Source organism: Muntiacus reevesi, unplaced genomic scaffold (genome assembly GCF_963930625.1).
Source record: "Muntiacus reevesi unplaced genomic scaffold, mMunRee1.1 SCAFFOLD_120, whole genome shotgun sequence".
Classification (NCBI taxonomy): Eukaryota; Metazoa; Chordata; class Mammalia; order Artiodactyla; family Cervidae; genus Muntiacus; species Muntiacus reevesi.
In genome coordinates, this window is record NW_027078001.1 from 104,171 (window position 1) to 176,259 (window position 72,089).

Sequence of the window (72,089 nt, forward strand, 5' to 3'; positions counted from 1 at the left end):
CCGTGCTGTGTGCCGTGCAGCTCACAGAAGCCAGTCTGAATTTTGAGCCTGCTGTGCCACTGTATTTTTATTCTTTAATCCTAGGAGCCTGGTGTAGTTGTTGTTCAGTCGCTCAGTTGTGTCCAACTCTTTGCAACACCAAGAACTGCAGCATGGCAGGCTCCTCTGTCCTCCATTACCTCCTGGGGTTTGCTCAAATTTATGTTCATTGAGTCGGTGACACTACCTAGCCATCTCATCCTCTACCACCTCCTTCTCCTTTTGGCTTCAGTCTTTCCTAGCATCAGGGTCTTTTCCAGTGAGTTGGCTTTTCGCATCAGGTGGCCAAAGTATTGGCGCTTCAGCTTCAGCATCAGTGCTTCCAGTGAATATTCAGGGTTGATTTCCTTTAGGATTGGTTGATCTTCTTGCAGTCCCAGGACGCTTAAGAGCCTTCCCCAGCACCACAATTCTCAATTCTTTGACACTCAGTCTTTATGGTCCAACTCTCACATCCATACATGACCACTGGAAAAACCATAGCCTCGACTCGACGGACCTTTGTCGGCAAAGTGATGTCTCTGCTTTTTAGTATGTTGTTGAGGTTTGTCATAGCATTTCTTCCAAGGAGCAAGCATCTTTTAATTCCATGGCTGCAGTCACCATCCACAGTGATTTTGGAGCCCCCAAAAATAAAGGTCTGACACTGTTTCCACTGTTTCCCCATCTATTTCCCATGAAGTGATGGGACCAGATGCCATGATCTTAGTTTTCTGAATGTTGAGTTTCAAGCCAACTTTGTCATGCTCTTCTTTAACCCTTATCAAAAGGCTCGTTAGTTTCTCTTCACTTTCTGCCCTTAGAGTGATATCATCTTCATATCTGAGGTTATTGATATTTCGCCCAGCAGTCTTGATTCCAGCTTGTGCTTCATCCAACCCAGTGTTTCTCATGATGTACTCTGCATAGAAGTTAAATAAGCAGGGTGACAAGATACAGCTTTATTATAACTCTTTCCCAGTCAGTTGTTCAATGTCCGATTCTAACTTGCTTCTTGACCTGCATACAGGTTTCTCAGGAGGCAGGTAAGGTGGTCTGGTACTGGTGTTTCTTTAAGAATTTTCCACAGTTTGTTACCATCCACACATTCAAAGGCTTTAGCGCAGTCAATGAAGCAGAAGCAGACGTTTTTCTGGAATTCTGTTGCTTTCTCTATAATCGAACAAATGTTGGCAGTTTGCTCCCTGGTTCCTCTGCATTTTCAAAACCTAGCTTGTACATCTGAAAGTTCTAGGTTCACATTCTTTTGAAGCCTAGCTTGAAGGATTTTGAGCGTAACCTTGTTAGCATGTGAAATGAGTGCCATTGTATGGTAGTTTGAACATTCTTTGACATTACCTTTCTTTGGGATTGGAATGAAAACTGTGACCTTTTTCAGTCTTGTAGCCACTACTGAGTTTTCCAAATTTGTTGACATATTGAGTGCAACACTTTAGCAGCATCATCCTTTAGAATTTCAAATAGCTCAACTGGGATTCCGTCACCTCCACTAGCTTTGTTGGTAGTAATGTTCCCTAAGGCCCCCTTGACTTCACGCTCCAGGATGTCTGGCTCTGGGTGAGTGACCACAGTGACTGGTGTACTGTTCTCTGTGTATTCGTGCCACCTCTTCTTGATATCTTTTCCTTCTATTAGGTGCGTACCATTTCTGTCCTTTATGGTGTCCATCCTTGCATGAAATGTTCCCTTGATGCCTCCAGTTTTCTTGACGAGATCTCTAGTCTTTCCCATTGTGTTGTTTTCTTTGCATTGTTCACTTAAGAAGGGTTTCTTATCTCTTCTTGGTATTCTCTGGATCTCTGCACTCAGTTGAGTATATCTTTCCCTTTCTCCCTTGCCTTTCACTTCTCTCCTTTCCTCAGCTCTTTCTAATGTCTCCTCAGACAATCACTTAGGCTTCTTGCATTTCTTTTTCTTGGACTAGTTTGGTCACTGCCTCCTATACAATTTTACGAACCTCTTTCCAGTGATGAACCTCGTATATAAACTCATATAAAACATATGAATCTCTTTCAATAAACTCATATATGAACCTCTTTCAGTTTTACGAATCTGGTAGACACTTTCTCTACCAGATCTCATCTCGAATCCATTTGTCACCTCCACTGTATAATCATAAGGGATTTAATTTAGGTCGTATCTAAATGACCTAGTCGTTTTCCCTACATTCTTCACTTTAAACCTGAATTTTGCTATTAGGAGCTCACGACCTGAGCCACAGACAGCTCCAGGTCTTCTTTTTGCTGTCTGTGTAGAGCTTTTCCATCTTCAGCTGCAAAGAACATAATCTGATTTTGGTATTGACCATCTGGTGATGTCCGTGTGTATAGCTGTCTCTTGGTTGTTGGAAAAGGGTGTTTGCTATGACCAGCGTGTTCTTTTGACAAAACTCTGTTAGCCTTTGCCCTGCTTTTGCCCTCCAAGGCAAAACTTGCCTATTATTCTGGGTGTCTCTTGGCTTCCTATTTTGTATTCCAATCCCCTGTGATGAAAAGGACATCTTTTTTTTTTTTTTTTTTTTTTTTTGGTGTTTGTTCTAGAAGGTGTAGTTCGAGAACTACAGCAGTTCTACTTCACAGAACTGTTCAGCTTCAGCTTCTTTGCATTAGTGGTTGGGGCAGAGACTTAAGATAACACTGATATTGAACAGTTTGCCTTGGAAATGAACTTAGATTATTTTTTTTTTCTTGAGGTTGCACCCAAGTACTGCATTTAGAACTCTTGTTGACTATTAAGGGCTACTTCCTTTCTCCTAAGGGATTCTAGCCCACAGTAGTAGATATTTATAACAGTCATCTGAATTAAATTCACCCATTCTCATCCATATTAGTTCAGTGATTCCTAAGATATTCATTCTTGCCATCTGCTTCACCACATCCGATTTGCCTTGATTCACGGACCTGCCGTTCCAGGTTCCCATGCAAAAAAAGAGCAATAGCTCTTTACAGCGTCGGACTTGACTTTAACCATCAGACACATCCACACAACTGAGCGTCATATCCGCTTTGGTCCAGCCACTTCATTCTTTCTGGAACTAACGACTGCCCTCCACTCTTCCCCAGGAGCATATTGGACACCTTTTGATTGTGGTGCTCATCTTCGGTGTCTTATTTTTCTGCCTCATGCTGTTCGTGGGGTTCTCGCAGCAGGACTGCTGGAGTGGTTTGCCGTTCCCTCCTCCAGTGGGCCACGTTTTGTCGGAACTCTTCACCAGGACCCGTCTGTCTTGGCTGGCCCTGCACGGCATGGCCCATGGCTTCACTGAGTTACACAAGCCCCTTCACCACGACGAGTCTGTGATCCATGAAGGGGTATAGTAGGAAGGACGTTTACTTTTAAGCTTCAAAGATCTGATTTTGAAGTCTACTGAAACCAGTTACTGTCTGTGTGGCTGTGGGCAACTTACTACTCAGGCTGTATTCTTTGTCTGTAAAGTAGAATGTTATACGAGGAAGACATGGCAACCCAATGCAGTATTCTTGTTGGAGAGTCAGCATGGACAGAGGAGCTTGGTGGGCTATAGTCCATGGGGTCACAAAGAGTTGGACAAGACTGAGCGACTAAGGACACCACAGAATGTTATACTTACGTCACAGAGTTGTAATCGACGGAGTTTAACACACGTTACATGTCTTTCCAAGGGTTTGGTGCATTATGGAGTTCTTAAAAGTGTAAATTATTCTTTCCTTTGCACTCTGACTTCCCTTACCATCACAGCACCGAAATTGGTTTTTAAAAAGTCATCTTGATGATCAAATTACCAAAGCTAACAGCCTTATCTCAATCAGCCATGGTTTTCTTAGACCGCTTCTGAAATATACTCCATAGGAATGAAATGATCTGATTTCTTGTTTCTTGGCTTTATAGTTCCTGATTCTCTTATGTCTGAAAGTTTCTTTACATTCCCTGCAGTGTCTCGATTTTGCTCTTTCCCCTAAACATAGCTGTTTCCTGTATCAGTTAGGATGCAAATAGGATTTAAAAACAGAAGAAGTGTATTAGCTCAGGTAATTGGCAAAGGCATAGGTAGGATTAGTTTAAAGGGCAGTTTGTGCATAAGCTTGGCTTTGCTCAGTCCTCAGTCCTCAGTCAGCACAGAGGTTCTGTGTTTCCGTTTCCTCTAAACTGCCCTCCCATTTGGGTTCCTGCTCAGACTGGCTTCCCCTCTAGATTGAATCCAAGTGCTTTCCATCTTTATCTGTAGTGTGGCGACCTTTGTGCTCAGGTTTATCCTTTCATAGTTGCATGTTTCTCTTTCTGCTCCAGGCATCACATTCTGACACAACCACCAAAGACGGGAGGAAGTTTGCCCTCTCATCTCTTGATGAAGCAAGTAAACCTTTTACAGAAAGCCTGTATCAGGTTTCATTTTGGCCTTATTACTTATGCCCTAGTTGCAAGGGGACTAGAAAAACCAATATCTAGCATTTCAGTCTAGGAAGTAATTAGATGAATGGCTACAGGGAAGATAACCAACATTGTCAGTGACATATATTGATAATATTGTATGGAGAAGTAAGCTTAAATGAATGAGAATTTTCAGATAGTAGTGGCATTCTTAAAGCACTGCTTATCTCAAGAGCAGGTATAAGCTGTGCTTAGGACTGAATCAGTCATTTAGATAGTCATGAATGACTAATTAAAATGGATTACTATATAAAATTAGTATATTTGAGTGGTATATCCCAGTTCTTTTAAGGTTGTTGTTAAGAACATTTACGCGTGCACTGTGAGGAATGGATACAGGTAGCAACTAACAGGGAATAGACCTCTGGCTCTTCTTGAAGATGAGTGGTGTTTGGAAATCTGTGGGTCTGGTAGAGACGAGATATACCAAGTGTCCTGTGATGTTTGCCCGCAAAACAAGAATTGTCCCTTCCAGAATACCAATAGTGCCCCTGTACACTGAAAAAACAAATGCTTTGGTTTTTTTCAAAGAATTCGCTGAGATTCCTCTGTATACTTATATTGCAAGTGACAGAAAACCAAATTCAGACTGGCTACACAGTAAAGGGCATGATTAGGTCTTGTCCTTGAACTTCATCTGGGGCTTCATCCAGTCTGAAATCATCAAGGACTTGGCTTAGTTTCTCTGGTCCTGCTCTGGCATTCCTCTTGTTTTGGTTTCGCTCTCAAGCGAGCTTATCTCATGGTAGCAAATTACTGTAGCACTTTCAGACTTAATACTCTCATTTCATATGTAAAGTCAAATGAAGCATATCTTTTGTTATTTGGTTTTGCAAGTGTTTGTTGAATGTCATCACTGTTGAAACTTCCCTGAACACCTGCCCCTAAAAGTGGATTACTTCCTCTGTTATGTTACAACTTCACAGAACTCTGTTGCATGCCATGTTCTATGGTTATTATGCTCATATGTCTCATGCATTAACTTGCCTTAATTGTCTGTGTGTTCTTAATGTGTAGAATACTCTCTGACTTAGTGGTACACAGTAACCATTTATGAATGAATGAGAGGAAGGAAGGATATGGAAAGAGGCAGAGAAACATAAGAAGTCCCCATTCCTTCCTGTTACTGAACCCTGAATTGTGAACATTGTACTCCTACCACCAAAGTATGTGTGTAATGCTCTTGTGATTGAGAATGAATTCATTTGAAAGCTTTACTGAATTCTAGTAGTGTTCCATCATTATTTTCTCAGCAAAACTAAAACCAGTTACCATCTTTTGTTCTTTCAACAAGTATTTTTGAAAGCCTGCTATTGGCAGGTCATGTGACACAATGGTAAACAAAGTAGAGCTGTGCTTCCTGAGCTTAAATATCAGCGAGGGGCATAGACATTATTCATGTGTGCACACTCAGTCGCACACACACGTCAGGGAGCTCACAGGTTTTGAAGCAGAATAAGATAGATTCAGGGGATTAAAAAGTAACAGGATACTGTAATACTTCAGGTAGTTTGGTGAGCAAAGGCTTTTTGAGAAGCCCTTTTCTGAGTGAAGTGGATTAAGCCATGGAACTATCTGGAAGGAAATGTTCGGGTAGAGCAAGCAGCAGCTTCTAACGTGGAAATGTCCTTGGCATGTTGGAAGAGCAGCATGTGGGAGGCCGTGGCTGAAGCGGGGGTGGGGGGTGTGTGGCAGGGCAGGTCAGAGGGTAGGTGTGGGCAGGGTAGACCAAGGGGAGTTCTGAAGGTCATTTAAAGACTTGATTTTATTAGCTAGAAAGTCTGGAGAAGGCAATGGCACCCCACTCCATTACTCTTGCCTGGAAAATCCCATGGATGGAGGAGCCTGGTGGGCTGCAGTCCATGGGGTCGTGAAGAGTCAGACACGACTGAGCGACTGCTCTTTCACTTTTCACTTTTGTGCTTTGGAGAAGGAAATGGTAACCCACTCCAGTGTTCTTGCCTGGAGAATCCCAGGGATGGGGGAGCCTGGTGGGCTGCCGTCTATGGGGTTGCACAGAGTTGGACACGACTGAAGCGACTTAGCAGCAGCAGCAGCTAGCTAGAAAGTCACTCAGTCGTGTCTGACCTTTGTGACCCCATGGACTGTACCAGGTCTCCCACATTGCAGGCGGATTCTTTATCAGCTGAGCCACAGGGAAGCCTCAAGGGAACTTCCCTTTTGGCTCAGATGGTAAAAGCATCTTCTTGCAATGCAGGAGACACGGCTTTGATCCCTGGGTGGGGAAGATCCTCTGGAGAAAGAAACAGCAACTCTCTCCAGTTCTCGTGCCAGGAAAATTCCGTGGATGGAGGAGCCTCGTAGGCTACAGTCCATGGGGTCGCAAAGAGCTGGACACAGCTGAGTGGCTTCACTTTCACTTTTCACTTTCTAGCCAGAAAATTGGAGATGATATATCTTTGGAAATCTAATTATTATTTTTAAGTTATATTATTTTAAGTACTAATTATGATTAAAGTTCTCTCTGTGCTAAGTAACTAGCATATGATAGACTTAACACAATTTAAATGTTAAATAATTTATCTGAATAAAATGGTACTGAGATAAAAGTTGAAATTTTAAAGTTACCCTTTGAAGGAACTTTTTAAAATATTTAGGATACTTTACTTAGGTTTGTGATTATTTTCTTCAGCTCTTATGTACCCCATTACTAAAGTTTTCTGTAGTCACTAAAGAAAATTCAGGAAATACAGAAGTACAGATGACATTCATAAGCTCAACATATGAAGAAAACCAGTTGAGTTTTCGTCTCTCCCAACCCTTCCCTCCCGCTTTCAGTACCCTCTGTCCCTCTCTTCTTCCCTCTGTCTTTCACTTTCTTCTTTGTGCCTATGACTTTTCCCCCCTATTACAGTGTAAACATGTGTATATGTCTAATTTTTTAAAAATTAGGTTATATTCATTTCTTGGAATATTTGATAAATCTTATTTTTATTGACTGTATAATCCCATTGTAAAAATTATTTTTCTTAATTGTTTCCTGGAGTTGGTTATTTAGTTTAGGTTTTCTATTTTATCATCATGTGGGCAGTGAATGTCTTAACACATGGATTTTTTTCTCTTTGTCTTTTTCCTTAGAATGGAATGATTGGCACTGGAGTAATGTAATGGAATAAGGTTTCATCTTAGACATTGTTAAGGTTCATGATACATGTTGCCACATTGTACCATGTCTTGTAAGCCCAATAAATGTTAACTGGTTTGAAAGTAACGGTAGCTGGGTGGTGGTGGGGAGGTGAGGACCTACGGAGTTGCCAAGCTTGAGTGATAGGCTAGGTTAGCCTTTTATTTCCAAATATTTCTTTCTTTTTTATCTTTAATATATATTTCAAGGTGTATATAAAAGCACCATGGAGAACTTTACATGTTACTGCAAACACACAAACACACATGAACTTATTGCTCAGGTCAAGACGCACAGCGCTGCCGCCACCCCAGAGCTCCTGCCCTTCTGGTTCCCGGTCTCCAAGAGGAAGCTTTCAGCATTTCCCTCCAGGCCTGTTTGCTCAAGTTCGTTTTGTTTTGTTTCTGTGAAACCCTTCATCATGTTTAAAGAAGTTCCCTTCTGTACCGGTTTACTAAGAATTTTGTGTTTTGTTCTGTTTGTTTGAATTTAATGCTTTTTTTGTTGTTGTTGCAGCTTTTCATTACTGTATGACTTTTCTCCTTCACTATGTTAATATATTGAATTACATATTATTTAAAATCTTAAACCTAACCTGATTTCTGAGGTAAACCTAATTTGGTTTTACAGTATTACTCTTTTTATGTATTTCTGGATTCAGTTTGATATTCTGTTAATAGTTTTGTATCAGTGAGGTGGCCTATATTGTCCTTGTCAGGATTTGAAATCAGCGGTTATCTCATACTAGCCTTATAAAATGAGCTGACCCTCATTTTCTATTCTGAAAAAGTTTAAGTAGGACTGAATTGTTCCATTAAATTTCTGTGAGAATCTGGCCGAGAAGCCATCTGGGCTGGTAATTTTCTTTGTGGAAAGATTTTTAATTACTCCTTTGATTTTTAATTTTTAACCTTCTCAGATTTTCTGTTGATTATTTTGGTAGTTTTCCCCCTAAGAAGTTGTCCTTTTCATCTAAACTTTTTAAATTTACTAGCATAAAATTATTTATAATAAATATTAGTATCCGTTTAATGGTTGCAGTAAAGAATTATCTTATTGTATCTGTTATAGGCTAAAACTACCTTCTGTTTTTCCTCATTCAGTCTCCCTGGGAATTTAGTAGTCATTCAAAGGAACCAAATTTTGAATCTTGCTGATTCCTTTTCTTTTTATTACATATTTGTTCTCTATTGCATTGATTTCCGCTCTGTATTTCCTTCCTTCTACTTTTTGGGATTTACTTTTTTGTTCTTTTGCTAACTTCTTGTAGATCACTACTTTTCAGCATTTCTCCCTTTTAAATATATGCATTTAAGGCTGAGCATTTCCCTCTAAGTACTGTTTCAGCTAGCAACATTACTCAAATTTTAATATATAGTACTTTTATAATTCACTTTAAAATGGTTTCTAATTTTCACTGGTATCTACTTTAACACTTGGATAAGTTGAATGTATTATATTTCTCGATTTCTGAACACATGGAGATTTTCTAGTTGTTTTCAAATGTCTTTTATTTCTAACAACATAAGATATGTCATCAGAGAACTCTTAACAACATAGCAATGTCATCAGAGAACAATCTCAGTGTTTCAAAGGTCTGTGATTTCAGACCTTTAACATTTGAGATCTGCACTGTGGCCCCAGTATATTATTTTTTCCCTATAGCTATTGAATGTGGTGTTCTAATATATTTACATTGGATCTTGCTGGTTAATCCCGTATTTCAAATCTTCAGGGTCATAAGTGACCTTTTGTTTGCTTGTATCAATTACACAGACAAGAGTGTATTAAAATATCCCGTTTACCACTGTAGATATTTCCCCTTGTATTCTCTCAGCTTTTGCTTTATTTATTTGAGACATTGCTAGTAGATGAACATATATATACACTGTGCTTGGTTGCTCAGTCATGTCTGACACTTTGCAACCCTTTAGACTGTAGCCCTCCGAACTCCCCTGTCCTTGGGATTTTTTAGGCAAGAATACTGGAGTGGGTTGCCATTTCCTTCTCCAGGGGATCTTCTCGACCCAGGGATTGAACCCACATCTCCTGTGTCTCATGCAGATTCTTCCCCTGCTGAGCCATCAGGGAAGCCTAGTATTTGGATAGAAATGTGTAATAGTTATATCTGCTTAGTGACTTACTGTTACGAAGTATTCCACTTTTATTCTGAAAGTGCATTTTGCATGAAGGTCTAGTTTGTCTGGGATTGATATAACAACACCAGTTTTCTTTTTATTGTTTTCTAAGGCTGATCTACACACGTGGTTTTAAAAAATCATATTCTGCTTTTATGTTATCAAAGCCTGATTGTTTCTTGTCATATCATCTTGGGTGTTTCTAGCATTGCAACATGTAACTTGCTTCAAATGTAGGCACTAATAAGATACTGAGATAATGTCTTACTTGGTTGAATTTAAAAAGTAATGAGCATGATTTTGAATAAGTACTGAAGTTGTTTTAGGTTTCTCTTATTTTAAACGTTAAAAAATGTAGTTTTGTCAGGAAGAGACTTAAAGATTTATATTCTTGAGCAGATATTACCGGCGTGCAGTATACATATCAAAACCTGCAAGAGAAAACGAAATGAAAATAAATATGCTGTCCCTGTCTCTTCCCTGGTGGCTTAGACGGAAAAGAACCTGCCTGCAATGCAGGAGACCCTGCTTCAGTTCCTGGGTTGGGAAGACACGCTGGAAAAGGAATGGCAACCCACTCCAGTATTCTTGTCTGGAGAATTTCCTGCACAGAGGAGTCTGGTGGGCTATAGTCCATGGGGGTCACAGAATCAGACACAACTGAACGACTCACACTTTGACTTTTCATCCCTGTCTCTTAGTTACACATGTCCCCTCCACAGAAGCAATCACTGTGTGATTAACACAGGTAACAGTGTAATCACTGTGACCAGTTTGTTGATTAGCTTTTCACACTGTAGTCCACAGAAACCCAAATTTTGCAAATTCAGCTTGTTAGGTGGGCAAATATATACACTACTGTGGTAAACTCTAATTTGTGTCTTCATCACAAGGTAGCATTCTAGAACATGCATTTTAAATCATAATGATAACTCTCATTCAAGCTCCAGAACAGTTTTTTTTTTACTTCAAAAGTTACAAAGCAGATACTGGAAGAGGATAAACAGCTTTCTGCTTCAGTCTGATTAGCCAGTCCTTCAGTTTCGAAATCCTACTGGTTTGGGCTTTAACAGAAGTGGTCCCGTGGTTAAGATAATTGGGGAAATTCTGACAAGGATGGCTCATTTGCTAGTTATTCAAGGGGGTGGTTAGGAGGAATTTCTGTTATGGATTACAGTAAGGTGAAAGAATCTGTGTATTTTGCTTATTCTCTGCCTACATGAGCAACAAGTGCTGAGTAGGGCTAGAGGATCGGCTTCCGGGGTCATTCACTCACTCATCTGGCTGGCAAGTTGGTAGTCATTGTAAGGACACTCAGGTAACCTTATGGAAAGGCCATCCTGGGACCCAAATGTTGACCTTTCCATAAGGTTACCTGAGTGGCCTGAGTGTCCTGATAACCCAGAGGCTGGCTCCACAGTAAGCAATCCAAGGGACCAGGGTAGAAGCCACAGTGTCTTACAGTGACGTAGCCTCAGAAGTCACACGCTTCTGCAATGTTTTATTGGTCACTCATGTGTGCTTAGTCATGTTCAATTCTTTGTGACCCTGTGAACAGTAGCCCAGCAGGCTCCTTTGCTCTTGGGATTCTCCAGGCAAGAATACTGGAGTGGGTTGCCATGTCCTCTTCCAGGGGATCTTCTGACCCAGGGACCGAATTCGAGTCTCCTGCGTCTCCTGCATTGGCAGGTGGATTCTTCACCGCTGAGCCACTGGGAAGCCACTGGTCACTCAGGTCAGCTCTGTTCAGCATAGGTGAACACTGTGCTAAAGCTTGCATATCAGAATTTAAAGATTTTTAAGGATAGTCTTTGAAAGTGGCTCTGGTGCCACTCCCCATTTAAATAAGCATTGGATCAGCGATCTTAGAGCTGGTGCTTTTGGTAATCTCAAGGTGAATTTATTCAAAAAAGTAATGCTTTTAGGGTGCTGCATACTTTTCTATTATGCATTGCTCAGGAAAATGCCTGTTTGATTGCCAACGTTTTCACAGTGATTTATTTTTTGTTGTATTTGATGCCTGATAAGAACAACATTCACGTAATCTGGGAATATCTAAAGAATTAGTATTCTGGCTTCCTCTTAGAAATTGTAGAATACATCCTCGAGCTTTAATGTGGTGCTGAGACCTTGCCTGCCTTATCTATTGATGTTACTGCTTTAATCTAGCCATTGGATCCAGGTGTCATTCAGAACCCTCACTGTATAGAGGGCGTTTTTATTCAGAAAATAATGAATTCTGACTATACTCTTCACAAAATAAGGTGGTGTGAGTGGTAAAGAACCCACCTGCCAGGGCAGGATATGTAAGATACGTGGGTTCAATCCCTGGGTTGGGAAGATCCCCTGGAGGAGGACATGGCAACCCACTCCAGCATTCTTGCCTGGAGAATCCAATGGACAGAGGAGCCTGGTGGGTTACTGTCCATAGGGTCGAAAGAGTCAGACGCGACTGAAGTGACTTAGCACATACATACTCAGGCTGCTGTAATAGTGTGGAAGAGCAAGGCTGCCCCTGTAAGGGAAGAAAAAAAAATTGTCCCTGTATTCTTTGTGACAGAAATCTTCAGAGGAGTAGGTATTTGAAGATTTAAGTCTCATAGGGAGAGGGCCAGGAAATTTGTGAATCCGGTATCTGTTTATTTTAAATGTATCCAAGTGAAATATCAGATAGATAGTTGGATATTCACAGAAGAGGGTTAGGATTTAAATTCGAGATTTAACATCATTCAGTTCAGTTCAGTCATTCAGTCGTGTCCGACTCTTTGCGACCCCATGAACTGCAGCACGCCAGGCCTCCCTGTCCATCGCCAACTCCTGGAGTCCACCCAAACCCATGTCCATCGAGTCAGTGATGCCATCCAACCATCCCATCCTCTGTCTTCCCCTTCTCCCCCTGCCCCCAATCCCTCCCAGCATCAGGGTCTTTTCTAATGAGTCAACTCTTTGCATGAGGTGGCCAAAGTACTGGAGTTTCAGCTTCAGCATCAGTCCTGCCAATGAACAGCCAGGGCTGATCTCCTTTAGGATGACCTGGTTGGATCTCCTTGCAGTCCAAGGGGCTCTTCAGGAGTCTTCTCCAGCACCACAGTTCAAAAGCATCAATTTTTCGGTGCTCAGCTTGCTTTATAGTCCGACTCTCACATCCATACATGACCACTGGAAAAACCATAGCCTTGACTACGCGGACCTTTGTTGGCAAAATAATGTCTTCTTTTTAATAGGCTGTCTAGGTTGGCCATAACTTTCCTTCCAAGGCGCAAGCGTCTTTTAATTTCATGGCTGCAATCACCATCTGCAGTGATTTTGGAGCCCCCCAAAATAAAGTCAGCCACTGTTTCCACTGCTCCCCCATCTATTTGCCATGAAGTGATGGGACCAGATGCCATGATCTTAGTTTTCTGAATGTTGAGCTTTAAGCCAACTTTTTCACTTTCATCAAGAGGCTCTTTAGTTCTTCCTCACTTTCTGCCATAAGGGTGGTGTCATCTGCATGTCTGAGGTTATTGACGTTAAAGCCTTGGGAGTAGGTGAGAAAACAGGAGAGAAAGCAGTCCTGGTACAAGTCCTCAGGTACTCATGTTTTAGAAGACGCCTGAAGAGACAAAACAAACCAATAGAGGAAATCAGAGGGAGGAGGAAAGCCAGAAGAACAAGTAGAGGACAAGAGAAGACATCTACTTCAAGTAGAAGAGAGTGGTCTGCTTGGTCTAATGTTCCTGAAGAGGTTACTGTACTAAGATGAGGCAACGGAATTAGGCCGCTGGGTATTCATTAGTGACCTTGACAATTGAGTTTCAGGAGATTGTTTAGGATTAGGGTGGGTTAAAGAGTAAATTAAAGGTGAGAAAATAGAGATAGGAAATGAAGGCCACTAGATGAAGAAGTTTTGCTGTGAGTAGAACAAAGAAATGGTCATATCTAATTGGTGGGGTGGGGGAGGTGAAGGGGAGCTGAGGTCAGGAGAGGAATTTCCTGGCCCAGAGATCGAAACCAGGTCTCCTGCATTGCAGTCAGATTCTTTACCATCTGAGCTATCGGGAAGTCCTGAGGAATTTCTTAAGATGTGTAATAATAGAGCACATTTGTTCATGATAGTGGTTCAGTAGAAGAGGAGAAACTGACTATACGGGAGAGAGAGAGGTTAGTCAGTGGTTTTCTTGCAAAGACAGGAGTAGTTGGACTCCATGCCCACGTTAGGGTATTGATCTTTGATAGAGGCAGTGCTGCTTTTTCTATTTTAATAGAAGAGAAGCAGTGTAGAAGCACTACAATTCTACCGATCTTACGGGACTTGGCAAAGAAAGTTTTTTTAAAGATTTATGAAGTAAATATAAGTTTCAGTTTTAAAAATATTTATCTATATTGAAAGAAGGAATTAAATTTGTTAGTTTGCCTTGATTTTCCTTTCTCTCTTTCACTTTTATAGTGTTAAGTGTTCATGTTGAACTCTTACTGTGATTCATTCTCTCAATCCCTAAAATGAATCTGTGTATTAGATCTACTCTGAGTAGTGCAAGTGACCCAGAGGTTTCTGATTTGATTGACACAATCCAGTAATGCCAGGTAGATTTGGTTTTGTCATTTTACTTAAGAATAAATTTGGATTGTTTACCCTGTAATAGAAAACATTTATCTTCAGATACTCAGAAATGAAATAATTTTATAGGCTATACATTGCCTTACCTGCTAAAATTCAGCATAAAGCAGGAGGGAGGGACGACATTAAAAAAAGCAGGAAATGGTAGTATAGAATTAGGCAATGCTATCTTCAGTATATCGGGTATTGAAAAGGTCATTGTTTTCTCATCCAAGGTAAGAACTTGAGGATACCGTGTAAGAATAAAAGTCTTGACCCAAGTATTTGGTTTGAGGTTCTAAGAAATAAACATCATTGTTACGCCATAAATTTATTCTTGCATATACAGTAGATTTTGTCTTTAATGTCAATTTAAAAATTGGACTTTTTCTTATCAAATCAAATGTATTTCCAGGGCTCTTTTGTGTGCTATAAACTGAAAAAATGATTGGCCAAGTGATCTAAGTATTTTAAATGTTAAGGTGATGGTAGTTTTAATTGTGTTTTGGAAAAAAGGCTATTTTTTAAAAACTCATTCTGTGTGCTCCTTTTTCTTGAATTCACAGTGATACCATAAACATTTGGTGCTGTTTTGGTAATTTAAGTCCCTGAACTCTTTAGTGTTGACATCTCATCTTTATGGAGGAGGGTTTCTAAGTTTGTATTGTAAATTGTACCTTTGGGAGCAGTGTTATAGCTGTTTTAGGTTTTTAGTAAAGATCAAAGCTGAAAACATTAAACAAGACAACAAGACATGATTTTAAAAAGACACATGGGGAGACATAAAATTCTGCCTTAAACATTTATTAAAAAAAAAATTAATCAGAATTTGATTTTTTTTTTTCCCCAGACGAAAGATTGCTTAAAACATTGGATGACCAGAAAGTGGAATTTTATCAGATTAGAGCACATTAAGAATTTAGAAAAAACGTTTCCTTTACTAACGAGGAGATGTTTGAATATTTTTTAATTTGGTAAAATGATTGTCAGAGGTGATTTTTTAGTTCTTTGTCTTATTAAAAACATAAATTAGTAAGTATGCTGTCAAAATTGTCAAAATAAGACTAATTAAAACAATTAAGTTTATTATAGAGTGTAAAATTTTGTGGTTTTTTTTTTCCTGTTGTTATGTTTTTCAATTGAAAAAGTCTTTGGTCATTAGTTTTAACTATAAATTAGTAGTATATGCATATAATGCTTGGTTATTTCTTCTCTAAAGTAAGAAATATCAACTGGTTCTATTAACTTTTGTAAATCTTGCCATAATCATGTATCCTTCCTTATTTGAAATGTCTGTATTTTTCATTGCCTATAAGAAGATGTCTAAAGTTTTTAGCCTACCAGACAAAATGTAAAACTGCCCTAAAATTCCTAAATATCTTTAAAGGCTACTTCTCTTGCTACTTTCTCTCTGAACTCATTCTTGATTGCCTAGCCAGAAATTATCAAATCTCTCATCCTTTGGTACAGATGTTACCTCGTATTAAAACTTTTCTTGTGCACATTTGTAAGTTGATATCTTACTCCTCTTTGTATCATCTACATTCATACATTCAGCAGTGTTATTGGATGTCTGCTGTGCCCCAAACACTGTTGTAGGTGTGAAGGCAACAGCAGTGCATGAGAATCCAGGTCCCTATCCTCATGAAATTTATGTTCTAGTTTGGGAATGATAATGAGGGAGACAAAATTAAATAAACAGATAGATGCCTAGAGCCTTTTAGATGTTAAATGTTTTGAGGAGAAAACAGTGTATATGATAGAAGGTTTAAGGACAGTACCAGTGTTGATTTGATGGCGATGGAAGATCTCTTTGAAGATGTGACATTTATGCCAAAGCTGAACGATAACAGTGGAGCAGTCATTTGAAGATTTGGGAGCAGAGTTCTCGAACTGAAAGACAGACAGTGCAAAGGCATTAGAGAGAGGAAAGAACGGGGGAGGTGGGGGAAGAGGGTGGGAATGGAAGCAGGAGGTAGGTTATACAGTCTTGTAAGCAGAGGTAAGGGATTTGAAATTTATTCTAATTTAATTTCGAAGCCTGAGAATTGTTGTTTAGTCGATAAGTTGTGTTTGACTTTGCAACCCCATAGACTGTAGCCCATCAGGCTCCTCTGTCTGTGGGATTTCCCAGGCAAGGCTACTGAAGTGGCTTGCCATTTCCTTCTCCAGGGCATCTTCCCCACACAGGGATCAAACCTGCATCTCCTACATTGGCAGGCGAGTTCTTTACTACTGAGCCACCAGGGAAGCCCCGCATTTACGGGTTCATGTGATTACATTGGGCCCACTCAGGGCCACCCTCCCCCTCCTTTATTGAGAGTGTACTATACAACCAGCACAGTACTAGGCACTGATGTGTATTGCTGAGCAAGCAAAGATTTTAATCCAAAAGCCACATAAAAACAAGACGGAAGTGACCTCCATTCTCAAGGAAAGTCCATGTCAAAATGTCCAGGACCATAGTGCTCTGGAATTGGCCTACTTGAATCATAGGAGTTTGACTGTGGTTGTTAGAGTTATTCCTTACAAGTTACAAGGTAACTTTCTCATGTCTCTCAGTTCAGCTCAGTTCAGTCACTCGGTCGTGTCTGACTCTGTGCGACCCCATGAACTGCAGCACACCAGGCCTTCCTGTCCATCCCCAAATCCCAGAGTCCATCCAAACCCATGTCCATCGAGTTGGTGATGCCATCCAACCATCTCATCCTCCATCGTCCCCTTCTCCTCCTGCCCTCTGTCTTTCCCAACATCAGGGTCTTTTCAAATGAGTCAGCTCTTCACATCAGGTGGCCAAAGTATTGGAGTTTCAGCTTCAGCATCAGTCCTTCCAATGAACACCCAGGACTGATCTCCTTTAGGATGGACTGGTTGGATCTCCTTGCAGTCCAAGGGACTCTCGAGTCTCCTCCAGTACCACAGTTCAAAAGCATCAATTCTTCGGTGCCCAGCTTGCTTTATAGTCCAACTCTCACATCCGTACATGACCACTGGAAAAACCATAGCCTTGACTAGACAGACCTTTGTTGACAAAGTAATGTCTCTGCTTTTTAATATGCTGTATAGGTTGGTCATAACTTTCCTCCCAAGGAGTGAGCGTCTTTCAATTTCATGGCTGCCATCACCATCTGCAGTGACTTTGGAGCCCAGAAAAATAAAGTCAGCCACTGTTTCCTCATCTGTTTGTCATGATGTGATGGGACCGGATGCCATGATCTTCGTTTTCTGAATGTTGAGCTTTAAGCCAGCTTTCTCACTCTCCTCTATTTCACTTTCATCAAGAGACTCTTTAGTTCTTCTTCACTTTCTGTCATAAGGGTGGTATCATCTGCATATCTGAGGTTATTGATATTTCTCCCGGCAGTCTTGATTCCAGCTTGTGCTTCCTCCAGCCCAGCATTTCTCATGATGTACTCTGCACATAAGTTAAATAAGCAGGGTGACAATGTACAGCTTTGACATACTCCTTTTCCTATTTGGAACCAGTCTGTTGTTCCATGTCCAGTTCATTTTTTGTTTGTTTGTTGTTTTTTGTTTTTTTCCATGTCCAGTTCTAACTGTTGCTTCCTGACCTGCATACAGGTTTCTCAACAGGCAGGTCAGGTGGTCTGGTATTCCCGTCTCTTTCAGAATTTTCCTGTTTGTTGTGATCCACACAGTCAAAGGCTTTGGCAAGTCAACAAAGCAGAAATAGATGTTTTTCTGGGACTCTCTTGCTTTTTCGGTGATCCAGCAGATGTTGGCAATTTGATCTCTGGTTCCTCTGCCTTTTCTAAAACCAGCTTGAACATCTGGAAGTTCACGGTTCACGTATTGCTGAAGCCTGGCTTGGAGAATTTTGAGCATTACTTTACTAGCGTGTGAGATGAGTGCAATTGTGTGGTCGTTTGAGCATTCTTTGGCATTGCCTTTCTTTGGGGTTGGAATGAAAACTGACCTTTTCCAGTCCTGTGGCCACTGCTGAGTTTTCCAAATTTGCTGGCATACTGAGTGCTGCACTTTGACAGCAAGCATCATCTCTTAGGATTTGGAACAGCTCAACTGGAATTCCATCACCTCCACTAGCTTTGTTCATAGTGAGACTTCCTCAGGCCCATTTGACTTCGGACTCCAGGATGTCTGGCTCTAGGTGAGTGATCACACCATCGTGATTATGTGGGTTATGAAGATCTTTTTTCTCATGTCACTACATGGTTCTTTATTGCATCCATACTGGTCTTAACTAAAGCAGATATTTTCAATGCCAGCATTGGATAAATGTCAGCCAAACAGAGCCAAAACAAACTTTGCCATTGTTCTGAGCTTTAGGGCAAGGGTCACAGTGCTCTGGGGCTCATCTTCCCCATGTAAGCTCATTCTTTAGAGTGTGTTCCTTCTTTAGGGTTGCAGGCTACCATATGGCATGCAGAGAAAGTGCCAAACGAGTGACAGTGAATCTTGTCTCCTTTTTTTTAAAGTCTGCTAATTAATAACTTTAGTTACATCTGCCAAGTCCTTCTTACCATGTAATATAGCGTATTCACTACCGCAACACCAGGGCATACATGTTTGACGTCTTTAATATCATATAAGAGCAGTGAAGCAGAATTAACTCTGACAGAGTTAATTTTTGAGTCATTCCAGTTTTTAAATTTCTTTTACCTTTACTTATATGCCTACCTTCAAGGATTACCTTGATAGTGACGCCTGATAGATTAGCCATACTCCATAAGACAACCCGAAACTGTTTATCTTTAGTTTTAGTTATTTAACTAACTGAACATAAAAATGTGGAAATGCCTCTTGCATTTAAAGAGATTTTGTTCTAGATATCTTCCAGAGAAAGCTGTGGTTACTCATTGATAAAAAGTTGTGGGTCAAGAGAATTTATTGATACTGTCTAAGCTGTTTGAGATTTTTTGTTTTCACTTATTCTGATTATTTAAGAAATGGATTCACTCAATAAATGCTTATTGAGCAGCGCTAGGTGCTAGGATGATAATAACTGAACACGTAACTTCTTTTGGTAATTAATTAATTTATTTCAATTGGAAGCTAATTACTTTACAGTGTTGTAGTGTGTTTTGCAGCACATTGACATGAATCAGTCATGGGTGTACATGTGTCCCCCATCCTGAACCCCCCTCCCACCTCCCTCCCCATCCCATCCCTCTGGGTCATCCCAGTGCACCAGCCCTGAGCACCGTGCCTCATGCATCAAGCCTGTCCGGGTGATCTGTTTCACATATGATAATATACATGTTTCAATGCTATTCTCTCAAATCATCCCACCCTCGCCTTCTCCCCCAGAGTCCAAAAGTCTGTTCTTCACACATGTGTCTCTTTGGCTGTCTCGCATATAGATAGGGTCATCGTTACCGTCTTTCTAAATTCCATGTATATGCGTTAGTACACTGTATTGGTGTTTTTCTATCTTCACTCTGTATAAATAGGCTCCAGTTTCATCCACCTCATTAGAACTGATTCAAATGCATTCTTTTTAATGGCTGAGTAACATTCCACTGTATATGTGTACCACAGCTTTCTTATCCGTTCGTCTGCCGATGGACATCTAGGTTGCTTCCATGTCCTGGCTATTGTAAACAGTGCTGCGATGAACATTGGAGTACATATGTCTCCTTCAATTCTGGTTTCCTTGGTGTGTATGCCTAGCAGTGGGATTGCTCGGTCGTATGGCAGTTCTATTTCCAGTTTTTTAAGGAATCTCCACACTGTTCTCCACGGTGGCTGTACTAGTTTGCATTCCCACCAACAGTGAAAAGACAGCCTTCAGAATGAGAGAAAATAATAGCAAACAAAGCAACTCGCAAAGAATTAATCTCAAAAACATACAAGCAACTCCTGCAGCTCAGTTCCAGAACAAGAAAAGACCCAATCAATAAATGGGCCAAAGAACTAAACAGACATTTCTCCAAAGAAGACATACAGATGGCTAACAGACACATGAAAAGATGCTCAACATCACTCATTATCAGAGAAATGCAAATCAAAACCACAATGAGGTACCATGTCACGCTAGTCAGAATGGGTGCTATCCAAGAGTCTGCAGGCAATAAGTGCTGGAGAGAGTGTGGAGGAAAGGGAACCCTCTTACACAGTTGGTGGGAATGCAAACTGAACACGTAACTTTTTAGGAATCATGAGACTCTGAAGGAGAAACAAGCTGCTCTGGGAGATAACACAGTCATCGTTTAGTAACTGTGAGTGGTTGGTTCTGAGACCTTGGAGGATATCAAAACCCAGAGATGCTCAAGTCCCTTTTATTAATATAAAACAGTATGGTATTTACATATAGTCTACATATATCCCTCCCATTATACTTTAAGTCGTCTCTAGGTTTGTTATAATAACCTTGTAAGTGCTATGTAAGTAGTTGCCAGGCTGCTTGGCAAATGCAAGTTTTGTCTTTTGGAACTTTCCCCAGATCTTTTCTGTATATTTTTGACCCGTGGCTGGTTGAATCCACAGTGGTTGAATGGAGAACCCAAGGATACAGAGCACCTACTGTACGTATATCTAGGTAGGTGGTCTAGCATGATCTGCTCATGAGGATTTGACCAACACTGGCTTGCCACTTCACTGTGGGTGGACCTGAATTAACCTTGAAATTTCTTCGAGCCTCAGTTTTCTATGTATGTGAATAGTAATCTTTAATTGGAGTTCCTGTGCCCTTTTGCAGTAGCACTAGCAATTTTGAATTAATTTGTATTAAGAAAGGCTCCCCCACAATTTATATATGTACCTGAATCTGCCTTTGGCTCCCTTACTTTTCTTCTCCTTCAAATGTGATGATTTCAAATTGTGTCCAAACTAGAGGTACTTAACTTTTGGAGGAAAAAATACAGAAATAATGTGTGTTAGTTGGTAGAAGTGTTATAAAATTTAGAAAAATGACGATTTTTATCATTTCTACACCCAGGGAAGACCCTTGACATTTTAGTGATCTTTCAGTCTTCTCTGTGCACATACATAGTTCATTTAAAAAAAGACAAGGCTAGTTGGCTAGATAGTATCATATTACAAATACAGTATGTATTTAACTTTAATTCATAATTATTATGATCACTGTCATTTAATAAATTTATATAATTATTAGATTATATAAATTATACAACTATCATAACTTATATAATTTAACAAAATATTTATAATATATGTTATCTAGTTATAAATATTTGTGTATTAATAATTTGATAATTCTGCATTTTCACTTAATGCCACATGAATTACATAATACAATTGTATCTAATTATCTTCTATGACATAATTTAATTTTGTTAAGGTTGGAATGATGCATTTCTCAAATGTTTGGTAGAAGGTGTTGATAAAGCCATTTGAATCTGGTATTTTTGTGTGTGTTGGACAGAGGAAAGGGGAAACATTTAAACTCCTCTAGCTTTCAGTAGTTGTAGAACTATTAAGATTATCTATTTCTTTCTTGAGTCAATTCCCCCCACCTTTAAACTGTGTTCACTTTATATATTTGGGATCTTGTCTGTCTCTAATATTCAATCTTTTAAAGAAACTAACCTTTTGCTCTGATCTTCAAACTTTACAAAAACGTATACAATGAAAAGGAAGGCATCTTCTCAGCAGAGCTGAGACCTTTCCAGAGGCAGTCAGTGTACTTTTTCTCACTGACATTTTTATCTTTTTACAACCCTTTTATTTTTTACTAAAACAGGATGAACAGTATGAGACGTAGTGATCTATACTCTCTTGTTTTCTCTCTTCTTTTTGTTTGTTTGTACATCAACCTCATTTTTAATGCCAGTGTAATATTCCACTTCATGGATGTATCCTGTTTAATTAAAAGTAGTTATGCTTTTTTCCCAGTAAAAACCTGTCCCATTTGTTTGATATAACCTAAGAACTTGATTTATTAACCCTATTGTAGTAATAGACATAATCATTTCAGAGGTCCAACAAGCCTTCCATGTGCCTTACCCTTTCACAAATAAGTTGAAATTAAAATGTTCGTTGCTCTATAATAGCCTCCTTGGAAGAGGGTATGTTCCATTTAAGTATTTTTAATTACAAACACAACTCTCTTCTGTAATTTAAATGCCATGTGATGTTGTTAGCACTTGAACCCCTGTTTCTTCTATAACTTACCCTAATGTGCAGTTTGAGAGATAGGTGCCGTCTTATGCTTCCTCATGGCTGTCCTGCTGCCCTTGTCACTTATTTATTTATTTATTTTTCATTTATTTTTATTAGTTGGAGGCTAATTACTTTACAGTATTGTAGTGGGTTTTGTCATACATTGACATGAATCAGCCATGGATACACATGTGTTCCCCATCTCGATCCCCCCTCCCACCTCCCTCTCCACCCGATCCCTCTGGGTCTTCCCAGTGCACCAGCCCCGAGCACTTGTCTCATGCATGCAACCTGGGCTGGTGATCTCTTTCACCATAGATAATATACATGTGTCGATGCTGTTCTCTCGAAACATCCCACCCTCGCCTTCTCCCACAGAGTCCAAAAGTCTGTTCTGTACATCTGTGTCTCTTTTTCTGTTTTGCGTATAGGGTTATCATTACCATCTTTCTAAATTCCATATATATGTGTTAGTATGCTGTAATGTTCTTTATCTCTCTGTCTTACTTCATTCTGTATAATGGGCTCCAATTTCATCCATCTCATTAGAACTGATTCAAATGAATTCTTTTTAATGGCTGAGTAATATTCCATGGTGTATATGGACCACAGCTTCCTTATCCGTTCGTCTGCTGATGGGCATCTAGGTTGCTTCCATGTCCTGGCTATTATAAACAGTGCTGCAATGAACATTGGGGTGCACGTGTCTCTTTCAGATCTGGTTTCCTCGGTGTGTATGCCCAGAAGTGGGATTGCTGGGTCATATGCTTGCCGCTTATTTCAAGTTCATCTTCTTACATGTCTTTGAGATGCTACCTTTACTATGACTAACTTTTCATATACTTCTGGAATTTAAAAAAATGTGTTCCCTTGGTTGATCTGCCAGTATCATAGCTTTTTAAAGTCTTTTTATTTTTAAATGACTTTGTACTTATAAAAGAGAAAAATAAGAGAGTTCCTATGTACCCTTCAGTTAGTTTCTCCTAATGTTAACATCTTATATATCCATAGTATAATGATAAGAGCTAAGAAATTAGCTTACTGATACAGTACATTTGACTTCGTACTCTTTTACTTATAATGGCTTTGCAGCAATTATTTAATATGTCATAGGAATACTCTTGCTCTTCCCTTCATATTTTCCCTTTTTTTTTGCTTGTTTTTTCTTTCCAGTTGTCTAGCTGTAGCAAACAAAATAAAAAAAAATTTTTTATATAGTATTTATTTGGGGACCATGTAAAATTAACTCAGGGAGAAAGGACATCATTATGCTACTGAATCTTTAGTACAGAAGCAAGATATGTCTTTCCATTTGTTGAAATCTACCTTTGTGTCTCTCAGAAGTGTTCCATAGTTTTTCTCATACATGTTTTGAACACTTTATTCAGTTTATGCCTGTTTTTTTTTAAATTATAGATAAGATCTTTTCTTTCATTTTATCGTTTATCTGGTTTCTCTTTGTACATATAAAGGAAAGATTTCTTTATGTTTTGCACTTGACTAAACTACTAGATTATCTTGTTGTAGTAATATTTAGTTGGTTCTTTTGGATATTCTAGTTATTTAATTGTACCCCTACCAGTAGTATTCCTTTCTAATTTCATTCTCTGTGTTGACTGATAAAAATGAGTAACAGTGGTAAAAATGGGGATTTCCCTGACTCTAGTAATATAGTATATCTAGTATTTCCTCATCGGGTGGTGCTGGCTTATTGTGGGTCTGAAATATATTGTGTTTAAAAAGTGTGCTTTTATATCCAGTATTTTCAATAAGAATGGGCATTGAGTTTTTAAGGCGTCTTTTCATCACCTTCGGCATGATAATATTTTTCTTCTATGTAGCTCTATTAATGTGTTGGGTGATATCAGTTTTACAACAGTGACTTTTGTTGTAAATTTTTGTTGATCTAAGTCAAATCCCTTGTGACTATACAGTGGAAGCGAGAAATAGATTTAAGGAACTAGATCTGACAGACAGAGTGCCTCATGAACTATGGACGGAAGTTCATGACATTGTACAGAAGACAGGGATCAAGACCATCCCCAAGAAAAAGAAATGCAAAAAGGCAAAATAGTTGTCTGAGGAGGCCTTACAAATAGCTGAGGAAAGAAGAGAAGCCACAAGCAAACAAGAAAAGGAAAGATACACCAATTTGAATGCAGAGTTCCAAAGAATAGCAAAGAGAGATAAGGCAGTCTTCCTCAATGATCAGTGCACAGAAACAGAGGGAAACAATAGAATGGGAAAGACTAGAGATGACTTCAAGAAAATCAGAGATACCAAGGGAATATTTCTTGCAAAGATGGGCTCAATAAAGGACAGAAATGGTATGGACCTAACAGAAGCAGAAGATGTTAAGAAGAGGTGGCGAGAATACACAGAAGAATTGTACAAAAAAAGATCTTCACAACACAGATAACCACCTTGGTGTGCTCACTCACCTAGAGCCAGACATCCTGGAATGTGAAGTCAAGTGGGCCTTAGGAAGCATCACTATGAACAGAGCTAGTGGAGGTGATGGAATTCCAGCTGAGCTACTTCAAATCCTAAAAGATGATGCTGTCAAAGTGTTGCACTCAGTAGGCCAGCAAATTGAGTGGCCACAGGACTGAAGAAGGTCAGTTTTCATTCCAATCCTTAAGAAAAGCAATGCCAAAGAATGCTCAAAGTACTGCACAATTGCACTCATCTCACACACTAGTAAAGTAATGCTCAAAATTCTCCAAGCCAGGATTCAACAATATGTGAACCATGAACTTCCAGATGTTGAAGCTGGTTTTAGAAAACGCAGAGGAACCAGAGATCAAATTGCCAACATCTGCTGGATCATCACAAAAGCAAAAAAAAAAAAAAAAAAAAAAAAAAAATGCACGCACCTTAATTGAAAAATGCTCTATTGCTAAAGAGTGCTAACCATCATCTGGCCATGTAGGTTTGCCACAGACCTTCTATTTGTGAAAAAACACAGTATCTGTGATGTGCAATAAAGCAAAGCCCAGCGGAAAAAAAAAAAAAAAAAAAAAAAAAAAAAAAGCAAGAGGGTTCCAGAAAAACATCTATTTCTGCTCTACTGACTATGCCAAAGCCTCTGACAGTGTGGATCACAGCAAACTGGAAAATTCTGAAAGAGACGGGAATGCCAGACCACTTGACTTGCCTGTTGAGAAACCTGTATGCAGGTCAGGAAGCAACAGTTAGAACTGGACATGGAACAACAGACTGGTTCCAAATAGGAATAGGAGTACGTCAAGGCTGTATCTTGTCACCCTCCTTATTTAACTTATATGCAGAGTACATCATGAGAAACCCTGGGCTGGATGAAGCATAAGCTGGAATCCAGATTCCTGGGAGAAATATCAATAACATCAGATATGCAGATGACACCCTCCTTGTGGCAGAAAGTGAAGAAGAACTAAAGAGCCTCTTGATGAAAGTGAAAGAGGAGAGTGAAAAAGGTGGCTTAATGCTCAACACTCAGAAAACAAAGTTCATGGCATCCGGTCCCATGATTTCATGGCAAATAGATGGGGAAACAGTGGAATCAGTGGTAGACTTTATCTTTCTGGGCTCCAAAATCACTGCAGATGGTGACTACAGCCATGAAATTAAAAGATGCTTACTCCTTGGATGAAAATTATGACCAAGCTAGACAGCATATTAAAAAACAGAGACATTACTTTGCCAGCAAAGGTCTGTCTAGTCAAGGCTATGGTTTTCCCAGTAGTCATGTATGGATGTGAGAGTTGGACTATAAAGAAAGTTTAGCACCAAAGAATTGATGCCTTGGAACTGTGATGTTGGAGAAGACTCTTGAGAGTCACTTGGACTGCAAGGAGATCCAACCAGTCCATCCTAAAGGAAATCAGTCCTGAATATTCATTGGAAGAGCTGATTTTGAAGCTCAAACTCCAATACTTTGGCCACCTGATCTGAAGAGCTGACTAATATGAAAAGACCCTGGTGCTGGCAAAGGTAGAAGGCAGGAAGAGGAGGGGATAACAGAGGATGAGATGGTTGGATGGCATCACTGACTCAGTGGACATGAGTTTGAGAAAACTCCAGGACTTGTTGATGGACAAGCATGCTGCAGTCCATGGGGTAGCAAAGATTCGGACATGACTGAGCAACTGAATTGAACTGAACTGAGTGCTTCCTTGGTGGCTCAAATGGTAAAGAATCCACCTGTAATGCAAGAGACCTGGGTTTGATCACTGGGTTGGAAGATCCCTTGGAGGAGGGCATGGCAACCCACTCCAGTAATGCATCACTAGCTGCATTTCAGAGCCACAGGCTTAAATGATAATTTGGATGCATGTGTGCCTGCTAAGTCATCATTTAACAGACATCTCAGACTCTTTGGTACCCCATGGGCTATTGCCCATCACGCTCCTTTGCCCATGGGGTTTTGCCAGAAAGAATACTGGAGTGGGAAGCCCATCCCCATCTCTTTCCTCTGATTCAAGCCCTGACAGTCTCTTTCCTTTACTTCACGTCCTCACACACATACACACACACACACACACACACACGAGGAGAGAGTGGGGTGTATTAGATTTTAAGGCCGCTGTAACAAATTGCCATGAAGTGGGTAGCTTAAAACAATGGGTATTTATTGTCTCACAGTTTTGGAGCCTCTACATCTGATATCAAGTTGTTGACACGACTGTGTTTCTCCTCAAATCTGTAGAGAAATCCTCACTTGCCTCTTCCTCAGTTTTGGTGGCTGGCCAGCAGTCTTTGGTGTTCCTTGGCTTGCAGGTGCACGACACCAATCTTTGCCTTTGCCATCAAACAGCCTTCTCCCCGTGTGTCTGTTCCTCCGTTTGGCTGACTTCTTATAAGGACACTAGTTATTGGATTAGGGGTCCACCTACTCCAGTATGGCCTCATTTGAACTTAATTACATCGGCAATGATCCTATTCCCAAATAAGTTCATATTGTTGAGTACTTGAGGTTAGGAATTCAACATTTCTTTTGAGGAGTGGGAGAATATTCAACCAACAACAGATGGTAACCATGAGGAGAGCATCCCACAGAAACCAAAGACATTGCCTTGATTCCAGAATTTATTCCAAGAAGGAGTCCTACTACAGTGGGGGTAGAAGATCGAAGAATCTTTTGAAGTATGTATTCCCACCTAGTATTTGGTTTGCTTATGGACTAACTGGGTTTGATTGACAGGTGTATGCTATCATGAGTTAATGATATTAAAGAAACTGAATGCCTTCATATAAAGCCTGAATGGCACTGGATACAGGATAGCGGCCCTATTCTTTCTCGTAGTTTCCCCCAGCTATCCTGTTTGGAGGGAAATGATGGTGTATAATTTTGATGAGCAAATGGGAGAAGTGATTGTTGTGATGAGGCTGTCACTCTTTGCCAGAGAACTGTCTTTGATGTCTAAAGTATTACTTGGGACCTAGATGAAAGAGTCATAAAATAACAAGCCTAACCAAGGGGATGCAGCTAGCATTTAGGAAATGCACCCATTTTTCTGTATCTCCTCTTTTCCTTTGATCAAACGTGTACACATTATTAATAAAAAGAAATACAAGTTTTAAAAAGACATGAAGAGGGAATGGTCAAATGAACCCTGCCAGAGTCCAAAAGAAAAAAAAAAATCACAGCAATTTCACATCAGGCCCTTTGTTGAGATCCTATACAAGAACAGCAGTATGATTGGGGTTCTTAAATGGCAGTGGCTGAAATGGCTAATAAAAGCCTGCTAATGACACAGAATCAAATCACCAAACAAACCCATCTCAAAATCCAGTTTCTCTTGAAGGGAAGGGCATGAACTTTATGGTTGGCACTGTCTCTTAATGTAGGACCTTAGGCAAGTTACTTAATCTCTCTCAAGTTTGCTATGTATAAAACTAAGGATAACTACCTAGCAAGGCTGTAGTGACCATTAAGCCAAACGCAGGACACATGTAACAGGTGCTTCACTAAATCGAAGCCTTCCACCTCCCAGCCCTGCAAATATATGCAAAATATAATCTTTGCCCACTACCCCTCACCTACTCTTCATCTCATTCTCTTCCTCTCTCTCTCACTCTGCAAAGGTTCTTATTTATAATCTAGCAGAGGGTATATAAACAGGAAATGACTTGCATTTATTTTTAAAAACCAGTGTAAAACAATGTAGTATACCACTGGCTACTTAAGTGCTGACAAACTCGACATTCCTAAAAACAGCAAACACATATTGAGTGATCATTCATGCCAGGCATGGTGCTAGGCATGGAGTATTCACTAGTAAGTGAAACATCTTCCCTCCCTGGTGGAGTTCAGTTTAGTGAACTGAATGGTGAAGAAGCAATGAATATATAATTGAAAAATATGTTCGGTGCCCATAAAGAAATGATCAGGTGCAATGATGGAGACTAATGAAAGGGCAGGTGGGATACTTAGTTTAGGAAGGATGGCCTTTCTGAGGTGACATTTAAACTGAAACCTGAAAGATGAGAAGCTAGATGTGTAAAGAACAAGAGCAAGTGTCTTCAAGACAGTGGAATCAGCATGTCCAGCGAGGCAGTCAGGAACTAGAAGTGTTTGAGGAGGAGTTCTGGCAGTGTCAGCAAGATGGAGGGGCTGCCATGAAGTAAAAATCCAGTTCTTACCATGGCCTCAATGTCCCACCTAAACTGCCCCGGTCCTCCACCCCACCCCCCTACATATCCTCCCCAGGTGTCCACATCACCTAGTCTTTCTGTCCTTTATGTGCTGGTCTCACTCCCACCTCAAGAATGAGAGGTTTGCTGCATTTGCTGTTCTTCTGTCTAGAACGCTCTGGCTGGATGATTCTCATAGCTTCTGGCCCCCGTGGTCAGTCAGGCCTCAGATCAAGTGTCATCTCTGGAGAGAGATCGCTAATTACCACCCCTCACCCAACATTAACTTTTGGTGGTTTTTTCCTCTTCCCATCCCTCACCACTATCAAACGTTATTTTGTTGATTTTTTGAAGTTTGTTTTTTTTGTTTGTTTGTTTTATACTCTCCCCTAAAATAGAAGTCCCATGAGTTTATTTTCCTTATTGCTATAACCTAGAACCATATCTAGAATATAAATGAAACTCAAATATTCCTTGTTGAATTTACAATGAATGAAATAAAGCTTAAAGAGGTAAGGCGAGGTATTAGAAAAGAACTAACCAAATTGTGTGAGAGTAAGGACTTCCTGGAAGAGGTATGTTTTAAGTTATTAAAATCAAAGGGGCAAGAGAGCGAAGGTGGTGTGCAGGTAAGAAACAAGAATTGTGGAGGACGGAGGAACCTGGTGGGCTGCATTCCATTGGGTTGCTAAGAGTCGGACAGGGCTGAGCGACTTCACTTTCAGTTTCATGCATTGGAGAAGGAAATAGCAACCCACTCCAGTGTTCTTTCGTGGAGAATCCCAGGGACCGGGGAGCCTGGTGACCTGCCATCTATGGGGTGGCACAGAGTCAGACACAACTGAAGCGACTTAGCAGCAGTAGCAGTTAGCGCTGAAGCCGCGTTTTACTAATCGTTCACCAGCGCCTGTCCCGGGACCTGGCACACAGATAGGGTTTTACACAATGACTGACTGTGAGGTGTGCAGAAGGGTCTATTAACTCGGCTGCGGTGCAGTTTGTGGCTGGCCACTAAGCCTGGCAGCACCCGTGCGAGGGAGCAGACGGCTTTGCGGAAGACGGCCTCGGCGGGTGGGGGTGGGGGGTGGGGTGGGAAGCGCCCCCCGCGCCTGCGCGTTATGGCGGGGAGCCGGCAGCGTCGGCGCGCGCCTGCGCAGTGCGGTCTTTCCCGCCTCCGACAAGATGGCGGCGGCCGAGTAGCGCGGGGGCGCGTTGTGGCCGCAGGAAGCCCGGCCGCTGCAGCGGGCCGAGGCGGGATGCTGTTCCCAGGGAGCGCCGTTGGCCACCGGTGAGGAAGGTCAAGCACAGAGCTGCCTTCCCGAGCCCCCCGGCGCCCCCTACGTACACCCCCGTCTGCTCGAGTGCGGTCGCCGCTTTGCCTACTTCGCTACCGCCCTGTGCTGTCGGGTCCGGAGCTCCGGCGGCGGCAGGGGCTGTGTCCGGCAGGAGAGGAAGCGCCCGGGCTGCGTCCGTGCTTCTGTCCGCGGGGCGAGCGTCTGGCAGGTGGGTGAAGCTGCAAGCTTCGGTGTCTCCTCTTGGGGCAAGTCACCTCCCCATCTTCCTGGTCTCGACCTTTTGCTTCCTTGAGAAGTCTTTTTAACTGTCTGGAAAGCTTTCCCAGGCTTATAGACTTACAAAGAAAAGCTTGCTATCCAGACGCCAGTGGATTTTGTTCATCTTGTCGGGGGGATCCAGCCCCCAGGAGACTTTGATGGTTTTGAGGAATGGTGCCAGTGACGGCAAGTGATTCTTCATCTAAATTAATCCTTTTCTGACTACAGCGAGTCTTCGGTCTCTAAACATTTTTTGGAGGTGGGGGGGCGGACGGAGGGACATATGTATACTAGATCCAGGGAAAGAATTGAGAAGTGGTCCTGGTTTTAAAAGAAGGCTTTGTGAGGGTAAGAAATGTAATAGCCCAAGAAAGGATAAGCGATTTTAGTGATTCTTTTATTCACTGTTAGGCTAAATGGTCCATTGAAGCTTCACAATCTTGTGTTGTCCAAGCCCTTTGTTTTATTTGGAAAGGACTGAAATGGAGAAAACGCTTTTTAAACTTGAAACTTCTCAAATTTCTTGGGTTCTCAATTGTTATTAGTACTACTTGGCAATCTTTCTTGTACTTGATATTTTCTGCAAAATTTAGATTGTGCCAGTGTCATTTCTTCTTCATTTATTACTAGGGCAAGAGTAGTCAGAATTAATGGTGTAAAAAGTGCAAACTGAAGGAGGGATGTGGTAGTGGAGGTTGCCATGTCTGATTTTTCCCAATTTTTTCCTGTAATTGGATAATGTGTCAAGAGCAGCAGAATGGTGAAAAATGAAGCTATGAGTATAAATGGTAGTGTGTCCACTGAGATTGCAATGGGTGGAGCTTTTAAAATTAAATTGAGTGATATCCTTTTTTTGAAGCCATGCTAGGTGCTCTCCAGAGTTTCTAAAGCACAAACTGTTGTTGCCTTATTGGAAATTTATGCTAAAAGTCTTTTAACAGGTGGGTTACAATTGGCCTGACAGATTTAACTTTTTGTTCTACCTCCTGACACACATCTGCCTTAACCTTTATTGTAGACTTTTAGCCTCTTGATGAATTTCTTAAATTTGGAGATAGAATTGTTCATTTTAAAAGGAGAGGAGATATTTTAAGTGTTTGATTCCTGTACGGGCAGATTCATTCACTTGTTTGTTGCTGTGCTATGCTAAGTCGCTTCAGTCACGTCCATCTCCTTGCAGTCTCCACAGGACAGCCAGACTCCTCTGTCCATGGGACTTCTCCAGGCACGAATATTGGAGCAGGTTGCCATTTCCTCCTCCACAGGACCTTCCCGACCTAGGGATCAGAGCCACATCTCTTCTGTCTCCTGCGTTGGCAGGTGGGTTCTTTACCACTAGCGCCACCAGGTAAGCCTGTTTGTTTCCTGCACCCGAGGACTGCGTGTTTTTACAGGCACTTGTCTCTCAATTCTGTGCTTTTAGCTGACGGGGTAGTGCTCAGCCCTAGGCAGTAGCTCATTGCCTGAGGCATTGTGTCAAGACCTGTCTGACCACAAACAAGCACTCTTCCACACTTATGGAACCCGTTTTCTCTCTCTCTTTCTTCCCCTCTTCCTGTCTTTAGGAACCCTTCCGTCTTTGTGTCTATTCATTCAATTCTTTAGCCTACTGCTCTTTTCATTTGCCTCCCCTAGTCACCAGGATCCCATGGTCATCAGTTTTTACCAGCCCATCATTGATACCTTAGAATACTTAACTTTATGTCAATTTATCTTTCTAGTGCCCAGTTCTGAACAGGCCTAATCACTATCTTGATCCCTGAAGGATACAAGAGACAGTTGTGTGAGGATTTTGGATTGTTTTCATACCAGTTAGTGTTCTGTTATCCTCCAGATCTATAATGTCGATTGTGAGGGTTTTTTTTTTTTGTCTTACTTCATGAAAGTGTTTATAGCAAATAACTTGATCTTTTCCTTTCCTGAGAAAAATCTCAAGCATCTGAGGTATAATCTTTTCTATCCTGATATCATTTCTCTATTTACTCTTCTCTGAAAAGAAGGAATTGTCCTTCCTTTTCTTCAAGAGCAACCTTCTCCAGATGTGTCCATGATCATCCCTCTTTATCTTTCTTTCTCAGTAATTATCCATGATCACTCCTTTTTAAGTTTTGCCCTCTCTAGCCTCCATGCATGCTTAAATATACCTTTGCCAGGGCTGCCAAACACCGTGCTGTGTGCCGTGCAGCTCACAGAAGCCAGTCTGAATTTTGAGCCTGCTGTGCCACTGTATTTTTATTCTTTAATCCTAGGAGCCTGGTGTAGTTGTTGTTCAGTCGCTCAGTTGTGTCCAACTCTTTGCAACACCAAGAACTGCAGCATGGCAGGCTCCTCTGTCCTCCATTACCTCCTGGGGTTTGCTCAAATTTATGTTCATTGAGTCGGTGACACTACCTAGCCATCTCATCCTCTACCACCTCCTTCTCCTTTTGGCTTCAGTCTTTCCTAGCATCAGGGTCTTTTCCAGTGAGTTGGCTTTTCGCATCAGGTGGCCAAAGTATTGGCGCTTCAGCTTCAGCATCAGTGCTTCCAGTGAATATTCAGGGTTGATTTCCTTTAGGATTGGTTGATCTTCTTGCAGTCCCAGGACGCTTAAGAGCCTTCCCCAGCACCACAATTCTCAATTCTTTGACACTCAGTCTTTATGGTCCAACTCTCACATCCATACATGACCACTGGAAAAACCATAGCCTCGACTCGACGGACCTTTGTCGGCAAAGTGATGTCTCTGCTTTTTAGTATGTTGTTGAGGTTTGTCATAGCATTTCTTCCAAGGAGCAAGCATCTTTTAATTCCATGGCTGCAGTCACCATCCACAGTGATTTTGGAGCCCCCAAAAATAAAGGTCTGACACTGTTTCCACTGTTTCCCCATCTATTTCCCATGAAGTGATGGGACCAGATGCCATGATCTTAGTTTTCTGAATGCTGAGTTTCAAGCCAACTTTGTCATGCTCTTCTTTAACCCTTATCAAAAGGCTCGTTAGTTTCTCTTCACTTTCTGCCCTTAGAGTGATATCATCTTCATATCTGAGGTTATTGATATTTCGCCCAGCAGTCTTGATTCCAGCTTGTGCTTCATCCAACCCAGTGTTTCTCATGATGTACTCTGCATAGAAGTTAAATAAGCAGGGTGACAAGATACAGCTTTATTATAACTCTTTCCCAGTCAGTTGTTCAATGTCCGATTCTAACTTGCTTCTTGACCTGCATACAGGTTTCTCAGGAGGCAGGTAAGGTGGTCTGGTACTGGTGTTTCTTTAAGAATTTTCCACAGTTTGTTACCATCCACACATTCAAAGGCTTTAGCGCAGTCAATGAAGCAGAAGCAGACGTTTTTCTGGAATTCTGTTGCTTTCTCTATAATCGAACAAATGTTGGCAGTTTGCTCCCTGGTTCCTCTGCATTTTCAAAACCTAGCTTGTACATCTGAAAGTTCTAGGTTCACATTCTTTTGAAGCCTAGCTTGAAGGATTTTGAGCGTAACCTTGTTAGCATGTGAAATGAGTGCCATTGTATGGTAGTTTGAACATTCTTTGACATTACCTTTCTTTGGGATTGGAATGAAAACTGTGACCTTTTTCAGTCTTGTAGCCACTACTGAGTTTTCCAAATTTGTTGACATATTGAGTGCAACACTTTAGCAGCATCATCCTTTAGAATTTCAAATAGCTCAACTGGGATTCCGTCACCTCCACTAGCTTTGTTGGTAGTAATGTTCCCTAAGGCCCCCTTGACTTCACGCTCCAGGATGTCTGGCTCTGGGTGAGTGACCACAGTGACTGGTGTACTGTTCTCTGTGTATTCGTGCCACCTCTTCTTGATATCTTTTCCTTCTATTAGGTGCGTACCATTTCTGTCCTTTATGGTGTCCATCCTTGCATGAAATGTTCCCTTGATGCCTCCAGTTTTCTTGACGAGATCTCTAGTCTTTCCCATTGTGTTGTTTTCTTTGCATTGTTCACTTAAGAAGGGTTTCTTATCTCTTCTTGGTATTCTCTGGATCTCTGCACTCAGTTGAGTATATCTTTCCCTTTCTCCCTTGCCTTTCACTTCTCTCCTTTCCTCAGCTCTTTCTAATGTCTCCTCAGACAATCACTTAAGCTTCTTGCATTTCTTTTTCTTGGACTAGTTTGGTCACTGCCTCCTATACAATTTTACGAACCTCTTTCCAGTGATGAACCTCGTATATAAACTCATATAAAACATATGAATCTCTTTCAATAAACTCATATATGAACCTCTTTCAGTTTTACGAATCTGGTAGACACTTTCTCTACCAGATCTCATCTCGAATCCATTTGTCACCTCCACTGTATAATCATAAGGGATTTAATTTAGGTCGTATCTAAATGACCTAGTCGTTTTCCCTACATTCTTCACTTTAAACCTGAATTTTGCTATTAGGAGCTCACGACCTGAGCCACAGACAGCTCCAGGTCTTCTTTTTGCTGTCTGTGTAGAGCTTTTCCATCTTCAGCTGCAAAGAACATAATCTGATTTTGGTATTGACCATCTGGTGATGTCCGTGTGTATAGCTGTCTCTTGGTTGTTGGAAAAGGGTGTTTGCTATGACCAGCGTGTTCTTTTGACAAAACTCTGTTAGCCTTTGCCCTGCTTTTGCCCTCCAAGGCAAAACTTGCCTATTATTCTGGGTGTCTCTTGGCTTCCTATTTTGTATTCCAATCCCCTGTGATGAAAAGGACATCTTTTTTTTTTTTTTTTTTTTTTTTGGTGTTTGTTCTAGAAGGTGTAGTTCGAGAACTACAGCAGTTCTACTTCACAGAACTGTTCAGCTTCAGCTTCTTTGGCATTAGTGGTTGGGGCAGAGACTTAAGATAACACTGATATTGAACAGTTTGCCTTGGAAATGAACTTAGATTATTTTTTTTTTCTTGAGGTTGCACCCAAGTACTGCATTTAGAACTCTTGTTGACTATTAAGGGCTACTTCCTTTCTCCTAAGGGATTCTAGCCCACAGTAGTAGATATAACAGTCATCTGAATTAAATTCACCCATTCTCATCCATATTAGTTCAGTGATTCCTAAGATATTCATTCTTGCCATCTGCTTCACCACATCCGATTTGCCTTGATTCACGGACCTGCCATTCCAGGTTCCCATGCAAAAAAAGAGCAATAGCTCTTTACAGCGTCGGACTTGACTTTAACCATCAGACACATCCACACAACTGAGCGTCATATCCGCTTTGGTCCAGCCACTTCATTCTTTCTGGAACTAAAGACTGCCCTCCACTCTTCCCCAGGAGCATATTGGACACCTTTTGATTGTGGTGCTCATCTTCGGTGTCTTATTTTTCTGCCTCATGCTGTTCGTGGGGTTCTCGCAGCAGGACTGCTGGAGTGGTTTGCCGTTCCCTCCTCCAGTGGGCCACGTTTTGTCGGAACTCTTCACCAGGACCCGTCTGTCTTGGCTGGCCCTGCACGGCATGGCCCATGGCTTCACTGAGTTACACAAGCCCCTTCACCACGACGAGTCTGTGATCCATGAAGGGGTATAGTAGGAAGGACGTTTACTTTTAAGCTTCAAAGATCTGATTTTGAAGTCTACTGAAACCAGTTACTGTCTGTGTGGCTGTGGGCAACTTACTACTCAGGCTGTATTCTTTGTCTGTAAAGTAGAATGTTATACGAGGAAGACATGGCAACCCAATGCAGTATTCTTGTTGGAGAGTCAGCATGGACAGAGGAGCTTGGTGGGCTATAGTCCATGGGGTCACAAAGAGTTGGACAAGACTGAGCGACTAAGGACACCACAGAATGTTATACTTACGTCACAGAGTTGTAATCGACGGAGTTTAACACACGTTACATGTCTTTCCAAGGGTTTGGTGCATTATGGAGTTCTTAAAAGTGTAAATTATTCTTTCCTTTGCACTCTGACTTCCCTTACCATCACAGCACCGAAATTGGTTTTTAAAAAGTCATCTTGATGATCAAATTACCAAAGCTAACAGCCTTATCTCAATCAGCCATGGTTTTCTTAGACCGCTTCTGAAATATACTCCATAGGAATGAAATGATCTGATTTCTTGTTTCTTGGCTTTATAGTTCCTGATTCTCTTATGTCTGAAAGTTTCTTTACATTCCCTGCAGTGTCTCGATTTTGCTCTTTCCCCTAAACATAGCTGTTTCCTGTATCAGTTAGGATGCAAATAGGATTTAAAAACAGAAGAAGTGTATTAGCTCAGGTAATTGGCAAAGGCATAGGTAGGATTAGTTTAAAGGGCAGTTTGTGCATAAGCTTGGCTTTGCTCAGTCCTCAGTCCTCAGTCAGCACAGAGGTTCTGTGTTTCCGTTTCCTCTAAACTGCCCTCCCATTTGGGTTCCTGCTCAGACTGGCTTCCCCTCTAGATTGAATCCAAGTGCTTTCCATCTTTATCTGTAGTGTGGCGACCTTTGTGCTCAGGTTTATCCTTTCATAGTTGCATGTTTCTCTTTCTGCTCCAGGCATCACATTCTGACACAACCACCAAAGACGGGAGGAAGTTTGCCCTCTCATCTCTTGATGAAGCAAGTAAACCTTTTACAGAAAGCCTGTATCAGGTTTCATTTTGGCCTTATTACTTATGCCCTAGTTGCAAGGGGACTAGAAAAACCAATATCTAGCATTTCAGTCTAGGAAGTAATTAGATGAATGGCTACAGGGAAGATAACCAACATTGTCAGTGACATATATTGATAATATTGTATGGAGAAGTAAGCTTAAATGAATGAGAATTTTCAGATAGTAGTGGCATTCTTAAAGCACTGCTTATCTCAAGAGCAGGTATAAGCTGTGCTTAGGACTGAATCAGTCATTTAGATAGTCATGAATGACTAATTAAAATGGATTACTATATAAAATTAGTATATTTGAGTGGTATATCCCAGTTCTTTTAAGGTTGTTGTTAAGAACATTTACGCGTGCACTGTGAGGAATGGATACAGGTAGCAACTAACAGGGAATAGACCTCTGGCTCTTCTTGAAGATGAGTGGTGTTTGGAAATCTGTGGGTCTGGTAGAGACGAGATATACCAAGTGTCCTGTGATGTTTGCCTGCAAAACAAGAATTGTCCCTTCCAGAATACCAATAGTGCCCCTGTACACTGAAAAAACAAATGCTTTGGTTTTTTTCAAAGAATTCGCTGAGATTCCTCTGTATACTTATATTGCAAGTGACAGAAAACCAAATTCAGACTGGCTACACAGTAAAGGGCATGATTAGGTCTTGTCCTTGAACTTCATCTGGGGCTTCATCCAGTCTGAAATCATCAAGGACTTGGCTTAGTTTCTCTGGTCCTGCTCTGGCATTCCTCTTGTTTTGGTTTCGCTCTCAAGCGAGCTTATCTCATGGTAGCAAATTACTGTAGCACTTTCAGACTTAATACTCTCATTTCATATGTAAAGTCAAATGAAGCATATCTTTTGTTATTTGGTTTTGCAAGTGTTTGTTGAATGTCATCACTGTTGAAACTTCCCTGAACACCTGCCCCTAAAAGTGGATTACTTCCTCTGTTATGTTACAACTTCACAGAACTCTGTTGCATGCCATGTTCTATGGTTATTATGCTCATATGTCTCATGCATTAACTTGCCTTAATTGTCTGTGTGTTCTTAATGTGTAGAATACTCTCTGACTTAGTGGTACACAGTAACCATTTATGAATGAATGAGAGGAAGGAAGGATATGGAAAGGGGCAGAGAAACATAAGAAGTCCCCATTCCTTCCTGTTACTGAACCCTGAATTGTGAACGTTGTACTCCTACCACCAAAGTATGTGTGTAATGCTCTTGTGATTGAGAATGAATTCATTTGAAAGCTTTACTGAATTCTAGTAGTGTTCCATCATTATTTTCTCAGCAAAACTAAAACCAGTTACCATCTTTTGTTCTTTCAACAAGTATTTTTGAAAGCCTGCTATTGGCAGGTCATGTGACACAATGGTAAACAAAGTAGAGCTGTGCTTCCTGAGCTTAAATATCAGCGAGGGGCATAGACATTATTCATGTGTGCACACTCAGTTGCACACACACGTCAGGGAGCTCACAGGTTTTGAAGCAGAATAAGATAGATTCAGGGGATTAAAAAGTAACAGGATACTGTAATACTTCAGGTAGTTTGGTGAGCAAAGGCTTTTTGAGAAGCCCTTTTCTGAGTGAAGTGGATTAAGCCATGGAACTATCTGGAAGGAAATGTTCGGGTAGAGCAAGCAGCAGCTTCTAACGTGGAAATGTCCTTGGCATGTTGGAAGAGCAGCATGTGGGAGGCCGTGGCTGAAGCGGGGGTGGGGGGTGTGTGGCAGGGCAGGTCAGAGGGTAGGTGTGGGCAGGGTAGACCAAGGGGAGTTCTGAAGGTCATTTAAAGACTTGATTTTATTAGCTAGAAAGTCTGGAGAAGGCAATGGCACCCCACTCCATTACTCTTGCCTGGAAAATCCCATGGATGGAGGAGCCTGGTGGGCTGCAGTCCATGGGGTCGTGAAGAGTCAGACACGACTGAGCGACTGCTCTTTCACTTTTCACTTTTGTGCTTTGGAGAAGGAAATGGTAACCCACTCCAGTGTTCTTGCCTGGAGAATCCCAGGGATGGGGGAGCCTGGTGGGCTGCCGTCTATGGGGTTGCACAGAGTTGGACACGACTGAAGCGACTTAGCAGCAGCAGCAGCTAGCTAGAAAGTCACTCAGTCGTGTCTGACCTTTGTGACCCCATGGACTGTACCAGGTCTCCCACATTGCAGGCGGATTCTTTATCAGCTGAGCCACAGGGAAGCCTCAAGGGAAATTCCCTTTTGGCTCAGATGGTAAAAGCATCTTCTTGCAATGCAGGAGACCCGGCTTTGATCCCTGGGTGGGGAAGATCCTCTGGAGAAAGAAACAGCAACTCTCTCCAGTTCTCGTGCCAGGAAAATTCCGTGGATGGAGGAGCCTCGTAGGCTACAGTCCATGGGGTCGCAAAGAGCTGGACACAGCTGAGTGGCTTCACTTTCACTTTTCACTTTCTAGCCAGAAAATTGGAGATGATATATCTTTGGAAATCTAATTATTATTTTTAAGTTATATTATTTTAAGTACTAATTATGATTAAAGTTCTCTCTGTGCTAAGTAACTAGCATATGATAGACTTAACACAATTTAAATGTTAAATAATTTATCTGAATAAAATGGTACTGAGATAAAAGATGAAATTTTAAAGTTACCCTTTGAAGGAACTTTTTAAAATATTTAGGATACTTTACTTAGGTTTGTGATTATTTTCTTCAGCTCTTATGTACCCCATTACTAAAGTTTTCTGTAGTCACTAAAGAAAATTCAGGAAATACAGAAGTACAGATGACATTCATAAGCTCAACATATGAAGAAAACCAGTTGAGTTTTCGTCTCTCCCAACCCTTCCCTCCCGCTTTCAGTACCCTCTGTCCCTCTCTTCTTCCCTCTGTCTTTCACTTTCTTCTTTGTGCCTATGACTTTTCCCCCCTGTTACAGTGTAAACATGTGTATATGTCTAATTTTTTAAAAATTAGGTTATATTCATTTCTTGGAATATTTGATAAATCTTATTTTTATTGACTGTATAATCCCATTGTAAAAATTATTTTTCTTAATTGTTTCCTGGAGTTGGTTATTTAGTTTAGGTTTTCTATTTTATCATCATGTGGGCAGTGAATGTCTTAACACATGGATTTTTTTCTCTTTGTCTTTTTCCTTAGAATGGAATGATTGGCACTGGAGTAATGTAATGGAATAAGGTTTCATCTTAGACATTGTTAAGGTTCATGATACATGTTGCCACATTGTACCATGTCTTGTAAGCCCAATAAATGTTAACTGGTTTGAAAGTAACGGTAGCTGGGTGGTGGTGGGGAGGTGAGGACCTACGGAGTTGCCAAGCTTGAGTGATAGGCTAGGTTAGCCTTTTATTTCCAAATATTTTTTTCTTTTTTATCTTTAATATATATTTCAAGGTGTATATAAAAGCACCATGGAGAACTTTACATGTTACTGCAAACACACAAACACACATGAACTTATTGCTCAGGTCAAGACGCACAGCGCTGCCACCACCCCAGAGCTCCTGCCCTTCTGGTTCCCGGTCTCCAAGAGGAAGCTTTCAGCATTTCCCTCCAGGCCTGTTTGCTCAAGTTCGTTTTGTTTTGTTTCTGTGAAACCCTTCATCATGTTTAAAGAAGTTCCCTTCTGTACCGGTTTACTAAGAATTTTGTGTTTTGTTCTGTTTGTTTGAATTTAATGCTTTTTTTGTTGTTGTTGCAGCTTTTCATTACTGTATGACTTTTCTCCTTCACTATGTTAATATATTGAATTACATATTATTTAAAATCTTAAACCTAACCTGATTTCTGAGGTAAACCTAATTTGGTTTTACAGTATTACTCTTTTTATGTATTTCTGGATTCAGTTTGATATTCTGTTAATAGTTTTGTATCAGTGAGGTGGCCTATATTGTCCTTGTCAGGATTTGAAATCAGCGGTTATCTCATACTAGCCTTATAAAATGAGCTGACCCTCATTTTCTATTCTGAAAAAGTTTAAGTAGGACTGAATTGTTCCATTAAATTTCTGTGAGAATCTGGCCGAGAAGCCATCTGGGCTGGTAATTTTCTTTGTGGAAAGATTTTTAATTACTCCTTTGATTTTTAATTTTTAACCTTCTCAGATTTTCTGTTGATTATTTTGGTAGTTTTCCCCCTAAGAAGTTGTCCTTTTCATCTAAACTTTTTAAATTTACTAGCATAAAATTATTTATAATAAATATTAGTATCCGTTTAATGGTTGCAGTAAAGAATTATCTTATTGTATCTGTTATAGGCTAAAACTACCTTCTGTTTTTCCTCATTCAGTCTCCCTGGGAATTTAGTAGTCATTCAAAGGAACCAAATTTTGAATCTTGCTGATTCCTTTTCTTTTTATTACATATTTGTTCTCTATTGCATTGATTTCCGCTCTTTATTTCCTTCCTTCTACTTTTTGGGATTTACTTTTTTGTTCTTTTGCTAACTTCTTGTAGATCACTACTTTTCAGCATTTCTCCCTTTTAAATATATGCATTTAAGGCTGAGCATTTCCCTCTAAGTACTGTTTCAGCTAGCAACATTACTCAAATTTTAATATATAGTACTTTTATAATTCACTTTAAAATGGTTTCTAATTTTCACTGGTATCTACTTTAACACTTGGATAAGTTGAATGTATTATATTTCTCGATTTCTGAACACATGGAGATTTTCTAGTTGTTTTCAAATGTCTTTTATTTCTAACAACATAAGATATGTCATCAGAGAACTCTTAACAACATAGCAATGTCATCAGAGAACAATCTCAGTGTTTCAAAGGTCTGTGATTTCAGACCTTTAACATTTGAGATCTGCACTGTGGCCCCAGTATATTATTTTTTTCCCTATAGCTATTGAATGTGGTGTTCTAATATATTTACATTGGATCTTGCTGGTTAATCCCGTATTTCAAATCTTCAGGGTCATAAGTGACCTTTTGTTTGCTTGTATCAATTACACAGACAAGAGTGTATTAAAATATCCCGTTTACCACTGTAGATATTTCCCCTTGTATTCTCTCAGCTTTTGCTTTATTTATTTGAGACATTGCTAGTAGATGAACATATATATACACTGTGCTTGGTTGCTCAGTCATGTCTGACACTTTGCAACCCTTTAGACTGTAGCCCTCCGAACTCCCCTGTCCTTGGGATTTTTTAGGCAAGAATACTGGAGTGGGTTGCCATTTCCTTCTCCAGGGGATCTTCTCGACCCAGGGATTGAACCCACATCTCCTGTGTCTCATGCAGATTCTTCCCCTGCTGAGCCATCAGGGAAGCCTAGTATTTGGATAGAAATGTGTAATAGTGATATCTGCTTAGTGACTTACTGTTACGAAGTATTCCACTTTTATTCTGAAAGTGCATTTTGCATGAAGGTCTAGTTTGTCTGGGATTGATATAACAACACCAGTTTTCTTTTTATTGTTTTCTAAGGCTGATCTACACACGTGGTTTTAAAAAATCATATTCTGCTTTTATGTTATCAAAGCCTGATTGTTTCTTGTCATATCATCTTGGGTGTTTCTAGCATTGTAACATGTAACTTGCTTCAAATGTAGGCACTAATAAGATACTGAGATAATGTCTTACTTGGTTGAATTTAAAAAGTAATGAGCATGATTTTGAATAAGTACTGAAGTTGTTTTAGGTTTCTCTTATTTTAAATGTTAAAAAATGTAGTTTTGTCAGGAAGAGACTTAAAGATTTATATTCTTGAGCAGATATTACCGGCGTGCAGTATACATATCAAAACCTGCAAGAGAAAACGAAATGAAAATAAATATGCTGTCCCTGTCTCTTCCCTGGTGGCTTAGACGGAAAAGAACCTGCCTGCAATGCAGGAGACCCTGCTTCAGTTCCTGGGTTGGGAAGACACGCTGGAAAAGGAATGGCAACCCACTCCAGTATTCTTGTCTGGAGAATTTCCTGCACAGAGGAGTCTGGTGGGCTATAGTCCATGGGGGTCACAGAATCAGACACAACTGAACGACTCACACTTTGACTTTTCATCCCTGTCTCTTAGTTACACATGTCCCCTCCACAGAAGCAATCACTGTGTGATTAACACAGGTAACAGTGTAATCACTGTGACCAGTTTGTTGATTAGCTTTTCACACTGTAGTCCACAGAAACCCAAATTTTGCAAATTCAGCTTGTTAGGTGGGCAAATATATACACTACTGTGGTAAACTCTAATTTGTGTCTTCATCACAAGGTAGCATTCTAGAACATGCATTTTAAATCATAATGATAACTCTCATTCAAGCTCCAGAACAGTTTTTTTTTTTACTTCAAAAGTTACAAAGCAGATACTGGAAGAGGATAAACAGCTTTCTGCTTCAGTCTGATTAGCCAGTCCTTCAGTTTCGAAATCCTACTGGTTTGGGCTTTAACAGAAGTGGTCCCGTGGTTAAGATAATTGGGGAAATTCTGACAAGGATGGCTCATTTGCTAGTTATTCAAGGGGGTGGTTAGGAGGAATTTCTGTTATGGATTACAGTAAGGTGAAAGAATCTGTGTATTTTGCTTATTCTCTGCCTACATGAGCAACAAGTGCTGAGTAGGGCTAGAGGATCGGCTTCCGGGGTCATTCACTCACTCATCTGGCTGGCAAGTTGGTAGTCATTGTAAGGACACTCAGGTAACCTTATGGAAAGGCCATCCTGGGACCCAAATGTTGACCTTTCCATAAGGTTACCTGAGTGGCCTGAGTGTCCTGATAACCCAGAGGCTGGCTCCACAGTAAGCAATCCAAGGGACCAGGGTAGAAGCCACAGTGTCTTACAGTGACGTAGCCTCAGAAGTCACACGCTTCTGCAATGTTTTATTGGTCACTCATGTGTGCTTAGTCATGTTCAATTCTTTGTGACCCTGTGAACAGTAGCCCAGCAGGCTCCTTTGCTCTTGGGATTCTCCAGGCAAGAATACTGGAGTGGGTTGCCATGTCCTCTTCCAGGGGATCTTCTGACCCAGGGACCGAATTCGAGTCTCCTGCGTCTCCTGCATTGGCAGGTGGATTCTTCACCGCTGAGCCACTGGGAAGCCACTGGTCACTCAGGTCAGCTCTGTTCAGCATAGGTGAACACTGTGCTAAAGCTTGCATATCAGAATTTAAAGATTTTTAAGGATAGTCTTTGAAAGTGGCTCTGGTGCCACTCCCCATTTAAATAAGCATTGGATCAGCGATCTTAGAGCTGGTGCTTTTGGTAATCTCAAGGTGAATTTATTCAAAAAAGTAATGCTTTTAGGGTGCTGCATACTTTTCTATTATGCATTGCTCAGGAAAATGCCTGTTTGATTGCCAACGTTTTCACAGTGATTTATTTTTTGTTGTATTTGATGCCTGATAAGAACAACATTCACGTAATCTGGGAATATCTAAAGAATTAGTATTCTGGCTTCCTCTTAGAAATTGTAGAATACATCCTCGAGCTTTAATGTGGTGCTGAGACCTTGCCTGCCTTATCTATTGATGTTACTGCTTTAATCTAGCCATTGGATCCAGGTGTCATTCAGAACCCTCACTGTATAGAGGGCGTTTTTATTCAGAAAATAATGAATTCTGACTATACTCTTCACAAAATAAGGTGGTGTGAGTGGTAAAGAACCCACCTGCCAGGGCAGGATATGTAAGATACGTGGGTTCAATCCCTGGGTTGGGAAGATCCCCTGGAGGAGGACATGGCAACCCACTCCAGCATTCTTGCCTGGAGAATCCAATGGACAGAGGAGCCTGGTGGGTTACTGTCCATAGGGTCGAAAGAGTCAGACGCGACTGAAGTGACTTAGCACATACATACTCAGGCTGCTGTAATAGTGTGGAAGAGCAAGGCTGCCCCTGTAAGGGAAGAAAAAAAAATTGTCCCTGTATTCTTTGTGACAGAAATCTTCAGAGGAGTAGGTATTTGAAGATTTAAGTCTCATAGGGAGAGGGCCAGGAAATTTGTGAATCCGGTATCTGTTTATTTTAAATGTATCCAAGTGAAATATCAGATAGATAGTTGGATATTCACAGAAGAGGGTTAGGATTTAAATTCGAGATTTAACATCATTCAGTTCAGTTCAGTCATTCAGTCGTGTCCGACTCTTTGCGACCCCATGAACTGCAGCACGCCAGGCCTCCCTGTCCATCGCCAACTCCTGGAGTCCACCCAAACCCATGTCCATCGAGTCAGTGATGCCATCCAACCATCCCATCCTCTGTCTTCCCCTTCTCCCCCTGCCCCCAATCCCTCCCAGCATCAGGGTCTTTTCTAATGAGTCAACTCTTTGCATGAGGTGGCCAAAGTACTGGAGTTTCAGCTTCAGCATCAGTCCTGCCAATGAACAGCCAGGGCTGATCTCCTTTAGGATGACCTGGTTGGATCTCCTTGCAGTCCAAGGGGCTCTTCAGGAGTCTTCTCCAGCACCACAGTTCAAAAGCATCAATTTTTCGGTGCTCAGCTTGCTTTATAGTCCGACTCTCACATCCATACATGACCACTGGAAAAACCATAGCCTTGACTACGCGGACCTTTGTTGGCAAAATAATGTCTTCTTTTTAATAGGCTGTCTAGGTTGGCCATAACTTTCCTTCCAAGGCGCAAGCGTCTTTTAATTTCATGGCTGCAATCACCATCTGCAGTGATTTTGGAGCCCCCCAAAATAAAGTCAGCCACTGTTTCCACTGCTCCCCCATCTATTTGCCATGAAGTGATGGGACCAGATGCCATGATCTTAGTTTTCTGAATGTTGAGCTTTAAGCCAACTTTTTCACTTTCATCAAGAGGCTCTTTAGTTCTTCCTCACTTTCTGCCATAAGGGTGGTGTCATCTGCATGTCTGAGGTTATTGACGTTAAAGCCTTGGGAGTAGGTGAGAAAACAGGAGAGAAAGCAGTCCTGGTACAAGTCCTCAGGTACTCATGTTTTAGAAGACGCCTGAAGAGACAAAACAAACCAATAGAGGAAATCAGAGGGAGGAGGAAAGCCAGAAGAACAAGTAGAGGACAAGAGAAGACATCTACTTCAAGTAGAAGAGAGTGGTCTGCTTGGTCTAATGTTCCTGAAGAGGTTACTGTACTAAGATGAGGCAACGGAATTAGGCCGCTGGGTATTCATTAGTGACCTTGACAATTGAGTTTCAGGAGATTGTTTAGGATTAGGGTGGGTTAAAGAGTAAATTAAAGGTGAGAAAATAGAGATAGGAAATGAAGGCCACTAGATGAAGAAGTTTTGCTGTGAGTAGAACAAAGAAATGGTCATATCTAATTGGTGGGGCGGGGGAGGTGAAGGGGAGCTGAGGTCAGGAGAGGAATTTCCTGGCCCAGAGATCGAAACCAGGTCTCCTGCATTGCAGTCAGATTCTTTACCATCTGAGCTATCGGGAAGTCCTGAGGAATTTCTTAAGATGTGTAATAATAGAGCACATTTGTTCATGATAGTGGTTCAGTAGAAGAGGAGAAACTGACTATACGGGAGAGAGAGAGGTTAGTCAGTGGTTTTCTTGCAAAGACAGGAGTAGTTGGACTCCATGCCCACGTTAGGGTATTGATCTTTGATAGAAGCAGTGCTGCTTTTTCTATTTTAATAGAAGAGAAGCAGTGTAGAAGCACTACAATTCTACCGATCTTACGGGACTTGGCAAAGAAAGTTTTTTTAAAGATTTATGAAGTAAATATAAGTTTCAGTTTTAAAAATATTTATCTATATTGAAAGAAGGAATTAAATTTGTTAGTTTGCCTTGATTTTCCTTTCTCTCTTTCACTTTTATAGTGTTAAGTGTTCATGTTGAACTCTTACTGTGATTCATTCTCTCAATCCCTAAAATGAATCTGTGTATTAGATCTACTCTGAGTAGTGCAAGTGACCCAGAGGTTTCTGATTTGATTGACACAATCCAGTAATGCCAGGTAGATTTGGTTTTGTCATTTTACTTAAGAATAAATTTGGATTGTTTACCCTGTAATAGAAAACATTTATCTTCAGATACTCAGAAATGAAATAATTTTATAGGCTATACATTGCCTTACCTGCTAAAATTCAGCATAAAGCAGGAGGGAGGGACGACATTAAAAAAAGCAGGAAATGGTAGTATAGAATTAGGCAATGCTATCTTCAGTATATCGGGTATTGAAAAGGTCATTGTTTTCTCATCCAAGGTAAGAACTTGAGGATACCGTGTAAGAATAAAAGTCTTGACCCAAGTATTTGGTTTGAGGTTCTAAGAAATAAACATCATTGTTACGCCATAAATTTATTCTTGCATATACAGTAGATTTTGTCTTTAATGTCAATTTAAAAATTGGACTTTTTCTTATCAAATCAAATGTATTTCCAGGGCTCTTTTGTGTGCTATAAACTGAAAAAATGATTGGCCAAGTGATCTAAGTATTTTAAATGTTAAGGTGATGGTAGTTTTAATTGTGTTTTGGAAAAAAGGCTATTTTTTAAAAACTCATTCTGTGTGCTCCTTTTTCTTGAATTCACAGTGATACCATAAACATTTGGTGCTGTTTTGGTAATTTAAGTCCCTGAACTCTTTAGTGTTGACATCTCATCTTTATGGAGGAGGGTTTCTAAGTTTGTATTGTAAATTGTACCTTTGGGAGCAGTGTTATAGCTGTTTTAGGTTTTTAGTAAAAATCAAAGCTGAAAACATTAAACAAGACAACAAGACATGATTTTAAAAAGACACGTGGGGAGACATAAAATTCTGCCTTAAACATTTATTAAAAAAAATTAATCAGAATTTGATTTTTTTTTTTCCCCAGACGAAAGATTGCTTAAAACATTGGATGACCAGAAAGTGGAATTTTATCAGATTAGAGCACATTAAGAATTTAGAAAAAACATTTCCTTTAGTAACGAGGAGATGTTTGAATATTTTTTAATTTGGTAAAATGATTGTCAGAGGTGATTTTTTAGTTCTTTGTCTTATTAAAAACATAAATTAGTAAGTATGCTGTCAAAATTGTCAAAATAAGACTAATTAAAACAATTAAGTTTATTATAGAGTGTAAAATTTTGTGGTTTTTTTTTTCCTGTTGTTATGTTTTTCAATTGAAAAACTCTTTGGTCATTAGTTTTAACTATAAATTAGTAGTATATGCATATAATGCTTGGTTATTTCTTCTCTAAAGTAAGAAATATCAACTGGTTCTATTAACTTTTGTAAATCTTGCCATAATCATGTATCCTTCCTTATTTGAAATGTCTGTATTTTTCATTGCCTATAAGAAGATGTCTAAAGTTTTTAGCCTACCAGACAAAATGTAAAACTGCCCTAAAATTCCTAAATATCTTTAAAGGCTACTTCTCTTGCTACTTTCTCTCTGAACTCATTCTTGATTGCCTAGCCAGAAATTATCAAATCTCTCATCCTTTGGTACAGATGTTACCTCGTATTAAAACTTTTCTTGTGCACATTTGTAAGTTGATATCTTACTCCTCTTTGTATCATCTACATTCATACATTCAGCAGTGTTATTGGATGTCTGCTGTGCCCCAAACACTGTTGTAGGTGTGAAGGCAACAGCAGTGCATGAGAATCCAGGTCCCTATCCTCATGAAATTTATGTTCTAGTTTGGGAATGATAATGAGGGAGACAAAATTAAATAAACAGATAGATGCCTAGAGCCTTTTAGATGTTAAATGTTTTGAGGAGAAAACAGTGTATATGATAGAAGGTTTAAGGACAGTACCAGTGTTGATTTGATGGCGATGGAAAATCTCTTTGAAGATGTGACATTTATGCCAAAGCTGAACGATAACAGTGGAGCAGTCATTTGAAGATTTGGGAGCAGAGTTCTCGAACTGAAAGACAGACAGTGCAAAGGCATTAGAGAGAGGAAAGAACGGGGGAGGTGGGGGAAGAGGGTGGGAATGGAAGCAGGAGGTAGGTTATACAGTCTTGTAAGCAGAGGTAAGGGATTTGAAATTTATTCTAATTTAATTTCGAAGCCTGAGAATTGTTGTTTAGTCGATAAGTTGTGTTTGACTTTGCAACCCCATAGACTGTAGCCCATCAGGCTCCTCTGTCTGTGGGATTTCCCAGGCAAGGCTACTGAAGTGGCTTGCCATTTCCTTCTCCAGGGCATCTTCCCCACACAGGGATCAAACCTGCATCTCCTACATTGGCAGGCGAGTTCTTTACTACTGAGCCACCAGGGAAGCCCCGCATTTATGGGTTCATGTGATTACATTGGGCCCACTCAGGGCCACCCTCCCCCTCCTTTATTGAGAGTGTACTATACAACCAGCACAGTACTAGGCACTGATGTGTATTGCTGAGCAAGCAAAGATTTTAATCCAAAAGCCACATAAAAACAAGACGGAAGTGACCTCCATTCTCAAGGAAAGTCCATGTCAAAATGTCCAGGACCATAGTGCTCTGGAATTGGCCTACTTGAATCATAGGAGTTTGACTGTGGTTGTAAGAGTTATTCCTTACAAGTTACAAGGTAACTTTCTCATGTCTCTCAGTTCAGCTCAGTTCAGTCACTCGGTCGTGTCTGACTCTGTGCGACCCCATGAACTGCAGCACACCAGGCCTTCCTGTCCATCCCCAAATCCCAGAGTCCATCCAAACCCATGTCCATCGAGTTGGTGATGCCATCCATCCATCTCATCCTCCATCGTCCCCTTCTCCTCCTGCCCTCTGTCTTTCCCAACATCAGGGTCTTTTCAAATGAGTCAGCTCTTCACATCAGGTGGCCAAAGTATTGGAGTTTCAGCTTCAGCATCAGTCCTTCCAATGAACACCCAGGACTGATCTCCTTTAGGATGGACTGGTTGGATCTCCTTGCAGTCCAAGGGACTCTCGAGTCTCCTCCAGTACCACAGTTCAAAAGCATCAATTCTTCGGTGCCCAGCTTGCTTTATAGTCCAACTCTCACATCCGTACATGACCACTGGAAAAACCATAGCCTTGACTAGACGGACCTTTGTTGACAAAGTAATGTCTCTGCTTTTTAATATGCTGTATAGGTTGGTCATAACTTTCCTCCCAAGGAGTGAGCGTCTTTCAATTTCATGGCTGCCATCACCATCTGCAGTGACTTTGGAGCCCAGAAAAATAAAGTCAGCCACTGTTTCCTCATCTGTTTGTCATGATGTGATGGGACCGGATGCCATGATCTTCGTTTTCTGAATGTTGAGCTTTAAGCCAGCTTTCTCACTCTCCTCTATTTCACTTTCATCAAGAGACTCTTTAGTTCTTCTTCACTTTCTGTCATAAGGGTGGTATCATCTGCATATCTGAGGTTATTGATATTTCTCCCGGCAGTCTTGATTCCAGCTTGTGCTTCCTCCAGCCCAGCATTTCTCATGATGTACTCTGCACATAAGTTAAATAAGCAGGGTGACAATGTACAGCTTTGACATACTCCTTTTCCTATTTGGAACCAGTCTGTTGTTCCATGTCCAGTTCATTTTTTGTTTGTTTGTTGTTTTTTGTTTTTTTCCATGTCCAGTTCTAACTGTTGCTTCCTGACCTGCATACAGGTTTCTCAACAGGCAGGTCAGGTGGTCTGGTATTCCCGTCTCTTTCAGAATTTTCCTGTTTGTTGTGATCCACACAGTCAAAGGCTTTGGCAAGTCAACAAAGCAGAAATAGATGTTTTTCTGGGACTCTCTTGCTTTTTCGGTGATCCAGCAGATGTTGGCAATTTGATCTCTGGTTCCTCTGCCTTTTCTAAAACCAGCTTGAACATCTGGAAGTTCACGGTTCACGTATTGCTGAAGCCTGGCTTGGAGAATTTTGAGCATTACTTTACTAGCGTGTGAGATGAGTGCAATTGTGTGGTCGTTTGAGCATTCTTTGGCATTGCCTTTCTTTGGGGTTGGAATGAAAACTGACCTTTTCCAGTCCTGTGGCCACTGCTGAGTTTTCCAAATTTGCTGGCATACTGAGTGCTGCACTTTGACAGCAAGCATCATCTCTTAGGATTTGGAACAGCTCAACTGGAATTCCATCACCTCCACTAGCTTTGTTCATAGTGAGACTTCCTCAGGCCCATTTGACTTCGGACTCCAGGATGTCTGGCTCTAGGTGAGTGATCACACCATCGTGATTATGTGGGTTATGAAGATCTTTTTTCTCATGTCACTACATGGTTCTTTATTGCATCCATACTGGTCTTAACTAAAGCAGATATTTTCAATGCCAGCATTGGATAAATGTCAGCCAAACAGAGCCAAAACAAACTTTGCCATTGTTCTGAGCTTTAGGGCAAGGGTCACAGTGCTCTGGGGCTCATCTTCCCCATGTAAGCTCATTCTTTAGAGTGTGTTCCTTCTTTAGGGTTGCAGGCTACCATATGGCATGCAGAGAAAGTGCCAAACGAGTGACAGTGAATCTTGTCTCCTTTTTTTTAAAGTCTGCTAATTAATAACTTTAGTTACATCTGCCAAGTCCTTCTTACCATGTAATATAGCGTATTCACTACCGCAACACCAGGGCATACATGTTTGACGTCTTTAATATCATATAAGAGCAGTGAAGCAGAATTAACTCTGACAGAGTTAATTTTTGAGTCATTCCAGTTTTTAAATTTCTTTTACCTTTACTTATATGCCTACCTTCAAGGATTACCTTGATAGTGACGCCTGATAGATTAGCCATACTCCATAAGACAACCCGAAACTGTTTATCTTTAGTTTTAGTTATTTAACTAACTGAACATAAAAATGTGGAAATGCCTCTTGCATTTAAAGAGATTTTGTTCTAGATATCTTCCAGAGAAAGCTGTGGTTACTCATTGATAAAAAGTTGTGGGTCAAGAGAATTTATTGATACTGTCTAAGCTGTTTGAGATTTTTTGTTTTCACTTATTCTGATTATTTAAGAAATGGATTCACTCAATAAATGCTTATTGAGCAGCGCTAGGTGCTAGGATGATAATAACTGAACACGTAACTTCTTTTGGTAATTAATTAATTTATTTCAATTGGAAGCTAATTACTTTACAGTGTTGTAGTGTGTTTTGCAGCACATTGACATGAATCAGTCATGGGTGTACATGTGTCCCCCATCCTGAACCCCCCTCCCACCTCCCTCCCCATCCCATCCCTCTGGGTCATCCCAGTGCACCAGCCCTGAGCACCGTGCCTCATGCATCAAGCCTGTCCGGGTGATCTGTTTCACATATGATAATATACATGTTTCAATGCTATTCTCTCAAATCATCCCACCCTCGCCTTCTCCCCCAGAGTCCAAAAGTCTGTTCTTCACACATGTGTCTCTTTGGCTGTCTCGCATATAGATAGGGTCATCGTTACCGTCTTTCTAAATTCCATGTATATGCGTTAGTACACTGTATTGGTGTTTTTCTATCTTCACTCTGTATAAATAGGCTCCAGTTTCATCCACCTCATTAGAACTGATTCAAATGCATTCTTTTTAATGGCTGAGTAACATTCCACTGTATATGTGTACCACAGCTTTCTTATCCGTTCGTCTGCCGATGGACATCTAGGTTGCTTCCATGTCCTGGCTATTGTAAACAGTGCTGCGATGAACATTGGAGTACATATGTCTCCTTCAATTCTGGTTTCCTTGGTGTGTATGCCTAGCAGTGGGATTGCTCGGTCGTATGGCAGTTCTATTTCCAGTTTTTTAAGGAATCTCCACACTGTTCTCCACGGTGGCTGTACTAGTTTGCATTCCCACCAACAGTGAAAAGACAGCCTTCAGAATGAGAGAAAATAATAGCAAACAAAGCAACTCGCAAAGAATTAATCTCAAAAACATACAAGCAACTCCTGCAGCTCAGTTCCAGAACAAGAAAAGACCCAATCAATAAATGGGCCAAAGAACTAAACAGACATTTCTCCAAAGAAGACATACAGATGGCTAACAGACACATGAAAAGATGCTCAACATCACTCATTATCAGAGAAATGCAAATCAAAACCACAATGAGGTACCATGTCACGCTAGTCAGAATGGGTGCTATCCAAGAGTCTGCAGGCAATAAGTGCTGGAGAGAGTGTGGAGGAAAGGGAACCCTCTTACACAGTTGGTGGGAATGCAAACTGAACACGTAACTTTTTAGGAATCATGAGACTCTGAAGGAGAAACAAGCTGCTCTGGGAGATAACACAGTCATCGTTTAGTAACTGTGAGTGGTTGGTTCTGAGACCTTGGAGGATATCAAAACCCAGAGATGCTCAAGTCCCTTTTATTAATATAAAACAGTATAGTATTTACATATAGTCTACATATATCCCTCCCATTATACTTTAAGTCGTCTCTAGGTTTGTTATAATAACCTTGTAAGTGCTATGTAAGTAGTTGCCAGGCTGCTTGGCAAATGCAAGTTTTGTCTTTTGGAACTTTCCCCAGATCTTTTCTGTATATTTTTGACCCGTGGCTGGTTGAATCCACAGTGGTTGAATGGAGAACCCAAGGATACAGAGCACCTACTGTACGTATATCTAGGTAGGTGGTCTAGCATGATCTGCTCATGAGGATTTGACCAACACTGGCTTGCCACTTCACTGTGGGTGGACCTGAATTAACCTTGAAATTTCTTCGAGCCTCAGTTTTCTATGTATGTGAATAGTAATCTTTAATTGGAGTTCCTGTGCCCTTTTGCAGTAGCACTAGCAATTTTGAATTAATTTGTATTAAGAAAGGCTCCCCCACAATTTATATATGTACCTGAATCTGCCTTTGGCTCCCTTACTTTTCTTCTCCTTCAAATGTGATGATTTCAAATTGTGTCCAAACTAGAGGTACTTAACTTTTGGAGGAAAAAATACAGAAATAATGTGTGTTAGTTGGTAGAAGTGTTATAAAATTTAGAAAAATCACGATTTTTATCATTTCTACACCCAGGGAAGACCCTTGACATTTTAGTGATCTTTCAGTCTTCTCTGTGCACATACATAGTTCATTTAAAAAAAGACAAGGCTAGTTGGCTAGATAGTATCATATTACAAATACAGTATGTATTTAACTTTAATTCATAATTATTATGATCACTGTCATTTAATAAATTTATATAATTATTAGATTATATAAATTATACAACTATCATAACTTATATAATTTAACAAAATATTTATAATATATGTTATCTAGTTATAAATATTTGTGTATTAATAATTTGATAATTCTGCATTTTCACTTAATGCCACATGAATTACATAATACAATTGTATCTAATTATCTTCTATGACATAATTTAATTTTGTTAAGGTTGGAATGATGCATTTCTCAAATGTTTGGTAGAAGGTGTTGATAAAGCCATTTGAATCTGGTATTTTTGTGTGTGTTGGACAGAGGAAAGGGGAAACATTTAAACTCCTCTAGCTTTCAGTAGTTGTAGAACTATTAAGATTATCTATTTCTTTCTTGAGTCAATTCCCCCCACCTTTAAACTGTGTTCACTTTATATATTTGGGATCTTGTCTGTCTCTAATATTCAATCTTTTAAAGAAACTAACCTTTTGCTCTGATCTTCAAACTTTACAAAAACGTATACAATGAAAAGGAAGGCATCTTCTCAGCAGAGCTGAGACCTTTCCAGAGGCAGTCAGTGTACTTTTTCTCACTGACATTTTTATCTTTTTACAACCCTTTTATTTTTTACTAAAACAGGATGAACAGTATGAGACGTAGTGATCTATACTCTCTTGTTTTCTCTCTTCTTTTTGTTTGTTTGTACATCAACCTCATTTTTAATGCCAGTGTAATATTCCACTTCATGGATGTATCCTGTTTAATTAAAAGTAGTTATGCTTTTTTCCCAGTAAAAACCTGTCCCATTTGTTTGATATAACCTAAGAACTTGATTTATTAACCCTATTGTAGTAATAGACATAATCATTTCAGAGGTCCAACAAGCCTTCCATGTGCCTTACCCTTTCACAAATAAGTTGAAATTAAAATGTTCGTTGCTCTATAATAGCCTCCTTGGAAGAGGGTATGTTCCATTTAAGTATTTTTAATTACAAACACAACTCTCTTCTGTAATTTAAATGCCATGTGATGTTGTTAGCACTTGAACCCCTGTGTCTTCTATAACTTACCCTAATGTGCAGTTTGAGAGATAGGTGCCGTCTTATGCTTCCTCATGGCTGCCCTGCTGCCCTTGCCACTTATTTATTTATTTATTTATTTTTCATTTATTTTTATTAGTTGGAGGCTAATTACTTTACAGTATTGTAGTGGGTTTTGTCATACATTGACATGAATCAGCCATGGATACACATGTGTTCCCCATCTCAATTCCCCCTCCCACCTCCCTCTCCACCCGATCCCTCTGGGTCTTCCCAGTGCACCAGCCCCGAGCACTTGTCTCATGCATGCAACCTGGGCTGGTGATCTCTTTCACCATAGATAATATACATGTGTCGATGCTGTTCTCTCGAAACATCCCACCCTCGCCTTCTCCCACACAGTCCAAAAGTCTGTTCTGTACATCTGTGTCTCTTTTTCTGTTTTGCATATAGGGTTATCATTACCATCTTTCTAAATTCCATATATATGTGTTAGTATGCTGTAATGTTCTTTATCTCTCTGTCTTACTTCATTCTGTATAATGGGCTCCAATTTCATCCATCTCATTAGAACTGATTCAAATGATTTCTTTTTAATGGCTGAGTAATATTCCATGGTGTATATGGACCACAGCTTCCTTATCCGTTCGTCTGCTGATGGGCATCTAGGTTGCTTCCATGTCCTGGCTATTATAAACAGTGCTGCGATGAACATTGGGGTGCACGTGTCTCTTTCAGATCTGGTTTCCTCGGTGTGTATGCCCAGAAGTGGGATTGCTGGGTCATATGCTTGCCGCTTATTTCAAGTTCATCTTCTTACATGTCTTTGAGATGCTACCTTTACTATGACTAACTTTTCATATACTTCTGGAATTTAAAAAAATGTGTTCCCTTGGTTGATCTGCCAGTATCATAGCTTTTTAAAGTCTTTTTATTTTTAAATGACTTTGTACTTATAAAAGAGAAAAATAAGAGAGTTCCTATGTACCCTTCAGTTAGTTTCTCCTAATGTTAACATCTTATATATCCACAGTATAATGATAAGAGCTAAGAAATTAGCTTACTGATACAGTACATTTGACTTCGTACTCTTTTACTTATAATGGCTTTGCAGCAATTATTTAATATGTCATAGGAATACTCTTGCTCTTCCCTTTTTTTTGCTTGTTTTTTCTTTCCAGTTGTCTAGCTGTAGCAAACAAAATAAAAAAAAAATTTTATATAGTATTTATTTGGGGACCATGTAAAATTAACTCAGGGAGAAAGGACATCATTATGCTACTGAATCTTTAGTACAGAAGCAAGATATGTCTTTCCATTTGTTGAAATCTACCTTTGTGTCTCTCAGAAGTGTTCCATAGTTTTTCTCATACATGTTTTGAACTCTTTATTCAGTTTATGCCTGTTTTTTTTTAAATTATAGATAAGATCTTTTCTTTCATTTTATCGTTTATCTGGTTTCTCTTTGTACATATAAAGGAAAGATTTCTTTATGTTTTGCACTTGACTAAACTACTAGATTATCTTGTTGTAGTAATATTTAGTTGGTTCTTTTGGATATTCTAGTTATTTAATTGTACCCCTACCAGTAGTATTCCTTTCTAATTTCATTCTCTGTGTTGACTGATAAAAATGAGTAACAGTGGTAAAAATGGGGATTTCCCTGACTCTAGTAATATAGTATATCTAGTATTTCCTCATCGGGTGGTGCTGGCTTATTGTGGGTCTGAAATATATTGTGTTTAAAAAGTGTGCTTTTATATCCAGTATTTTCAATAAGAATGGGCATTGAGTTTTTAAGGCGTCTTTTCATCACCTTCGGCATGATAATATTTTTCTTCTATGTAGCTCTATTAATGTGTTGGGTGATATCAGTTTTACAACAGTGACTTTTGTTGTAAATTTTTGTTGATCTAAGTCAAATCCCTTGTGACTATACAGTGGAAGTGAGAAATAGATTTAAGGAACTAGATCTGACAGACAGAGTGCCTCATGAACTATGGACGGAGGTTCATGACATTGTACAGAAGACAGGGATCAAGACCATCCCCAAGAAAAAGAAATGCAAAAAGGCAAAATAGCTGTCTGAGGAGGCCTTACAAATAGCTGAGAAAAGAAGAGAAGCCACAAGGAAACAAGAAAAGGAAAGATACACCAATTTGAATGCAGAGTTCCAAAGAATAGCAAAGAGAGATAAGGCAGTCTTCCTCAATGATCAGTGCACAGAAACAGAGGGAAACAATAGAATGGGAAAGACTAGAGATGACTTCAAGAAAATCAGAGATACCAAGGGAATATTTCTTGCAAAGATGGGCTCAATAAAGGACAGAAATGGTATGGACCTAACAGAAGCAGAAGATGTTAAGAAGAGGTGGCGAGAATACACAGAAGAATTGTACAAAAAAAGATCTTCACAACACAGATAACCACCTTGGTGTGCTCACTCACCTAGAGCCAGACATCCTGGAATGTGAAGTCAAGTGGGCCTTAGGAAGCATCACTATGAACAGAGCTAGTGGAGGTGATGGAATTCCAGCTGAGCTACTTCAAATCCTAAAAGATGATGCTGTCAAAGTGTTGCACTCAGTAGGCCAGCAAATTGAGTGGCCACAGGACTGAAGAAGGTCAGTTTTCATTCCAATCCTTAAGAAAGGCAATGCCAAAGAATGCTCAAAGTACTGCACAATTGCACTCATCTCACACACTAGTAAAGTAATGCTCAAAATTCTCCAAGCCAGGCTTCAACAATATGTGAACCATGAACTTCCAGATGTTCAAGCTGGTTTTAGAAAAGGCAGAGGAACCAGAGATCAAATTGCCAACATCTGCTGGATCATCACAAAAGCAAAAAAAAAAAAAAAAAAAAAAAAAAAATGCACGCACCTTAATTGAAAAATGCTCTATTGCTAAAGAGTGCTAACCATCATCTGGCCATGTAGGTTTGCCACAGACCTTCTATTTGTGAAAAAACACAGTATCTGTGAAGTGCAATAAAGCAAAGCCCAGCGGGAAAAAAAAAAAAAGCAAGAGGGTTCCAGAAAAACATCTATTTCTGCTCTACTGACTATGCCAAAGCCTCTGACAGTGTGGATCACAGCAAACTGGAAAATTCTGAAAGAGACGGGAATGCCAGACCACTTGACTTGCCTGTTGAGAAACCTGTATGCAGGTCAGGAAGCAACAGTTAGAACTGGACATGGAACAACAGACTGGTTCCAAATAGGAATAGGAGTACGTCAAGGCTGTATCTTGTCACCCTCCTTATTTAACTTATATGCAGAGTACATCATGAGAAACCCTGGGCTGGATGAAGCATAAGCTGGAATCCAGATTCCTGGGAGAAATATCAATAACATCAGATATGCAGATGACACCCTCCTTGTGGCAGAAAGTGAAGAAGAACTAAAGAGCCTCTTGATGAAAGTGAAAGAGGAGAGTGAAAAAGGTGGCTTAATGCTCAACACTCAGAAAACAAAGTTCATGGCATCCGGTCCCATGATTTCATGGCAAATAGATGGGGAAACAGTGGAATCAGTGGTAGACTTTATCTTTCTGGGCTCCAAAATCACTGCAGATGGTGACTACAGCCAAGAAATTAAAAGATGCTTACTCCTTGGATGAAAATTATGACCAAGCTAGACAGCATATTAAAAAACAGAGACATTACTTTGCCAGCAAAGGTCTGTCTAGTCAAGGCTATGGTTTTCCCAGTAGTCATGTATGGATGTGAGAGTTGGACTATAAAGAAAGTTTAGCACCAAAGAATTGATGCCTTGGAACTGTGATGTTGGAGAAGACTCTTGAGAGTCACTTGGACTGCAAGGAGATCCAACCAGTCCATCCTAAAGGAAATCAGTCCTGAATATTCATTGGAAGAGCTGATTTTGAAGCTCAAACTCCAATACTTTGGCCACCTGATCTGAAGAGCTGACTAATATGAAAAGACCCTGGTGCTGGCAAAGGTAGAAGGCAGGAAGAGGAGGGGATAACAGAGGATGAGATGGTTGGATGGCATCACTGACTCAGTGGACATGAGTTTGAGAAAACTCCAGGACTTGTTGATGGACAAGCATGCTGCAGTCCATGGGGTAGCAAAGATTCGGACATGACTGAGCAACTGAATTGAACTGAACTGAGTGCTTCCTTGGTGGCTCAAATGGTAAAGAATCCACCTGTAATGCAAGAGACCTGGGTTTGATCCCTGGGTTGGAAGATCCCTTGGAGGAGGGCATGGCAACCCACTCCAGTAATGCATCACTAGCTGCATTTCAGAGCCACAGGCTTAAATGATAATTTGGATGCATGTGTGCCTGCTAAGTCATCATTTAACAGACATCTCAGACTCTTTGGTACCCCATGGGCTATTGCCCATCACGCTCCTTTGCCCATGGGGTTTTGCCAGAAAGAATACTGGAGTGGGAAGCCCATCCCCATCTCTTTCCTCTGATTCAAGCCCTGACAGTCTCTTTCCTTTACTTCACGTCCTCACACACACACACACACACACACACACACACGAGGAGAGAGTGGGGTGTATTAGATTTTAAGGCCGCTGTAACAAATTGCCATGAAGTGGGTAGCTTAAAACAATGGGTATTTATTGTCTCACAGTTTTGGAGCCTCTACATCTGATATCAAGTTGTTGACACGACTGTGTTTCTCCTCAAATCTGTAGAGAAATCCTCACTTGCCTCTTCCTCAGTTTTGGTGGCTGGCCAGCAGTCTTTGGTGTTCCTTGGCTTGCAGGTGCACGACACCAATCTTTGCCTTTGCCATCAAACAGCCTTCTCCCCGTGTGTCTGTTCCTCCGTTTGGCTGACTTCTTATAAGGACACTAGTTATTGGATTAGGGGTCCACCTACTCCAGTATGGCCTCATTTGAACTTAATTACATCAGCAATGATCCTATTCCCAAATAAGTTCATATTGTTGAGTACTTGAGGTTAGGAATTCAACATTTCTTTTGAGGAGTGGGAGAATATTCAACCAACAACAGATGGTAACCATGAGGAGAGCATCCCACAGAAACCAAAGACATTGCCTTGATTCCAGAATTTATTCCAAGAAGGAGTCCTACTACAGTGGGGGTAGAAGATCGAAGAATCTTTTGAAGTATGTATTCCCACCTACTATTTGGTTTGCTTATGGACTAACTGGGTTTGATTGACAGGTGTATGCTATCATGAGGTAATGATATTAAAGAAACTGAATGCCTTCATATAAAGCCTGAATGGCACTGGATACAGGATAGCGGCCCTATTCTTTCTCGTAGTTTCCCCCAGCTATCCTGTTTGGAGGGAAATGATGGTGTATAATTTTGATGAGCAAATGGGAGAAGTGATTGTTGTGATGAGGCTGTCACTCTTTGCCAGAGAACTGTCTTTGATGTCTAAAGTATTACTTGGGACCTAGATGAAAGAGTCATAAAATAACAAGCCTAACCAAGGGGATGCAGCTAGCATTTAGGAAATGCACCCATTTTTCTGTATCTCCTCTTTTCCTTTGATCAAACGTGTACACATTATTAATAAAAAGAAATACAAGTTTTAAAAAGACATGAAGAGGGAATGGTCAAATGAACCCTGCCAGAGTCCAAAAGAAAAAAAAAAAATCACAGCAATTTCACATCAGGCCCTTTGTTGAGATCCTATACAAGAACAGCAGTATGATTGGGGTTCTTAAATGGCAGTGGCTGAAATGGCTAATAAAAGCCTGCTAATGACACAGAATCAAATCACCAAACAAACCCATCTCAAAATCCAGTTTCTCTTGAAGGGAAGGGCATGAACTTTATGGTTGGCACTGTCTCTTAATGTAGGACCTTAGGCAAGTTACTTAATCTCTCTCAAGTTTGCTATGTATAAAACTAAGGATAACTACCTAGCAAGGCTGTAGTGACCATTAAGCCAAACGCAGGACACATGTAACAGGTGCTTCACTAAATCGAAGCCTTCCACCTCCCAGCCCTGCAAATATATGCAAAATATAATCTTTGCCCACTACCCCTCACCTACTCTTCATCTCATTCTCTTCCTCTCTCTCTCACTCTGCAAAGGTTCTTATTTATAATCTAGCAGAGGGTATATAAACAGGAAATGACTTGCATTTATTTTTAAAAACCAGTGTAAAACAATGTAGTATACCACTGGCTACTTAAGTGCTGACAAACTCGACATTCCTAAAAACAGCAAACACATATTGAGTGATCATTCATGCCAGGCATGGTGCTAGGCATGGAGTATTCACTAGTAAGTGAAACATCTTCCCTCCCTGGTGGAGTTCAGTTTAGTGAACTGAATGGTGAAGAAGCAATGAATATATAATTGAAAAATATGTTCGGTGCCCATAAAGAAATGATCAGGTGCAATGATGGAGACTAATGAAAGGGCAGGTGGGATACTTAGTTTAGGAAGGATGGCCTTTCTGAGGTGACATTTAAACTGAAACCTGAAAGATGAGAAGCTAGATGTGTAAAGAACAAGAGCAAGTGTCTTCAAGACAGTGGAATCAGCATGTCCAGCGAGGCAGTCAGGAACTAGAAGTGTTTGAGGAGGAGTTCTGGCAGTGTCAGCAAGATGGAGGGGCTGCCATGAAGTAAAAATCCAGTTCTTACCATGGCCTCAATGTCCCACCTAAACTGCCCCGGTCCTCCACCCCACCCCCCTACATATCCTCCCCAGGTGTCCACATCACCTAGTCTTTCTGTCCTTTATGTGCTGGTCTCACTCCCACCTCAAGAATGAGAGGTTTGCTGCATTTGCTGTTCTTCTGTCTAGAACGCTCTGGCTGGATGATTCTCATAGCTTCTGGCCCCCGTGGTCAGTCAGGCCTCAGATCAAGTGTCATCTCTGGAGAGAGATCGCTAATTACCACCCCTCACCCAACATTAACTTTTGGTGGTTTTTTCCTCTTCCCATCCCTCACCACTATCAAACGTTATTTTGTTGATTTTTTGAAGTTTGTTTTTTTTTGTTTGTTTGTTTTATACTCTCCCCTAAAATAGAAGTCCCATGAGTTTATTTTCCTTATTGCTATAACCTAGAACCATATCTAGAATATAAATGAAACTCAAATATTCCTTGTTGAATTTACAATGAATGAAATAAAGCTTAAAGAGGTAAGGCGAGGTATTAGAAAAGAACTAACCAAATTGTGTGAGAGTAAGGACTTCCTGGAAGAGGTATGTTTTAAGTTATTAAAATCAAAGGGGCAAGAGAGCGAAGGTGGTGTGCAGGTAAGAAACAAGAATTGTGGAGGACGGAGGAACCTGGTGGGCTGCATTCCATTGGGTTGCTAAGAGTCGGACAGGGCTGAGCGACTTCACTTTCAGTTTCATGCATTGGAGAAGGAAATAGCAACCCACTCCAGTGTTCTTTCGTGGAGAATCCCAGGGACCGGGGAGCCTGGTGACCTGCCATCTATGGGGTGGCACAGAGTCAGACACAACTGAAGCGACTTAGCAGCAGTAGCAGTTAGCGCTGAAGCCGCGTTTTACTAATCGTTCACCAGCGCCTGTCCCGGGACCTGGCACACAGATAGGGTTTTACACAATGACTGACTGTGAGGTGTGCAGAAGGGTCTATTAACTCGGCTGCGGTGCAGTTTGTGGCTGGCCACTAAGCCTGGCAGCACCCGTGCGAGGGAGCAGACGGCTTTGCGGAAGACGGCCTCGGCGGGTGGGGGTGGGGGGTGGGGTGGGAAGCGCCCCCCGCGCCTGCGCGTTATGGCGGGGAGCCGGCAGCGTCGGCGCGCGCCTGCGCAGTGCGGTCTTTCCCGCCTCCGACAAGATGGCGGCGGCCGAGTAGCGCGGGGGCGCGTTGTGGCCGCAGGAAGCCCGGCCGCTGCAGCGGGCCGAGGCGGGATGCTGTTCCCAGGGAGCGCCGTTGGCCACCGGTGAGGAAGGTCAAGCACAGAGCTGCCTTCCCGAGCCCCCCGGCGCCCCCTACGTACACCCCCGTCTGCTCGAGTGCGGTCGCCGCTTTGCCTACTTCGCTACCGCCCTGTGCTGTCGGGTCCGGAGCTCCGGCGGCGGCAGGGGCTGTGTCCGGCAGGAGAGGAAGCGCCCGGGCTGCGTCCGTGCTTCTGTCCGCGGGGCGAGCGTCTGGCAGGTGGGTGAAGCTGCAAGCTTCGGTGTCTCCTCTTGGGGCAAGTCACCTCCCCATCTTCCTGGTCTCGACCTTTTGCTTCCTTGAGAAGTCTTTTTAACTGTCTGGAAAGCTTTCCCAGGCTTATAGACTTACAAAGAAAAGCTTGCTATCCAGACGCCAGTGGATTTTGTTCATCTTGTCGGGGGGATCCAGCCCCCAGGAGACTTTGATGGTTTTGAGGAATGGTGCCAGTGACGGCAAGTGATTCTTCATCTAAATTAATCCTTTTCTGACTACAGCGAGTCTTCGGTCTCTAAACATTTTTTGGAGGTGGGGGGGCGGACGGAGGGACATATGTATACTAGATCCAGGGAAAGAATTGAGAAGTGGTCCTGGTTTTAAAAGAAGGCTTTGTGAGGGTAAGAAATGTAATAGCCCAAGAAAGGATAAGCGATTTTAGTGATTCTTTTATTCACTGTTAGGCTAAATGGTCCATTGAAGCTTCACAATCTTGTGTTGTCCAAGCCCTTTGTTTTATTTGGAAAGGACTGAAATGGAGAAAACGCTTTTTAAACTTGAAACTTCTCAAATTTCTTGGGTTCTCAATTGTTATTAGTACTACTTGGCAATCTTTCTTGTACTTGATATTTTCTGCAAAATTTAGATTGTGCCAGTGTCATTTCTTCTTCATTTATTACTAGGGCAAGAGTAGTCAGAATTAATGGTGTAAAAAGTGCAAACTGAAGGAGGGATGTGGTAGTGGAGGTTGCCATGTCTGATTTTTCCCAATTTTTTCCTGTAATTGGATAATGTGTCAAGAGCAGCAGAATGGTGAAAAATGAAGCTATGAGTATAAATGGTAGTGTGTCCACTGAGATTGCAATGGGTGGAGCTTTTAAAATTAAATTGAGTGATATCCTTTTTTTGAAGCCATGCTAGGTGCTCTCCAGAGTTTCTAAAGCACAAACTGTTGTTGCCTTATTGGAAATTTATGCTAAAAGTCTTTTAACAGGTGGGTTACAATTGGCCTGACAGATTTAACTTTTTGTTCTACCTCCTGACACACATCTGCCTTAACCTTTATTGTAGACTTTTAGCCTCTTGATGAATTTCTTAAATTTGGAGATAGAATTGTTCATTTTAAAAGGAGAGGAGATATTTTAAGTGTTTGATTCCTGTACGGGCAGATTCATTCACTTGTTTGTTGCTGTGCTATGCTAAGTCGCTTCAGTCACGTCCATCTCCTTGCAGTCTCCACAGGACAGCCAGACTCCTCTGTCCATGGGACTTCTCCAGGCACGAATATTGGAGCAGGTTGCCATTTCCTCCTCCACAGGACCTTCCCGACCTAGGGATCAGAGCCACATCTCTTCTGTCTCCTGCGTTGGCAGGTGGGTTCTTTACCACTAGCGCCACCAGGTAAGCCTGTTTGTTTCCTGCACCCGAGGACTGCGTGTTTTTACAGGCACTTGTCTCTCAATTCTGTGCTTTTAGCTGACGGGGTAGTGCTCAGCCCTAGGCAGTAGCTCATTGCCTGAGGCATTGTGTCAAGACCTGTCTGACCACAAACAAGCACTCTTCCACACTTATGGAACCCGTTTTCTCTCTCTCTTTCTTCCCCTCTTCCTGTCTTTAGGAACCCTTCCGTCTTTGTGTCTATTCATTCAATTCTTTAGCCTACTGCTCTTTTCATTTGCCTCCCCTAGTCACCAGGATCCCATGGTCATCAGTTTTTACCAGCCCATCATTGATACCTTAGAATACTTAACTTTATGTCAATTTATCTTTCTAGTGCCCAGTTCTGAACAGGCCTAATCACTATCTTGATCCCTGAAGGATACAAGAGACAGTTGTGTGAGGATTTTGGATTGTTTTCATACCAGTTAGTGTTCTGTTATCCTCCAGATCTATAATGTCGATTGTGAGGGTTTTTTTTTTTTTGTCTTACTTCATGAAAGTGTTTATAGCAAATAACTTGATCTTTTCCTTTCCTGAGAAAAATCTCAAGCATCTGAGGTATAATCTTTTCTATCCTGATATCATTTCTCTATTTACTCTTCTCTGAAAAGAAGGAATTGTCCTTCCTTTTCTTCAAGAGCAACCTTCTCCAGATGTGTCCATGATCATCCCTCTTTATCTTTCTTTCTCAGTAATTATCCATGATCACTCCTTTTTAAGTTTTGCCCTCTCTAGCCTCCATGCATGCTTAAATATACCTTTGCCAGGGCTGCCAAACACCGTGCTGTGTGCCGTGCAGCTCACAGAAGCCAGTCTGAATTTTGAGCCTGCTGTGCCACTGTATTTTTATTCTTTAATCCTAGGAGCCTGGTGTAGTTGTTGTTCAGTCGCTCAGTTGTGTCCAACTCTTTGCAACACCAAGAACTGCAGCATGGCAGGCTCCTCTGTCCTCCATTACCTCCTGGGGTTTGCTCAAATTTATGTTCATTGAGTCGGTGACACTACCTAGCCATCTCATCCTCTACCACCTCCTTCTCCTTTTGGCTTCAGTCTTTCCTAGCATCAGGGTCTTTTCCAGTGAGTTGGCTTTTCGCATCAGGTGGCCAAAGTATTGGCGCTTCAGCTTCAGCATCAGTGCTTCCAGTGAATATTCAGGGTTGATTTCCTTTAGGATTGGTTGATCTTCTTGCAGTCCCAGGACGCTTAAGAGCCTTCCCCAGCACCACAATTCTCAATTCTTTGACACTCAGTCTTTATGGTCCAACTCTCACATCCATACATGACCACTGGAAAAACCATAGCCTCGACTCGACGGACTTTTGTCGGCAAAGTGATGTCTCTGCTTTTTAGTATGTTGTTGAGGTTTGTCATAGCATTTCTTCCAAGGAGCAAGCATCTTTTAATTCCATGGCTGCAGTCACCATCCACAGTGATTTTGGAGCCCCCAAAAATAAAGGTCTGACACTGTTTCCACTGTTTCCCCATCTATTTCCCATGAAGTGATGGGACCAGATGCCATGATCTTAGTTTTCTGAATGCTGAGTTTCAAGCCAACTTTGTCATGCTCTTCTTTAACCCTTATCAAAAGGCTCGTTAGTTTCTCTTCACTTTCTGCCCTTAGAGTGATATCATCTTCATATCTGAGGTTATTGATATTTCGCCCAGCAGTCTTGATTCCAGCTTGTGCTTCATCCAACCCAGTGTTTCTCATGATGTACTCTGCATAGAAGTTAAATAAGCAGGGTGACAAGATACAGCTTTATTATAACTCTTTCCCAGTCAGTTGTTCAATGTCCGATTCTAACTTGCTTCTTGACCTGCATACAGGTTTCTCAGGAGGCAGGTAAGGTGGTCTGGTACTGGTGTTTCTTTAAGAATTTTCCACAGTTTGTTACCATCCACACATTCAAAGGCTTTAGCGCAGTCAATGAAGCAGAAGCAGACGTTTTTCTGGAATTCTGTTGCTTTCTCTATAATCGAACAAATGTTGGCAGTTTGCTCCCTGGTTCCTCTGCATTTTCAAAACCTAGCTTGTACATCTGAAAGTTCTAGGTTCACATTCTTTTGAAGCCTAGCTTGAAGGATTTTGAGCGTAACCTTGTTAGCATGTGAAATGAGTGCCATTGTATGGTAGTTTGAACATTCTTTGACATTACCTTTCTTTGGGATTGGAATGAAAACTGTGACCTTTTTCAGTCTTGTAGCCACTACTGAGTTTTCCAAATTTGTTGACATATTGAGTGCAACACTTTAGCAGCATCATCCTTTAGAATTTCAAATAGCTCAACTGGGATTCCGTCACCTCCACTAGCTTTGTTGGTAGTAATGTTCCCTAAGGCCCCCTTGACTTCACGCTCCAGGATGTCTGGCTCTGGGTGAGTGACCACAGTGACTGGTGTACTGTTCTCTGTGTATTCGTGCCACCTCTTCTTGATATCTTTTCCTTCTATTAGGTGCGTACCATTTCTGTCCTTTATGGTGTCCATCCTTGCATGAAATGTTCCCTTGATGCCTCCAGTTTTCTTGACGAGATCTCTAGTCTTTCCCATTGTGTTGTTTTCTTTGCATTGTTCACTTAAGAAGGGTTTCTTATCTCTTCTTGGTATTCTCTGGATCTCTGCACTCAGTTGAGTATATCTTTCCCTTTCTCCCTTGCCTTTCACTTCTCTCCTTTCCTCAGCTCTTTCTAATGTCTCCTCAGACAATCACTTAAGCTTCTTGCATTTCTTTTTCTTGGACTAGTTTGGTCACTGCCTCCTATACAATTTTACGAACCTCTTTCCAGTGATGAACCTCGTATATAAACTCATATAAAACATATGAATCTCTTTCAATAAACTCATATATGAACCTCTTTCAGTTTTACGAATCTGGTAGACACTTTCTCTACCAGATCTCATCTCGAATCCATTTGTCACCTCCACTGTATAATCATAAGGGATTTAATTTAGGTCGTATCTAAATGACCTAGTCGTTTTCCCTACATTCTTCACTTTAAACCTGAATTTTGCTATTAGGAGCTCACGACCTGAGCCACAGACAGCTCCAGGTCTTCTTTTTGCTGTCTGTGTAGAGCTTTTCCATCTTCAGCTGCAAAGAACATAATCTGATTTTGGTATTGACCATCTGGTGATGTCCGTGTGTATAGCTGTCTCTTGGTTGTTGGAAAAGGGTGTTTGCTATGACCAGCGTGTTCTTTTGACAAAACTCTGTTAGCCTTTGCCCTGCTTTTGCCCTCCAAGGCAAAACTTGCCTATTATTCTGGGTGTCTCTTGGCTTCCTATTTTGTATTCCAATCCCCTGTGATGAAAAGGACATCTTTTTTTTTTTTTTTTGGTGTTTGTTCTAGAAGGTGTAGTTCGAGAACTACAGCAGTTCTACTTCACAGAACTGTTCAGCTTCAGCTTCTTTGGCATTAGTGGTTGGGACAGAGACTTAAGATAACACTAATATTAAACAGTTTGCCTTGGAAATGAACTTAGATTATTTTTTTTTTCTTGAGGTTGCACCCAAGTACTGCATTTAGAACTCTTGTTGACTATTAAGGGCTACTTCCTTTCTCCTAAGGGATTCTAGCCCACAGTAGTAGATATAACAGTCATCTGAATTAAATTCACCCATTCTCATCCATATTAGTTCAGTGATTCCTAAGATATTCATTCTTGCCATCTGCTTCACCACATCCGATTTGCCTTGATTCACGGACCTGCCGTTCCAGGTTCCCATGCAAAAAAAGAGCAATAGCTCTTTACAGCGTCGGACTTGACTTTAACCATCAGACACATCCACACAACTGAGCGTCATATCCGCTTTGGTCCAGCCACTTCATTCTTTCTGGAACTAAAGACTGCCCTCCACTCTTCCCCAGGAGCATATTGGACACCTTTTGATTGTGGTGCTCATCTTCGGTGTCTTATTTTTCTGCCTCATGCTGTTCGTGGGGTTCTCGCAGCAGGACTGCTGGAGTGGTTTGCCGTTCCCTCCTCCAGTGGGCCACGTTTTGTCGGAACTCTTCACCAGGACCCGTCTGTCTTGGCTGGCCCTGCACGGCATGGCCCATGGCTTCACTGAGTTACACAAGCCCCTTCACCACGACGAGTCTGTGATCCATGAAGGGGTATAGTAGGAAGGACGTTTACTTTTAAGCTTCAAAGATCTGATTTTGAAGTCTACTGAAACCAGTTACTGTCTGTGTGGCTGTGGGCAACTTACTACTCAGGCTGTATTCTTTGTCTGTAAAGTAGAATGTTATACGAGGAAGACATGGCAACCCAATGCAGTATTCTTGTTGGAGAGTCAGCATGGACAGAGGAGCTTGGTGGGCTATAGTCCATGGGGTCACAAAGAGTTGGACAAGACTGAGCGACTAAGGACACCACAGAATGTTATACTTACGTCACAGAGTTGTAATCGACGGAGTTTAACACACGTTACATGTCTTTCCAAGGGTTTGGTGCATTATGGAGTTCTTAAAAGTGTAAATTATTCTTTCCTTTGCACTCTGACTTCCCTTACCATCACAGCACCGAAATTGGTTTTTAAAAAGTCATCTTGATGATCAAATTACCAAAGCTAACAGCCTTATCTCAATCAGCCATGGTTTTCTTAGACCGCTTCTGAAATATACTCCATAGGAATGAAATGATCTGATTTCTTGTTTCTTGGCTTTATAGTTCCTGATTCTCTTATGTCTGAAAGTTTCTTTACATTCCCTGCAGTGTCTCGATTTTGCTCTTTCCCCTAAACATAGCTGTTTCCTGTATCAGTTAGGATGCAAATAGGATTTAAAAACAGAAGAAGTGTATTAGCTCAGGTAATTGGCAAAGGCATAGGTAGGATTAGTTTAAAGGGCAGTTTGTGCATAAGCTTGGCTTTGCTCAGTCCTCAGTCCTCAGTCAGCACAGAGGTTCTGTGTTTCCGTTTCCTCTAAACTGCCCTCCCATTTGGGTTCCTGCTCAGACTGGCTTCCCCTCTAGATTGAATCCAAGTGCTTTCCATCTTTATCTGTAGTGTGGCGACCTTTGTGCTCAGGTTTATCCTTTCATAGTTGCATGTTTCTCTTTCTGCTCCAGGCATCACATTCTGACACAACCACCAAAGACGGGAGGAAGTTTGCCCTCTCATCTCTTGATGAAGCAAGTAAACCTTTTACAGAAAGCCTGTATCAGGTTTCATTTTGGCCTTATTACTTATGCCCTAGTTGCAAGGGGACTAGAAAAACCAATATCTAGCATTTCAGTCTAGGAAGTAATTAGATGAATGGCTACAGGGAAGATAACCAACATTGTCAGTGACATATATTGATAATATTGTATGGAGAAGTAAGCTTAAATGAATGAGAATTTTCAGATAGTAGTGGCATTCTTAAAGCACTGCTTATCTCAAGAGCAGGTATAAGCTGTGCTTAGGACTGAATCAGTCATTTAGATAGTCATGAATGACTAATTAAAATGGATTACTATATAAAATTAGTATATTTGAGTGGTATATCCCAGTTCTTTTAAGGTTGTTGTTAAGAACATTTACGCGTGCACTGTGAGGAATGGATACAGGTAGCAACTAACAGGGAATAGACCTCTGGCTCTTCTTGAAGATGAGTGGTGTTTGGAAATCTGTGGGTCTGGTAGAGACGAGATATACCAAGTGTCCTGTGATGTTTGCCTGCAAAACAAGAATTGTCCCTTCCAGAATACCAATAGTGCCCCTGTACACTGAAAAAACAAATGCTTTGGTTTTTTTCAAAGAATTCGCTGAGATTCCTCTGTATACTTATATTGCAAGTGACAGAAAACCAAATTCAGACTGGCTACACAGTAAAGGGCATGATTAGGTCTTGTCCTTGAACTTCATCTGGGGCTTCATCCAGTCTGAAATCATCAAGGACTTGGCTTAGTTTCTCTGGTCCTGCTCTGGCATTCCTCTTGTTTTGGTTTCGCTCTCAAGCGAGCTTATCTCATGGTAGCAAATTACTGTAGCACTTTCAGACTTAATACTCTCATTTCATATGTAAAGTCAAATGAAGCATATCTTTTGTTATTTGGTTTTGCAAGTGTTTGTTGAATGTCATCACTGTTGAAACTTCCCTGAACACCTGCCCCTAAAAGTGGATTACTTCCTCTGTTATGTTACAACTTCACAGAACTCTGTTGCATGCCATGTTCTATGGTTATTATGCTCATATGTCTCATGCATTAACTTGCCTTAATTGTCTGTGTGTTCTTAATGTGTAGAATACTCTCTGGCTTAGTGGTACACAGTAACCATTTATGGATGAATGAGAGGAAGGAAGGATATGGAAAGGGGCAGAGAAACATAAGAAGTCCCCATTCCTTCCTGTTACTGAACCCTGAATTGTGAACGTTGTACTCCTACCACCAAAGTATGTGTGTAATGCTCTTGTGATTGAGAATGAATTCATTTGAAAGCTTTACTGAATTCTAGTAGTGTTCCATCATTATTTTCTCAGCAAAACTAAAACCAGTTACCATCTTTTGTTCTTTCAACAAGTATTTTTGAAAGCCTGCTATTGGCAGGTCATGTGACACAATGGTAAACAAAGTAGAGCTGTGCTTCCTGAGCTTAAATATCAGCGAGGGGCATAGACATTATTCATGTGTGCACACTCAGTTGCACACACACGTCAGGGAGCTCACAGGTTTTGAAGCAGAATAAGATAGATTCAGGGGATTAAAAAGTAACAGGATACTGTAATACTTCAGGTAGTTTGGTGAGCAAAGGCTTTTTGAGAAGCCCTTTTCTGAGTGAAGTGGATTAAGCCATGGAACTATCTGGAAGGAAATGTTCGGGTAGAGCAAGCAGCAGCTTCTAACGTGGAAATGTCCTTGGCATGTTGGAAGAGCAGCATGTGGGAGGCCGTGGCTGAAGCGGGGGTGGGGGGTGTGTGGCAGGGCAGGTCAGAGGGTAGGTGTGGGCAGGGTAGACCAAGGGGAGTTCTGAAGGTCATTTAAAGACTTGATTTTATTAGCTAGAAAGTCTGGAGAAGGCAATGGCACCCCACTCCATTACTCTTGCCTGGAAAATCCCATGGATGGAGGAGCCTGGTGGGCTGCAGTCCATGGGGTCGTGAAGAGTCAGACACGACTGAGCGACTGCTCTTTCACTTTTCACTTTTGTGCTTTGGAGAAGGAAATGGTAACCCACTCCAGTGTTCTTGCCTGGAGAATCCCAGGGATGGGGGAGCCTGGTGGGCTGCCGTCTATGGGGTTGCACAGAGTTGGACACGACTGAAGCGACTTAGCAGCAGCAGCAGCTAGCTAGAAAGTCACTCAGTCGTGTCTGACCTTTGTGACCCCATGGACTGTACCAGGTCTCCCACATTGCAGGCGGATTCTTTATCAGCTGAGCCACAGGGAAGCCTCAAGGGAACTTCCCTTTTGGCTCAGATGGTAAA

General features: G+C 40.9%; 1 long non-coding RNA gene across 1 annotated transcript; it reads left to right on the forward strand.

The window, feature by feature from the left end:
- Positions 1–30,408: 30,408 nt before the first annotated feature.
- LOC136155334 (uncharacterized) lies at positions 30,409–40,865 on the forward strand. The gene is made up of 3 exons (XR_010660787.1): positions 30,409–30,529; positions 31,760–31,927; positions 40,615–40,865. It is a non-coding gene; the product is annotated as an uncharacterized lncRNA (long non-coding RNA).
- Positions 40,866–72,089: the final 31,224 nt, after the last annotated feature.